The 60,138-nt window shown below is 44.8% G+C and overlaps 4 protein-coding genes and 1 long non-coding RNA gene across 10 annotated transcripts; 4 read left to right on the top strand and 1 right to left on the bottom strand.

Moving 5' to 3' along the window:
* Positions 1-3,450: 3,450 nt before the first annotated feature.
* On the top strand, positions 3,451-13,346 carry stom (stomatin). Of its 2 annotated transcripts, XM_040197561.2 has the most exons (8): positions 3,531-3,697; positions 4,882-4,908; positions 5,229-5,338; positions 5,531-5,603; positions 8,424-8,506; positions 8,655-8,858; positions 10,925-11,059; positions 11,152-13,346. In XM_040197561.2, exons 1-8 carry the CDS (start codon positions 3,637-3,639, stop codon positions 11,338-11,340), a joined length of 882 nt encoding a protein of 293 aa, XP_040053495.1. In that variant the 5' UTR covers positions 3,531-3,636; the 3' UTR covers positions 11,341-13,346. The 2 variants fall into 2 exon arrangements, with proteins under 2 accessions (XP_040053496.1, XP_040053495.1); XM_040197562.2 differs by lacking the exon at positions 4,882-4,908 and having other exon boundaries at positions 3,451-3,697.
* Positions 13,347-13,348: 2 nt separating this feature from the next.
* Positions 13,349-27,756, bottom strand: gsna (gelsolin a). 2 transcript variants are annotated; one of them, XM_078088237.1, is made up of 17 exons: positions 27,300-27,756; positions 22,147-22,347; positions 20,574-20,728; positions 20,174-20,335; positions 19,839-19,988; positions 19,670-19,759; positions 19,346-19,478; positions 18,688-18,992; positions 18,411-18,544; positions 17,995-18,085; positions 17,740-17,766; positions 16,064-16,234; positions 15,719-15,893; positions 14,708-14,829; positions 14,488-14,565; positions 14,353-14,413; positions 13,349-14,222 (listed from the first exon to the last, which is right to left on the bottom strand). In XM_078088237.1, the coding sequence occupies exons 2-17, from the start codon at positions 22,340-22,342 to the stop codon at positions 14,053-14,055; spliced, it is 2,220 nt and encodes a 739-aa protein (XP_077944363.1). In that variant the 5' UTR covers positions 22,343-22,347; positions 27,300-27,756; the 3' UTR covers positions 13,349-14,052. The 2 variants fall into 2 exon arrangements, with proteins under 2 accessions (XP_077944363.1, XP_040053490.2); XM_040197556.2 differs by lacking the exon at positions 17,740-17,766.
* LOC144388238 (uncharacterized) lies at positions 27,510-33,707 on the top strand. The gene is made up of 2 exons (XR_013452553.1): positions 27,510-28,413; positions 33,413-33,707. It is a non-coding gene; the product is annotated as an uncharacterized LOC144388238 (long non-coding RNA).
* A 2,459-nt stretch (positions 33,708-36,166) lies between these two features.
* LOC120831805 (serine/threonine-protein phosphatase 2A 55 kDa regulatory subunit B alpha isoform) lies at positions 36,167-47,249 on the top strand. Its single transcript, XM_040197560.2, has 10 exons — positions 36,167-36,478; positions 38,208-38,276; positions 40,305-40,402; positions 40,670-40,835; positions 41,283-41,395; positions 42,894-43,071; positions 43,190-43,354; positions 44,353-44,522; positions 45,126-45,217; positions 45,575-47,249. Exons 1-10 carry the CDS (start codon positions 36,472-36,474, stop codon positions 45,852-45,854), a joined length of 1,338 nt encoding a protein of 445 aa, XP_040053494.2. The 5' UTR covers positions 36,167-36,471; the 3' UTR covers positions 45,855-47,249.
* Positions 47,250-47,393: 144 nt separating this feature from the next.
* bnip3lb (BCL2 interacting protein 3 like b) lies at positions 47,394-56,108 on the top strand. 4 transcript variants are annotated; one of them, XM_078088239.1, is made up of 6 exons: positions 47,394-47,623; positions 50,629-50,851; positions 52,315-52,393; positions 52,657-52,760; positions 53,021-53,170; positions 54,065-56,108. In XM_078088239.1, the coding sequence occupies exons 2-6, from the start codon at positions 50,649-50,651 to the stop codon at positions 54,111-54,113; spliced, it is 585 nt and encodes a 194-aa protein (XP_077944365.1). In that variant the 5' UTR covers positions 47,394-47,623; positions 50,629-50,648; the 3' UTR covers positions 54,114-56,108. The 4 variants fall into 4 exon arrangements, with proteins under 4 accessions (XP_077944365.1, XP_040053497.1, XP_040053498.2 ...); XM_040197563.2 differs by having other exon boundaries at positions 47,396-48,039; XM_040197564.2 differs by having other exon boundaries at positions 47,401-47,630.
* Positions 56,109-60,138: the final 4,030 nt, after the last annotated feature.

Raw genomic sequence — 60,138 nt, forward strand, 5'->3', positions numbered from 1 at the left:
CAGCATGTTTTGAGATATATGCCTATTTCATATACGGGATCTGTATACTAAGCTCAATGAAATGAGCTTAAAATGTAATATTATCCCTAAGCATTACTATATTAGCAATAATACAAGCTTTATAAATAATATTTTTTTAATGTCTGAATGACCTTCAACAAACATCCAACCTGCCTGCCGCCACGGAACCGTGGCGCTTTCAGAGCGTGTCACAGGTGGCAACCGTCTCCTGTGAAGCCCGATTGGCTCCCGTACAGACGTCCAGATTCCTCTACGGGTGGATTCTGACAGACTTTGAAATTGGGCCGTTTCAGTACATCGGTCACAATGTGATTGTTAGAACATGTGAAGTTACACTATGTGGTAAAAGTCACCACACGTATACTACATGTTCTATTTATGTACACATACCCTTTCATGGCACAAACTGCATGAATTATATCTGACTCCATTTGTTCATCAATACTGTTTAACATAATGGTCCGATACATTAACCACAGCTGGATGAAATCTAGAACAAACATCAGTGTTCCTGCTCCCATCGGTTTTCTGATAACATAAACTTAAATCCTTCTCCGATAGAATGAAATCAATGATCTTTTTCAGAATGTTTTACTTTTAGTTCAAATTACGCATTTGTCTCTGCTTTAGTTCCTCTATAAACCAGAAACTCACTGCACCACCCCGGTGACTCCCAGCACTCACTTAAACAACCACTTTTCTAACATCTATGGGCTTCTTCATTGCTCTGCTCTGTTAAACCAAAATATTTTCACTTTTTGTGTCTCCATTTTACCTAAAATCCTGCTAAAAATACAGCAAAAACATCCTGGATTTACAGCTATTTGCAAATGTTCCATAAAACATGTGTATGTGACCTGAAGCATGATAATAATTGTAATCTATATTGATTGTATGACGTTATTTGTGTCGTCAAACGTTAAACTGGCTCGTGTAAGCCCTATTCCTACATTTTTAAAGATCAGAGGGGGCAGTGCAGACTGTCAATCGATTCTTTTGTTCACCCAAATCCTCATCAGCATGAGGCTGAGCCTCCATTATCGACCGGGAACGAGGAGGAGGGACGGAGAAATGGACAGACAGAGCATGAAGAGAGATAGTTAGGGATGGGGAGAGATAACAAGGAGGGCAAAGTACCCTGTAGGATTAGCAAAAAGGGTGGATAAAAGGGAGCAAGTGTGACTGCAGATATAGTCGCATATAGAGGGAGAGGGGGGCCGGGGGGGGCTGAAGATGAGGGAATCATGCGCTGTAACTTATCCCCCCAGTTCACCAAAGACACTTTGGCTCATGGAAGCACGGAGGCCAGACTCCAGGTAGCCGCTGGGAACTGAGAGTGCATTTTTTTCACGCCTAAGAGGCTCTTGCTTGTACCTAACTGGCTACACTGGCCACCGGACCTGTGCACTGGTCCCAGCTTGGTGCTTTGTCTGTGCTGTGACTAATCCAGGGGGGGGGTCCTGCATTTTCTCTCACCCTAATTAAAAGAGGATTAGATGGGATGGAGCTCTGGGCCACTTCAACATGCACAAACCACCATCACTTCACTTTCCCAATATAATCACACTTGCCTGGAATTGCCTGGATTTTCTGTGCACGCCGCCACCTGAACTCCGCGGACGAAGCCGCTACTGAGAATGTAGCTGAGACTAAATGAGGCTTACTCATATGGATTGGTCCATGAAAAAAAGGGCAATGAAGCAAATCCCAAATACACACTGCAAAGCTGGCAAAATAAGATTTACCATATGCCATCATTTTTTAATAACCCCTGCATGTGCTGCCAGGATATATAAACCTTGTAGTGAATGTGACTTCAGCCTATTGATAAAAGAGAGATCTTTATTTTAATCCACTATTCCGTTTTTTCATAATCAGGCCCAGTCTGATGATCAATTGTAATTTAGAGAAACAGCAGTTCATTTAATTGAACAGCAATGTCAGCTGTGATTAGAAAAGACTAAAAAGTGAATTAAACAACCACATCACTGTGACGTGCGGTGACAATTTGTGTCGGTGAGGCAACGACTCTTCTGCTCCTTCTGCAAGACTAAAGAATGTCTCCACATATTTAAAATACATGACCAACAGACAGAGGACATATGATAAAAGTGTCTAGGCGCATAACAGGGGTGACAAGCAATAGGAAAGCAAAAGGCACACGCTCAACCCAGCTGAGGCACAGCTCGATGCCGCCTCACCCCACCTGTCTCCTCTCTCTTTGAACAAGACATGCGCACATTAAACGTTTTTGAATCTAAAAGTGCTTGAAGTCATACAGAAATTATACTTATAGCAGAAGAGAAATATTCATATCTATCCCGTCATTATTTGTTTTTTAGCTTTCATGATGGCCTCACCTGCCCGCATGTCCCCTGACATCCTTTGGGGATTAACTGAATAAACCAGATAAATCCCCCTGCAGGATTATGTTACAGAAGGCCTGCTGAGTGCTTGAGGGCAGTATGTGCCCAGCACGCAGACCTGTAGGCAGCTTGAGCAACCCCCCCCCCCCCAGGCAGCCACATTGGCACCACACCTGCTACTGACCTCATTTTCAACTTGCAACTTTTTCAACTCAAATTTTGAGTTTTGGATTAATAATGACAGCAAGTACCTCACACAAATGTCATGTCCATTGTCACTCCCAGGACCAGAGTGCTCATTGAGTTGCTGTTACGGTTATTTGTTTTATATCAAAGTTTTTTCTTGTGTTGTCCTCCAACATACAATATGTACAGTACATTACAAAACACGTTTGTTTAACAACCTTTTTATCTTCCCTATTTGTTATGTAGCCCATATAGATTTTATTCAAGTTATGTGAAAAACCGCACAGCCCCCTTTATTCTTTATCTGGTGACATTTGATTTTTTTTCCCCTCAACTTGCTTAATAAATTTATAGAAAATATGTGGACTGTGTAGAAAAGGTTGCAGGCACCATATGCCCATGTACGCAAGGGCACAAGGGCGACACAATTATTCTGGTATTACTGGAGGGACAATAAACCTCTTGCATGCTGAATTCTACCTCTGAAAGTTAGTTTGGAAAGGTTTTGAACGGGAGCTGCTTTCAGCTGTTTACTTGTTCTGCAAAATGGCCTATAAATAGTCCTCTCAGTTCAGCCAGTTTATGGTGCTGGCCACTTTAGATCCTAGGTGCCACAGAGAAAACGGTCCAACTGCACGCCGACGTTGGGATTTGGGAACTCTTCTTTTGTGAATGGACCTCTGGGGCCTCGACCTCAATCAGGCACATATCGGCTGCAATGTATTTGGTTGGTGATTGGTGATGTTTGGGGAATGTAGCCTCTACACTCTCGAGACGAAAAGTAAAAATACAAATGCAAGACCTTTACACGACTTCTTCCCCAAAGACAGACCACTAAGATTAATTTCGTGTGTGAATTTGGTCTTCTATTTTGAAGGCGGAAACGCTCCCTGGAAAACATGCCTCCGCTTTACGCGTCACAGCCCCTACAAGTCACGTGAAGGGGTAGAAGCCGAGCAGCGAGGGCATCGACCTGCTCAGCAGCAGACCGCAGGCACGGGTCCACTGCGGCACACACGGGGCAGCTCGCCTCCACCACTGCACATCCGAACCGCTGTATGTTATGGATACCGACAACGAAGAGGTAGCCATGAAAGAATCCAGGAGACGAGAACGCCAAACAGGTGACGCTCGCATACTTCCTAAATGAGGGGGACTTGGAAATAGAAGAAAATAGCAAACACAGGGTCAGCCGTTGACGTCCGCGCGCCGTAGCTAGGGCTGCCTGACGTTAGCATGTTGAGCTAACAGGCTAAAGTTAGCGGTTGTAAACGTACCGTTCCCCAGCTAGCATGCTGGGGTTGAAAAGACGTTTAATTCTTTCATTTCAACCGAATTTCAACGTTGAATTTACGTCTAGTGGTCACTTGGTAGTGAGTTACAGTAAAGTGAAAGATAACTTGGATATATCGACAGCTTGCGTTGCATCCTTCAATTAAGGTCATGTTGGTTGATGGTGTTGTGAGAATGTTAGTGCACCTATATGGTGACATTTACGGTTTTAAACATGTAACCTGAACAAAAGCTATTAATCAATCAATAATTCTCCAAAGCCCTATATTTGTTTGTTCAAAAGGATAATTTCTCAATATTTGCTTTCGAAAGCGTCTTTCTCAATTATTTCAAACAATCCAAAAGCATTCTAGTTTTCAGATGTCCTAAACATGTACATCAATCGTTGCTGTATAATAGTGTGCACAGAGATCCTCAGCACATGTATTAGTCATTTATTGAGAAAACTATTTCTATTGCAGAAATATTTACATTATGTTTTTTAACATACACATTTTTTACTTTTACTTTGGAGGATTCTCTAAATTTGTACAGTAAAAATATTAAATTTTCTGTACAAGAGTTGTCAGAGAGGTCCTGAACACATACTTCAATCATTGTCTGGAATTATTGATTAAATAGCGTTTATTCAGGTTACCTGTTTAATACCGTAAAAGTCAGCACATAGGTGCACTAAAATTCAAGTGTATACCAAGTTGACCACATAAATCCTGCTGTTGTGACAGCTGGGTTGGACCCTCAGACACGTGGTTAGTGGGAAATGACCGCTGACGCCTGACCAGTTAATGTCATTGGCAGGAATTACTCTGACTTCCAGGCTGGGTTGTGCTTGCGAAGCCACATGGTGATCAGTATTGATTAAGTTGGTGATGTAATGTTGGGGATGATGATGAGCAGCAGCCCACCGACCCAGTCCAATCAATGACTGTTTTTTTCATTATTTAAAGCATGTATCCATTATTCAACGTTACTGTTAGTCGTTCTATGGCATCCTGACTTATAACTCTGTCTGTAGGTCCAATGAATTTACATGATCTTGAAGGTAGGGATCTCATCCATTGACTGGCTGCATGTTGTCCATAGCTGATTGTGAATGAGTGAAATGCTGCAGGCAGGAAGGATGATGTGCTTCTTGTGCTAAATCTAATAAGTGCTATAAAGTAGTGTGTGTGTGGGTGGGTTACTAACCATACTCATTTGCAAAAAGCTGGTGTTCACAGATGGATGAATGGGAGAAAATTCCGAGGTCACACCTGAGTGAACATGGTTTTTCTTCAAACAGCTGTTTGAATGCGTGTCAAATTAAGTGTATATTGAGATATTCCCACGAACGTATTTGTCTTCTGCCACCTCGCCCCCCAGCATTGGAGAATTCCGACTCTGACATTGGCTTGTGTGGCTGGCTGCTGGTGTCGCTCTCCATTCTCCTCATGCTGGTCACTCTGCCCGTCTCCGTATGGATGTGCATTAAGGTCAGCGAGCGGTTTGTACCGCAAACGCATATCCAATATTATGTGTCCTTATTCAACAGTCTTCTTCTTGCTTTGGTAAAAGTATCCTCAGTGAGCAGGGTGATTGTCGAATTTTCTAATTACATGTTGAATGTCAAATAAGAGAAACAAAGGACTCTTAGATCATACTGCTATTCTGCCCTCTGTACACAGATTGTGAAGGAGTACGAGCGAGCTATTATCTTTCGTCTGGGGCGCATTTTGCGAGGAGGAGCCAAAGGTCCAGGTTAGTCCTTCTGTATATATATTTTATTGTCACAGCCCGGCTCTCAGACTGCAACAAAACCGGGAGACGAGCGAGCAAGCTAAGAGGAAACAATCAAACAATGTACCGGGAACAGACAACCAAAACCACAGGGAACCCTGGGATATGGGAGGAGGAGGGTCGTCATATATATATATAATTAGTATGTGTGTGTGTATGTGTATATATATTATATATAAAAGCTCAATAACAACACTCCAGTAACACGTTCAGACCACCTTTCCTCCTCCCGGCTCCTCTAGCCAACATTATTGAACGTTAAGTCTCGGAGCGCTGCCGTTGCTCGGCAGTAATCTGCTGTGTCGGCGGAGCGGAGGTCTCTGGGGACGGCAGGAAGACAATAACTCTGTATTAAGGTTCATAAAATGGAACTGATTTTACTTTCATGTGGGATAAAAGTGCTCTGCTGGCTCCTGCTGTTTTCAAAACAACCCAAAACATTTGTGCTGGAGGTGGGCTGCGTGTTCAGTCGGATATGAAACACGGAGGTGAGATCCAATCGAAAGCGATCAACTCCAGACACACTTGGAGACGAACGTAGATGACAGGTCTCCCAGTCTGCGCTCCCCCCCCCCACCCTAATCAGGGACGGGCTCGTCGATGCAGGTTCATCAGCAGACACATGGCATTTTTCCAGCAAATGCTCTGCTGAGATTGTACTGCAGCCCTTTAGTTCTCGTGTGAGGCTTTTTGTCTCACTGCTTGGTTGTATTGAGGTCATTTGACTGACTAAGACAGCCTTGCTTTAATTAACTCTGCAGCTGTTCTTTTAATTGGACAAATATACACACTGATCATCTCTTTTAAAAGGGAACGTCTGTATGCTCCCCTACTGATCATTGCTTGATTGCAGTGTTGGTCTCCAAAGCCAAACCAAATACGGAAATGTCTCAACTTTGAAAGGAAGTTTAGAGGCGTGTTCCCCGTGAAAAACCTTTCATCTTCAGCCGTAAATATCTGATAAGTGTCTGATATTTGTTATTTATGTTGTTGCCTGTGAATATTGATTCTGAACTTTAAAATCACATAGTTTTGCTTTTTAACCCCAACAGGCCTTTGGTGTCTGCAGGGAATCCCCAAATCTGTATTGTTTCACGTATCAATGCTCATGTTGTTTGTACACAATCCAAACTCTGATGCCGTTCATATTTTCAATACACAGTTGAATTTCATGAAAGCTTCACTAAGCTCAATAAAAGAGTAAATACTCTGAGATAAATAAAAAAACATACTTAAGAGTCTCCCGGCACGACGGCCGCTCTGTGAGGTCACACAAGAAACACAATCTTAGTTTGCTACTTGAAACAAAGAAAAAGAGACCAATGAAAATGTTCGTTAGTTCGGCATTTGAACCTAAACCTGACAATCCATTCGTAGCATTTGCGACATTTCACTGCAAACCACAAACGTCTACTCGCTGGTTGACATCTTCATCCTTAGAGCCAGGCTGATAAAATGGCTCGACCTTCTCCGCATGGGAAGACTCGCATGCAGGTGGGGGGCCGCTACCACGTTTTCCCACCCATTCCTTTCCTGCCGGTGCAGGCTGACAAAGTCAAATGCAGATTGCAATTCCAAATTAAAACAGGGAAAATATGTGTGCCCAATAATAGGGAGAAGAAGCTCCACCTCCAGTTAGATGTGCTCCCAGTCCACTGAGCCATATTTCTGGTGATACAAATGCATATGTTTCTGTTCAAAGTCTGAGTGATGAAGTCATTCTATTCTCAGCGACGGGACGGTTTTTGAGAGGCGCTGGACTTGTTTAAGTAAAAAGCAAAATAAACTGCAGACTCCCACGAGGAATAATTTGCATGCATCTCATAACTCGCTGTCTTTTCATCTTTTGATTTCTTGTTTTATGGGATCTAAAAAAAATTAAAAAAAAAAACAGTCTCCTCTCAAACTGCTGAAATGCGACTCCTTGGAGTGCCAAGGGACGCCGTTTATGACAGTGTGCAGCAATAATAGCTCCCCGCCAGCAAACACACCTGAGGAGATGGAGGAACCAGGAGCCACGGCTGAAATCAGCATTTAGTTCCCTGTAACGCAACCCCCCCCCCCCCCCCCTACAATACAGCCTCTTCCTGTAAAATTGCCACTTGGAGCACTTTATTTAGCGCAGTGTAAAACGTAAGGAAAGTGTGTTCGCAAAAGAAAATGCGTTGTTTGTGGAACTCTTTGCATCTGTATACACCCCCCCCCTCTCCCAATGAAATCCTGCTTAATTGAAAGCAGGATTTCTCCAGGATGCTTCCACACGGTCTTGTGTGAGCGCGAGCGAGGCCTCTCCTCTCACCTGACAGGAGCCGCCATCGAGGTGAACGCCGGAAACGTTGCGACGGAGACGCCACCGGGAGACAGCTGTTGTCTCCCCCTCCCCTCCTAAGCAGATGGCTGTGATCTCGCCATTTAAAAACACAATATCCTGACAGGAAGGGCAGCCCCGCTAGTTTTTTTTTTTTTTCAAACTAATGTGGCATTAATGTTTGCTAAATGATTGCACACCTACCACATGTCTGTCTCGCTGCGGCACATGCCACGTGTCGTCTAATGCACTAATTCAATCAGCGCCACTTGAAACCGGCTCATGAAAGCTGCAAACATCCGCGGCTTTGCCTCGCTGTCAGCGCAGCTGCAGTCTTACAAAGAGAGCTCGACTTGGCCTCCTTCCATTCATCCCGGTGTTTTCAAACATTTGCAGAGACGCCGCCTCATTATTCTGTTTACAGGGGCTTTAGTCCTTGTGAAAAACTATTTGCGTTCTTGTGATTTCCGCAGGGCTGTTCTTCATCTTGCCGTGCACTGACAGCTTCATCAATGTGGACATGCGCACCATCACCTTCGACATCCCCCCCCAGGAGGTACGACACGCACACTTCCAATTACATGCAACAAACACTCTGTCGCATTCACAGGACGTCAAATTAATTTTAATCACTGAAGGATTTCTACCTTTTCTTTAAATGTAATGTATTTATTTTCGTGTTTGTAACCCCGTCCCGCTCGCAGGTTTTGACCAAAGACTCGGTGACGGTGAGTGTCGACGGCGTGGTGTACTACCGGGTCCAGAATGCCACTCTGGCCGTGGCTAACATCACTAACGCGGACGCCGCTACCCGGCTGTTGGCCCAGACCACCCTGAGGAACGTCCTGGGCACCAAGAACCTGGCAGAGATCCTGTCTGACCGGGAGGAGATCGCACACAGCATGCAGGTAGAGTCCAGAAGCTGACCTGCTTCCCGAGCTGGGGGGGAGAACCCGTGTGAGTTGGGGGGGGAGAACCCGTGTGAGTTGTGTGACGCCATCCTTTACATCACTGTCAACGCTCTCTCGCACGACCAATCTGTGCGAGTCCAGCGTTCTATCGGCCCAGGTTGAGAAAACAGTCTGTTTCAAAATGATATGTGCAAACCTACAACTTTTTCCCAGTCCAGATACGTCATCTGACCTTTGAGTATCCCCCAACACTGGACAGTTAGAAACAGGAACTGATACTAAACACTGTGACATGGTCTTTATATATGAAATGAACCCATTTCGCCTCCTCAGCCTTGGAGGTGATGTAGACAATTGTGCGGAATTTTGCCGCCGGCTGCAGCGTATTTTGAGAGTTGATTCTGCTTCATGCTGCTAGCTAGTTTATCTCAGGTTAGCTAGAAAGAGGGTGCTTCGGCGTGTTGGGGGAGGGAGGGGGACATGTAAGAGAGACTCTCACTTGGTCTGATGACGTCGGCAAACCACGGAACAGGTTGTTTTAATTCATATTGATTGATTACAGGAATCATGAAAACGAGGGGTTGGTAAACATGTCAGACAGCCACATTAACATGTAGAAGCACAATGAAAGTCAAATTTTCGGAATATATATTTCTTAATATAATATGCCTGAACCCTCCATCGTTTATACTAACAAACTGCGTTTAAAATGTAAATCTGCTGTAAACTAAGAACCTGAGGTGATCGTGTTCCATGGAGAGCACAGCTGCCTTAGAGTTCAATTATTTATTTATTCATTAAAGTTTTACTTCCAGTTTATGTTGAGCTTCTGTAACTGATATAATATTTATTCCTGATGCTCATGCAGTCAGCTGGTAGTTACATGCAATCTGGGCCCGGATAGAGTTTCAGAAGCCAAAGGCCGAGAGATAAATGCTGACATGACAAAAAGGTATGATTTAAGAGTTGTATTTCAGCCTACATACTGCTTTCGTTTTAACGGTATGTAGAGTTTACAAAGCTGTTTATTGGGACTGCATCGGGGAAAAGCTGCATAACTGTGTGAGACCGGCGTGACACAGGCAATGAAAACTCTTTGCTCTGGTCACTGCCTTTTTACGTCCCTTGCTTCCTCCGTCCTCTGCCGTGATGTCCACACTAAGAACACGGGCGGCGCTGTCGTCTCCTGATGGCCAGCTGATGGTGGGTGACGCACTTCTAAGAGAACAGGGATTCAAGTTCATTTAATCATTCTATTATGTGTCAAATGAGGGCTTCTCCAAACCTTCCAGGTCAGCGTCCCCATTGACACGCATTAGAAAAGCCATCAGGGGAATGATTAACCCTCTTCCTCCTCCTGTATGCTGTTCTCATCTGGCGCGGGATTGATCTGGCACTCTATCTACAACATCAGTTTTGAAAATGCATTCACACGATGTCTGAGGTTCATTTGTCAGACTAGTGTGGAGTATCATGTTGTAGTCATTGGTTAAATCTTGGATGGTGTGAACTTACCTGGATTCTTTTGCTGTCTCAGAGTAGGTTCAGACCTTATCATCATTATTTCACAGGAGTCTTTGTCCTATTTTAATTAAATACAACAATAACAAAGCAGCTTCACTGCACTAAGCTGAGACACCAATCTGTTTATACGGTGTCAAGGTTTGAAAAATGTTCCTCTGCTTTAAATACTTGATGCATGATTTCTGTCTGCAAGAGAGAAACATGCGCTAAGTTGTAGCTCCATCTGCTGGACAAAGTGGAAAGAGCAGTTGCTCTTTTTTGCATTGGTCCCCCATCACGGGGCCTCGGTCCGTGGGCCACAGAATAAACGTCGGGCGGCCAGTTATTTTGTTGTGTTTATCTGTCAAACCTTCCAGACCGGTCTGCGAAATATTGTCTGTTTGGAAGAGAAAAGAGTTTCAGGCAAATCTTTAACTTCTTCTTTTTTTCCTTTTATAACACAAGAAATTGTTGACACAGCCGCTGCTGACAAAATGAGATCTTTCGCCAGAGGCACCCGAAGCTTTATAAAACACTTTTTGACCTCTCTGTCTCCTCAGTCCACTCTGGACGATGCCACAGACGACTGGGGGATCAAGGTGGAGCGGGTGGAGATCAAAGACGTCAAGCTGCCCCTTCAGCTGCAGAGAGCCATGGCGGCGGAGGCCGAGGCCAGCCGCGAGGCCAGAGCCAAGGTTACCTTCTCAAGCCGCTTCCTGTAACCACACCGGGGTTCAGTCGCCACTCCTCCAGGTCGCTCACGCAGTCTGTGTTTGTCCTCCCACAGGTGATCGCGGCGGAGGGGGAGATGAACGCGTCGCGGGCGCTAAAGGAGGCCTCCCTGGTGATAGCGGAGTCTCCGTCAGCCCTGCAGCTGCGCTACCTCCAGACCCTCAACACCATTGCCGCCGAGAAGAACTCCACCATCATTTTCCCGCTGCCGCTGGAGATGATGCAGGGCTTCATCAAACACTGAGGAGGAGGAGGAGTCTCAAAACACTGTTGTTCCAATTAGCGGTGTCAGGTTCTGGTTGTTTTGCTTTCAATAAGTCGACACTCGTTGTCAGGTAACCAACTGGTAACATTTTAAAGAAAAAAACACATGAATTTAAAGGGTGGGGTCCTTTTCCTACGGCACGCCATTGATTCAAAGAGCTAAGGCGCCGCATTTCAAGCGTACATCTAATTCTATTGTTTTGTGTTGTAAATGCCTCTGCCCTTTATTTCATGTTCTGTTGGCAATGCAGAAGTTATTTATTATTCAGGTCACACTCAGTGGCCACGGATTGTTATCTCGTACTGTCAGTACGCATCCCTCGTATACATGCAGCATCACTACACACATTCACGCCACTGTGTGTATTAGTTATGCCTCTTTGCAGAGCTACGGTGGTGTTTAGGGAAGTGTTTGTGGATCCTGTTGATGAGAACCAACCGAGGCCGAAAGAAGCAAACGTCTGTCTGTGTGTGCGTGTTGTACTGTGGAAGTTCCGATCAGACAAGGTTTGCGCTGTTTTTAACGAATCAAAGAAACGTGTTGTTTTTCCAAACATTTCAAAGGGAAGTGCCTGCTGGAGTCGTGGCCTTACACTACAAAAACATACACATACATACATATATCATATGATATATATATATATATAATATATATATATATATATATCATATGATATATATATATATATATATATATATATATATATATATATATATCATATGATATATATATTTTATTATAAAACTCACACTAAACTTCCATTGTGACCTTGAAGGCTAAAAGGAGCAACAGCGCGTACGCTCTACTGTGGTGGAGCGGCTACACTCCGGACGCTCTCGTGAAGGGAGATCAGCACCCGTTTGCACTCCGATGGCGTAGTCTTGGTGGATTGGCTCTATCACAATGCTAATTTATCTGTTAATCTTCAGATGGCTAAGTATGACTCTTAAGGTGACATGCAAATAATAACACTGAAACACACACGCAAAAAATGAGTCAAGTTGCTAACACTTCAACAGATGCATAAAACTTAGCTGGCAGTCAGGCTGGAAAGTACGTGTACATGATCACAGTACGGTTCCTATTATTTAGTCCAACCCTGGTCTCAAACCGATCAGCCGAAAGCCTTAATTTGCTGCGATTGATTAATGTTCCGGCCTAATCTCACATTTCTATGCATTTATTTAACACAAGCAACACTATTTGTATGCAATATTTCATCACATGTACGCTCTTTCTAGTGCCAAACAAGCCAAATATTTCAACTTCTTTGTGTTTATCGGACTTTAAATGACATGTAGGTGCTTCATCGTGGTTGTTACATTTCGTTTTGTTCGGGGTGAGTGAGTGATCGCTCCTCTGTGTATGAATGTCTATAATAAGCTAGTGCATGCTCGCCTCTGCCATCAGCGTGTGAGCGGATGCACGAGGATGTGTAGTGTTAAAGTAGTGTGTTTATATAGAGAGGACTTTGTTAGAGGACTCGTGTATGTCTGACTCATAAGTGTTACTATATATGTGTATGTATACAGTTTATATGTGTAAAAACAGCTGTCAAGTTTACTGTCATTTCACTGTGGCTATTCAGGTTTAAACTTTGGCTCTTTTTGCTTTTGTTAAATACAAAGACTGTTACATTGTTTTGACTCCTGCATGTTTGAGTCGCTAAAACAGAAAGAGAGGAAGTATTATTTTGGCTTCAGCTTCATAGCAAAGAATCTGGAGTTGCTTAAGTAGTTTTATGGTTCGTGATGAGTTGGTGATTTTCCATCTCTCTTCTCCACTGTTTGTGTTGAAAGAAGAAACTTTGTTTTTGCTCATTTCTCTTAAAAATTTCTGGTTATTGAAACTAAGTATTTTATCTTTGTTACACACATCAATATTTTATGTTATTAGCAATATGTTTTGTACAGTTTGCTATTTGATATAGTTTTATCCTGACAATACCAATATATGAAGACTTTAAATAAAGACACTAGCAAAAAGCGCGATTGTCTCTGGATTTTATTCTTTTTTTAGATCAGTATATGTTTCTACAAGCAGAGCTGTAAAACACATGCTAAGTTTAATTATGTTTTATTGAAATCATGACCTGGGAAACCTTCAAAGTGTCACAGAAGACGTATCAGGGTTGTAAAGCAGCAAAGCGTTTGCTTCCCATTTAAAGTTGCACAGGAACACATTATATTTAAAAAAAAACATGAAGCGGCATCTCAACAAAGTGCAAAACTCCTGATCTATAAAGGCGTCCATAAATGCAACAGCACTTACTAATAACTTACTACTAACAGTACTAAAAGTAGGTTTACTGTAAACTACAGTAAGAAATATTAAGGCATCGGTTGTGTTTACTTGGCGGGTGTCATTTTTGATGTTGCAGCACACCGAGACTTTGTTTTCATTACATTTCACTAGCTTTCATTTTGTTCCAATATATAAAATAAACTAAAAAAGCAAACTGTTTAGTGCAAACTACAGAATGCCTGAGTATCTGTTAAAGCTCTATTGCTATTGGCCTACTTACACAAAGTATATGAAAACACCACATCAAAGAGTATCCTTCTCAAAGACAACAAAAAGAGATTTTTTGGGTTCATTAGTGGGTAAAAAAGTGTTGACTGGAGCTCAGTGCTTGCAGCGCAGCAGAGGAGGGGGGAGGTCGAAGGTCAGGGCTAACTGGGAGGTGAGATCTCACAGGGCCAGTTCGGCCATGGCGCGTTCCAGGGGGTCGCTGGTCCAGTACTCGTGGTCCCAGCCCAGGAACCAGCCGGTGAAGGTCGGCGGCTCAAAGCCCTGCTTGATCTTGACGATGGGCGTCCTGCGGTCCCTGTTGGCCGGATCCGTCTCGATGTAACGGGCCGCTGAGCAACGTGAGGAAAAGCCCGAATTAGCGCTTGAATCACAAACACAACCCGGGATAATGTGTATCTGATAAATGGGTGCAATCAAAGTAGTAGTGTGTCAAAATTTGAAGATCGCAGGTGTCCTTACCAGACGCCATCGCCTCAGTCTTCTCCTCCTCTTGGGCTTCGTTTCCGATCCAGACGAACACCTAAAAATGGGAGAGTTTTATACGTGTAGACAAGAGTCCAGGCAGTACGGTGCTCAAAGCTCTGGTTTCTTTACCTGGTCCCAGGAGTCCAAGATCATGACATCGTCAGTGGCGAGGTCTTCCTGGGTCATCTCCCCGGGTACCTCCTCAATCTGTGAGGAGGAGAAGGACGTAGTGAAGATGTATTGATTTTTTTTACAATGTCTAGTGAAAACTGCCAAATGTGAGTAACTGCGACAGTATTTCTCCCTTTAATCGGCGTGCAGCAGCACTCAGCTCAAGCTAAAGACTTACGATGAAGTTGCCGGTCTTATTGGAGCAAGCGAAGAGGCGGGGTGGGTGAGCGTCCATCTTGTCCTTGAGTCTAGTGGAAGTGCGATATTCGGTCTTTCCTCCGAGAGCCTCCCAGAAATCATCTGTGAACAGGACAGGAACACTTTGCGTTGTTATAGTTTCGGGGGTCATTCAGGGTGGCCGTGACCTTAGTATTGAGCATGCGGGCTCACTGGAGCGTCTGTCACACTAAATACAATGGGACCGTAACTACGTTTTTCCAAATACACCCTGCTGTGACATGTGAAAAGGAGCCAAGATGGAGAAAAGGTGAAAAACTAGCTTCAGACTCTTATCTAGTTGGGACTCACAGTCCCAGAGAAGTGCTTGAGTTTTTTGAATATACATCAGTCCAATATTCACTGCTACATGCTGGACTATGCTATGCTATGTTTGTGTGCTATTTGGAGGGCTGGTAATGTAAAGAAGAAGAAGATGCTGTAAAGGTGCCAACGCTGTGAGTTTTCATTACCTCATTTGATCTATTGCAAAATATATTATAATATAATGTTTTTAATGTATCCATTTTGATTCCTGATGTTCAAATGTGCCAAAGTTGATACCATTAAAATATACCCGTCTCTTTGTGTTCCTCTATACTTCATGGATTTTGGGTATACAGTACCGGCAACAATATAAAGGAATATAATGTTGAATTTCTGCTCTGGGAGAAGAACACTGTGTTTCAGCCTCGGGTCTGTGTTTGAAATTGTGAGCAGAGAATTCAGTTTCTTCTTGAGCTTTGAGAGCAAACCACGAGATCACTGGTAACATCTAAAGGGGTGATGCAACCGAGTCTGCTTTGTTTTAATATAGATGAACACAAGCACCGACTTCAACTGTGCTGCAAAAAGAAACCTATTTAACTTCACGCTAAACTAATATTTCAAAAGCGTATTCCCAGTTTGCAGCGGACACGGCGGGATATTAACTGCGAGTGGGTTTCAGTCGGTGTTCATTGCGTCTCCTCACCGGTCTCTCCTCCCTCAGGCAGCTCGGAGGCCGACACTCCCAGGATGTCACACAGCTGCTGGGCTCCCTGCTTCTCCGGGTCGCTGGCGCCCTCGCCCACCCACAGGAAGGAGCCGCCCGGCGTCACCAGAATAAAAGCGTCGTTGGAGTTCAGGTTGGACGACGCCGCGTCGACCTGCGGGGGACATTGTTTTTCATTTAGAAAATATTGCACTAGTACAGTAAGACTTCTTAAATAGACCTTCTGTATTAGCAGCAACCAGATGTTACTGTCGTGAAAGATAAATCTACTCACCAAGTAAAAGATATAATATAATAAAGATATAATGTCGTGTGTCCTCTTACCTCCACAGCCCTGGTGTGTCCTGTGGAGTTGGAGCGCACCTGGAACAGTCGCGTCTCTGCGGGGGCGGACTGACCTCCTTCTCTGGACGTCCCTCCCTTGTACACCACCATGGGCTGTCCTCCGAACAGGCTCATCAGATGGGCCGGCTCCTTGCCCTGCACCACCCGCACCTGGCACACAAACAGCAAGATCAGATGCTTTTTAACAGAACCTCGTGCAATTTGGTCGTGTGTTGTGAAGTACGCATCAACACCGCGGGAAACACGTCTGCTACAATAGCTGCTGCTGCCCGCGGACATTTAGTTTGGTTCCTTTACTTCAAATCACTTGATAATTGAATCACTTGTTTTGCACAAACCTCCATAAAGCCAAAAAAAGAAAAACGGTCAAATTCCAAAAGTCACGGCATGACTTCACCAATCTTATATTTATGCAACGGTCTTGCGCTTAGATAACTTCAATTGAGATGTAAGACTATTCCTCTTTTAGTTATTGGTGCCCGATCACCAGGGCTGTAGTGGAGGGTAAACGCACGTAAACGCCGTTTACGCACCTCTAAATAGCGTTTACCCACCTCGAAGTGGCGTTTACGTACTTCAAACTTCCCTGCGCCTTTATTTTTCCGTTGGAATAATCCAAAATAAATTTGGTGTCATTTTAAAACACGAAGACTCTCTTAATGGTTAAGGAGCAGGGGAAGTGTTAACTTGCCGGATGGCTTTGTTCATATTACGCGGTTCACCTGTAACACCTCGGCCTGTTTCCAGACGCCTTCATTTTTTTGAGGCTTACACATACTTTGTTTTCTTGAAATTTAATAAACTGCAAACTACAAACACATTATTGATTGTATATGACTTTAACTGAACTGATGGCGTCGAGGTCTGTGTGATCACAGAATTCATAGTTTACCCACCTCTGGTTTTACCACTTCAGCACTGCCTGTCACCGTAACAACAAGACAATACGACATAAATGAAAGATGCGTTTGACAAACTTTGAGTGCAAAAGTGCCGACACGCGTGCCAGATAGCTTCTCTACTTTGACAACAGGGGAACATCTGGAACGCTCTGGATCCCCTCATTCTGTATGAGAACATGCTCCACAAGTTTGACACACACCCACGGTCATGCCAGAGCACACACACACACACACGCACACGCACACAGCATGCACGTGAAGGTTATGGGTGCAGACTTAAGGTACACATGAGGAGTGAAGTGTGAATGCAGACCACAGAAATGAATGAAGACTCACATGAGTACAGAGTCACGGCTAAATGGCCCAAAGCTAAAACAGTCCCTCTCACACTGGAATCATTCACAGGTTGGGTCACGATGTTGCAGTGAAATCACACCACAGCAGAATTTGAAAAACAGACTTGTTATTATGTGGATGAGGAGGAGGAGGAGGAGGAGGAGGGAGGGGGGGCGGGACTAATGTTCACATACGCATCCGAATCTCCTGTTTTTGTTTGACCCAGATGGTCTCGTTCCAATTGGACTCATTGGCTCATTCATGGAGTCTTGAAGGAGCCAGAAAACTAGGGGCCTTTTTAAAAATCAAGTTATTCACATTTACTTGTGAGGAAAAGAAGGAAATAGGAATCGGCTCTGGACATAATCATATGAGTCCTTTTGTGAAATAGAGGAGCAGAGAAGGGAGGCAGAATACCTGTGTGGTTATAGGAGCACCAACAACCTGGAGACAGAAAAGGACGGAAACCAAGGACAGAAGGACAGCAGGACAGCAGCAGCGCGGGGGACAGAGGAGGAGAGGAGGGGGGGCGTCAGGGAGAGGAGAAACGGTTTGAGGATGTAAAGATCAGAAAGGAGGCGACTGAGCTGAGTAAGCTGGAGGTCGACAGAGACGTCAGTAACGACAGATGAGATGAACATTAAAGGCCTCTAAAGCAACCGAGTGTTTCACCTGCACAGGACCGCCGCCCAGCTCGTCGTCCAGCTGGGAGCCCAGGATCGCAGAGGCCCCGATCTCATCCTGACTGGAGTCCGCCCCCTGCCTGGGAGACATTAGGAAACGCACCACCATCACACCCGAGAGAATATCAAGATGCATGTAGTTACACTTTGCATCTCAAGTCTAAATCTCAGTAGATTCAAAACATAAAACTCCACCCATAGAATTGTTGCTCTTTTGCGCAGTACCACACAAATCATTTGTACAATTTTTTTAGATAGTTAATACATAAAAGGAGGACATTTCCAATTCTAATTATCTCATATAATTGTAAGACACCCCACTGGAGTCCCATAAGGTTTACTTTTGTACACTAATAGCTCGCCCATTGCCGCTGTATCTGAACCGCTTGTCCCTCGTATTCTCACCACATGTAGATAATGTGTCCCTGGCGTCCTCCGTGACTGTAGTTGTAAAGGATGATGTAGCTGTCTCCCCCGTAGAACTGTCCGTACGAGGACAAATCCACCTCCACCTTGTCAGACGCCTCGATACGCCAGATCTGTCAAGAAAAAACTAGAATCATCAGCTGCCGGCAGCTGAGACCTCCATCTATTTCTGTACTCTCATAAAATCAAACTTGAGAAACTGATAAATCAAAGCTATCAGCTGTGAACGAGCAGGTTTCCAGCTCTGTCCCCTCACCTGCTTCTCTCCGCTGCCGTCGTCCACCATGCCGTGCTGGGCGGCCATGGCGGAGGAGTCGTGCAGGCTGGACGCGTCGAAGGGCACCTTCTCGATCTTGGCGATGCTGTTGGCGATGTAGGCCACGCCCAGACCCACCGTCTGCTCCTTGTCCCGCCAGTTTTTGAAGAACTGTTTGAAGAGCGGCGTCTCGCCCATCTCCGGCAGGATCTGGACTTGTGTGTGTTTGGGGTAACCCATCTTCTTGATGAACTCGTCGGCTGCTTTCATCGCCTCCTTTCGCTCGTCCATGTTGGCGTCCTTGCCTGTAAGAAAAGTCGGCGGAGGTGAGGATTGTTTAATCAAGCGGGAATATATGTAGAAACAAATTATATTCTTCATATTTGATTTTCTCTAAGTTGTATGACACGGAAACTTATACTGTATGTCTTTTAAAAAAAGCAACAATATGCCATTTTCTCACGATTGAAGCAGAGTTCAAATATTGTTTGTTTCATCCGTACATTTCAATCTTTGCGCTAAGCTAAATGTATCATGACTCTAACCATTGGTCCAAAATAAGCTTGGACTAAAAGTATTTTTACCATTGAAACAGCTCTAATCCCAAAGTACAGTGTGGCAGATGTGGTCTACGAGTTCTAATTCAACCTGGACCAACCTTTCCAGACGAAGATCTTTCCATCGGATCCGTGGTCCAGAATGAAGCAGTCGCCGGACTCCAGGGCGCTCTGAGCGAACGGGTTCTCCGCTGCCACCAGAGCGATGGTCATGCCTCCACTGGCATTGGACACCTGCAGCGGGACAAAAGGAGAGAGAGTCAATTCATGGCACCGTGGGTCAGAGAAGGTTGCTCTGGGCTTTTCAGCTGCTGTAAAATTACTGTCAAAGAGCACAAACCTTCTGCCATTGTTGTATTGCAAAATCATGTTTCATAGTCTGAAAGTGAACTGATCTTCAAACCAAGTGTTGTCACCTGTCTCACCTTGTACAGCTTGGCCATCTTCCTGTTTGAAGCATCGGCTTTGATGTCGTCAGACGCTCCGGCGGGCAGATCTGGCTTTGGTCCCAACACCTGAGGACAGAAGCAGCTCCAGTCTGACCTCAGAACTCCGCTTCAGGCTTCATTTGTTGTCTCAATGCACTGATCTCACCTCCTCCATCTTCTCTCTCTCCCTTCCCTCGTCGCAGACATAAACCTGGGCCCTCCCGTTGCGCTCGTTGTCACGGATCCCCTTGGCGACCTGAGTAGCCTTGAGCTTCTCGAAGCGGTTGCTCTGGGAGCCGCACCACTGGTAAATCTCCTGTGTGGCAGGAAGGAGAGAGCTGAGCTGCAGGAACATGTTGTGTTCTACAAAAAGCAAGACCGCTTTTGCCACAATCCTTAAACAAACATAACATGTGGTGAATGTCTACCGGGGACAATAACAGGGACAATCGCGCTATATTGTTACGTATCCCTGATATCGATCTGAGCTGCATGACTCACAGCACCCAGGTCCAGGATGAAGCAGTCGCCCTGGTTGAAGCTGTCCCAGCTGACCGCCACCTCCGTTGCCCGGACAGAACGTCGACCTTTGACTTGGAGCAGCCGCTGCATGACCACCTCGTTGGTGACCACGTGCTTGAACCCGGACGCCACGCCCCCTTTCTGTGAGATAAGAGTTGCATTTCAGTACAAAGTTCTCGCTTTTAAATAAAGGCGGCTCCAATTTCCAATACTGTCGTAGCGGACCGCCTATACTGATTGATAATACTTAACACACTTTCCATATTACTTTACAAGATCCAAGGTTTAAAAAGCACCCCAAAACATAAGAATAACAAATCCCACAAACTACATATTTGATTAGAGTTGTAAGGATCTTTTGCAGCTATAAACGTCTTACCATGTATTTGATTCCTGACTTGAAGTAACCGAGGAAGGTTTTGGACTCGTATCCCTGGACCTCGCGGTACTGGATGGGCTTCCCTCCCAGGAAGTCATCCATTTGGACTGTAAAGATGGCCGCCGAGCCGCGCTCATCCTGGGTGCAGAAATCACCTGCGCCATAGTAACACAGACACGCACTGTTGTCAACCCCCATGGGCATTTTATCTCTGAGGTCATTAAAATGTGTTTGACGAATTCCCTCTCTGAGGACTCAGTGATTCAACAACGTTGTTCTACGCCTGGTCGTGCACTCAGCAGAGCGTGGGAGTCTTAACATCAGATCCAGGTTATTAGTAAATGCTGCTCATGATCGATCAAGCCGACTAAAACCAGGACATGAAATCAATAAAAAAAGACACAACTCAGCATCGACACTTTCCTCTTTGCTTTAAGCAAAATCCTTTAAAAAGAAAACCAATCAGACAAGCTGTCTTCTGCCCATGCTCGGCTACAGGAACGATCTTTAAGTTTGGATACCAGCCTGAAACTGATGTTAATTTACCTCGTCTGTCCAGGTAGAACCATGAATGATAACGTGGTAAGCAAATTGGGGTGTGTGCGGGTGAAATTACCCCACTTCCTAGGTAGAAATTCTCACTGAATAATCTAAAAGGAAGTTTTGTTTCTGTAAGATGCGTGGTTTTCATTGGACAATGTGACTTACATAAAAAGTCAACATAATTGGTGCAGTGATTTTTCTAAACTAGCTCCTGTGTTTACATTTAGAGCTTTTAAATGGTGCTTACAGGTCAATTAACTTAAAAATCTAATCTCATATTTTTGGATTATAAATAAGCGTTTGTATACGAGTACTTCCTATTTTTTTATTCTATAAATCGTTAAAAGGATATTTCTGACTTCAGAAATTCAAGGCTTTTGCCTAAAGCTCTGAATACTTAATCTATTAATGATTTGTTCCAGACAAACTCCCTTGTACGGACACAAAATCATCATTTAGATAGTTGGGAGAAAAAATGTCAGCTATAAAATTCCACCACGTCCTTGTCGGCCTTTGAAGTCGGATCACAAAGCACATCTGTCCCAGGAAATAAGGCCTGTCACAATTTCAGACGCTGATCCAAAGCGGGAACATGAGACGCGTCGGCAGCAGTAAGCGCAGCTTTGTCTGCTAATGACGCCGTCGTCTGTGTTCCTACATTAAAGGACAGAAAGCTTTTGCCAACATGTTTTTTAGTTCTCATCCTACCAGAGTCAACGTGTCACGTGCAAATTGTCACACGCAAAGACAAAAAGGATTTCAGAAATGTTTGTCTCTTCTTGCTTTTAAACACTGATTTTTATCATGCTGCCTTGAAGTCAAATCCTTTTTATTGTCACAAGTATCTAATCAGTGTTTTTCACTGTTTAGAGGGTGACATAAGTTAAATCCCTGTTCACCTTAGACTTGGTTAGATTTTACAAAAACAAAATAGTCACAGAAGGAAAAATGCTTCCAATTAGCATACAATAGTGTCCTGTTTTAGACAAAGAACACATATCTAAATACATCTTCCTCTCTCTGCACTCACCCAACCAGAAGTGGAGGTCGAACTGCAGGTTCCCGGAGCGTTGTTTGATGGTGTTGAGGATGAGGTAAGCGTCTCCAGTGTAAAATCCCCCGTACAGGTTTTCGGGGACCGGCACCAGGTCGAAGTTCTCCACCCTCCACACCTGGAGGCCCTGCTTCTGTCCGGCCAGCTCGAACTGTGGGTGTTGCACTGCCATCCTGCCTGCGGGGAAATGAACACACAACTGATGTTTATTGTTTGTTACTGACTGGACCCAAACATACTGTTCCCGTCGCAACACCCTGTGATTTTACCCTCCAGTCGTGGAGTGTGTGTAATAAACCTCAAAAAGGGAGACCGGGACTTCCTCTTTGTAAGATGGCTGCTGTGGAGAGCCGCTCCCCTTTAGGCTGACTTGTTGCCATGGATACGAAGATAAAGTTTAGGGTTATAGTTAGATATTAATGCTACAGCAGGGTGAGTCACAGGAAGAGGAAGTCCTGGCAGTTATGACTCAGGCGTAGTCATAACCGGCGATTGGAAAAGACAGATGTGAGCAGACGCTTCTTCACTTTTGGTCAAACTGGCAGACATGAGTCCAAACAAATACACAAACATTCATGCACACACATACCGCTGCCTCCCAGTAGCATGTGCGGATGTTTGGGACTTTTAAGGAGGAAATTAAGCATCCTGATTACTTATATGGGCTGCGAGCTGTTTGCAGGACTACCGTTCATGAATCAACAATGAGGGGATCCGCTGTTTTAAGGTTTAGAATCTTTTTAAAGGAGTGGTTGTTTGATATGAGTTTGATATCTTGATATTTGCACAATTGCTATTAGGGACAGCATAAAAATAAAAGTTTCAGTCAAGATATTTAATGCATACAGCATTTTGAATCTTAGAAAATGATTATTATCAATACAAAATACTTCAAACATGTATTAAGTAGTTAAAATGCTGTTCTGTGGTGAAGCATTAATGCTTGCAATGTCAGATTAAAGTCCATGTAGTAGCCTACTCGTTTTCATAAAATATGCAACGGTAGATAGATATTTCTTCTGAGATTTTGCAGCAGACTCTGGACCAGCCAGAAAACGGAGCGAGAGCAAACCGTTTCTCTAAAGAGAAGCAGTGTTCCCAAATTAGAGCTTGACCTCTCGGGAAAAAGGGCTTCTGTGAGCTTCCATTGTGCCTTTTTTAATCCTTTATTTCACTCGTTTAATTGAATGAGGACGACCTTCTAAGACATTCCAGCCCTTAATGTTCTAAACTTTGAAACGTTCTCCAAACTGGAGGTCATGCAGTTCAGAATGAAACCAGAACCCAGTTTTCCACAGGAACGCTGCTGTGACCAGCTGCCTTTCTGTCTGCGTGACTAACGTCCACCCTGGAAAACACTCGCCTATTCTTCTAGGCGGCCGTCTATCCACAAACACGGCAGGAATCTGCTCCCGACCCTGGACGAGGGACGTGGCTCCGCATCATGTGACCATCGCACTCAGTCAACAGCAAAGAAAAGGTTTCCAAAACAAATGGGGAGCCTTGAGTCATACTAGATCTGAACTTCCATCGCACTGCAGCTCCTGGGTCCATGTTTGGCCAGACGAAGCAAAACTGAGGCGGATCCACTGGGATCACTTTAACTTGATGGGGGATGTGGAAAGCTGAATTTTCCTAGTGGCTCTGATGGAGGGTTTTGCAGACTGGAGAATCTGAAGCCTCCATGCAGCCAAACAGCGTTAACTCGACGTTAAGCAAGCTCGAAAGATGTGCAATCCCTCACTTCACCAGCCTGAAAACAATATTACAATATAGCAGCCGTTTAAAGTAAGCTGTCACTCACAGGAATAGTGACACAAACAGGTTTCGACGGCCTAGAGTGGTGTCCGTTGCTATGGAAACGTTCCTTTTATTTTCTACAATGCTTTTGCCGTGGATTGCGTATAGCTTTAATCGGATCAGGGACTGTTTGCATGTCTGTTCAGGAAACCAGCCGCTGGTTGGACAAAGTGGAGTGAAAGAGGCAGATGAGACGGTTCACTCCTTTAGGGGACCACAACTTGTGTCTTTAACTGCAACAGCAGAGCACTTCATCCAAGGATGCATCTAAAGTGAGACGACCAACCGCATCCTCCAAACTGGTACTTCCTTAGTACATGAGTAATAAAACAGAAATGAATAAGGATACTATAACTTTCTGTTCCCTAAAACTGGTAATACATTTGTTACTTCTGCTTAAATTGATAGGGATCCATCCAATGACAGCAAAGACTTTTCTCTTTGTTTGAAACCTCCTTAAGGCAACATCGAGCGTATCAACGCCGAAATCTGTCGCCATGACGGAGAAATTGTGCCGGAAAGCTTGAGTAAAGCTTTATTGCTTAAAAAAATTCTGCGACTCTGAACTTGAAAGCAGTTCTCTAAAAGTTTACTCATTGAAGAGGTCTATTTCATGCCGTAGCAGCAGCCAAATACCTTCTACACACACAGAAAAATATCCCTTCTTATTCTGAAGGCCTTTGTTTCTGTGGCACTAAATAAATACGACTGCCTTTGACTGTGATCTTCTTCTCTGATGCAGAGGTGTCTTCCGTCAGTGAAAGATGCTTTGTCCCACAGAAAGACAGTCCTTCTTAGAAACCAGCTTCCCTTTGACCTCCCACTCAGACAAATCAAAGCCTGTATTTAAACATGTGAAAACAGCTGCGACAAAAGGATCATGACAAGAAAATGGAATCTATCGGAGAAGGTTAGTGGAGGATTTTGTCTTTTTTTAAACTAAATCCTTTTGTGCAAAGTTCTATTGAACGGATGGCAGCATTTGGCAGAAACAACCAGACATTAAGTGTTCAATGTTCGAGGCTGGATCAACGGACTCAACACAAACACGGCTGAAATAGAACTGGTCACATGACCATCGAATGGTGCTTCTTCTTGGGCATGCTGGGAAAAACATGTGCAGTCTGCAGGCCGCCCCCCTGCAGAACCGCAATTATTCCGTCCCCTTAGCTTCAGTCTCATGCCCCCCCCCCCACCCTCCAGGCAAACCGCAGTGAGGTTCTGTTCCCCTCCCATATATCCCCCCCTATTCCCCCCTATCCCCCATACACCCCCCCACCTATTCCTCAGCCTTTTGTGTCTGCCTTCAATTGAGGCTTCAACACTCAGAACTTCGGCGTCACATGACATACGTGTGCTGCTACAAACCAATCACACAAGCACGTATGAGTTTCATGTGAGAAATGTAATGTAACTTTACTCTTTGACTATCCAGACCAGTCCTCTGGCACCTCAATCGGAACTGTGGAAACAAGTATACATTAACTGATGCCGTCCGCCCCCCACGCCCAAAAAAAGAGATTCCTCCTTCAGCAGGAGGAATTCCTGATGAGTCATTTTCTCCACGTATGCCACTCTCAGCCTCTGGAGCGCTGACAGGCCGTCCTCTCTCAGGGCCGATAAGAATCTCTTTTCCTGCCGCTCCGCTCTCCCTTCATCTGTTTACACGCCGTCAGGCTAAAACCAGCAAAATGGCTGCTTGTGACTTAGTAAATAACCGACATGATTATTAAAGGAGAGGGGTTGTTAAGGGAACATTCTATCTCGAAGCAGCATGTAAACTCATACATTTTCAATTCAACACATGCTTATTAAAAGAGAGTATGCGTATAACATGTGGTTCCATGTGATATATCCTAATATTGCAAAGTGTTTTCATTGATACCATTCAGGGATACAGAACCCAAAGCTGCCAGAAGCAGAAGTTGTGTTTGCAATGAAAGGTTTGGCCTTTTTATTACCTTGGCTGGAAAGACACTACTATATTAAAGTCAATGTGAAAACCCACAACTTTTCTCTTCATAAAACAAGGTCTGTAAATACAACTCATGCACTTGGGTCACTAACTTCCTCTCTGTGAAGCAGAAGATGTCCAGGCACAGAGAGGTGTATGTTTGAATGCCCCTGCCAACAAGGACCCAACAAGGACCCAACAAGGACCCACTGTGTCCAGAACTCCTGAGAGCCTCCCTGATTACGTCAACGCAAACTACGCGTGTAAGGTTGGGTGAATGTTATACATTTCAATATGTAGTAGTTAGGACGTGGTAATAACGTATATGTAACCATCACTGCCACGGTTGTAAGCCAACGTTTGCTGGGTGTGATCCACCCGACCTCCACCCTGACGCTTTTCTGCTCACGCCACCTCTGCTACTGAGAGGAAATGGAGGCCTGTGATTGGCCAAAAAAGTAAACGTTACTTGTGTTTACAATTAAGCAGAGGGTTTGGGCGCCCCTGTAATCTCCGTCCCTCTGACAGCTGAGTGTGGATGGGGGGGAGAAGCTTTCTGATTGGCCAACACAGACATGTCTTTATCTCTTGCTCTCAAACACACTCAGACTCACTCAGTAACAGCTGCTTTGACTGTAACCACTTAGGGGGAAGCTAAACTAACTTCCTCAGTGGACAGCTGTTTGGTTGACAACGGCAGATGTCCCGAAATAGAGACAGTCATGTTGACAGCTGCCGAGGAAAATTTTAACAGGGATGCTCAAAAAAAACTTGCTTTAGAATGTTTAATTAACTGCAATGCAGCAAAACCTGGGATGTTACGTGCTGCTTTTGGTTTGTTGCCACATCTCTGCAGCCTGAACTCACTCACAAGTGTCCGGGCAGAGCGTTGCTGAGGCCGAGGCCCAGTGCAGATGGAGGCACACGGCATTTTTGAGTCATCGTGTGGTTTTTGGTCTCCATATGTGGCATCCAAATAAGAGTTGTGTTACATTTCAGGTCATTTAGCTGACGCTTTTATCCAAAGCGACTTACATTGCATTTTTAACCCATGGCTTTTTACATTTTTGCCAGCAATTAGGAGTTAGGTGTCTTGCTCAACGACACTTCAACATGGGACATAGGGCAGCTGGGACTCAGACCACCAACCGTGTGGTTCCAAGCGCACTTTCTCTACCCCTGCGCCACGACGACCTCAGATGAGCGCAGGAGCCGAATAAAGAGTGTTTATTATTACCTTTATTCCAACCCTCGCTGCAGACCGTATATAAAAAGTAACGGTTCATTCGTAGTTGCTCCAATATGAAGCGATCGAATCAAATCACCGTCCCGCAATCCGCGCAGCGGCCCGCACCGTCTCGGCGGACGAACGTACCTGGGCGCGCGGTAGCTGGTGATCGGTGGGTCGGGCGGTCGGGGGTCGGACGGTCGAAGGGTACTGTGGAACCTGGATGATCCGCGGTGGGCCCTTCGAGCTGCAGCGGAAGACGAGAGGCGTCGAATCGGCGTGCTGACGGAGTGCGGTGCCGCTGGTTGTGTCCCGGGACACTCCCTGTTCGCGACGCTCCTCCCCCCGGCTGCTGCTGCTGCACCGCCCGCAGAGGGGAGCGGCCGACGCACGGGCGCCCACACGCACGGTGAGGCCTGTGATCATCGGCGTAATCTAATCTGCAGACCACGTAAACAACGACCAGTTTACCTGCCGGGTCCGTATTCTGTATACTGAAGCCCGGCCCATGCTTCTGCGTCTGCGTCGTGTGTTGCAGAGCAATTCACCTCCTGAACAATAGGTGGAGTAACGTGTTTTTGTTGAAGACGACCTAGAGAGTCACGTCTATTTATTTATTTGTTTATTTATTTATCATAGACTTTATTGCCCCGTGCATCGCCACTGCTGCTCCTGCAGGTGTCGGTAATGATTCATAGTTGTGTGCTGCTCTGCGTTATGTAATCATATCGGCCACAGCAACCGCGTTTACATTTTGTAATTTACGCTGTGATTTTATCAACTGCTTTGAACATACTTGAAGAACTGGAATTACATCCCCAATAGTGATTAGATACTGCTTATTCATTACATACTGTCATTTACAGAAGTGCGTTCTGTGTAACCTACACAGCTCTGGAGTTTTTAAAACTTTAATTGGCTTCACTCAACCGTCGCAAGGCATCTTTAATAACAGTTTTTTTTTTAGGTGTAAATGAGAACAAACACCAACAAAGGGAAGAGTTTAACAAAGGCCTTCGAAGGCTGAACCCGTTTCTGGTGGTGCAGAGCCGTCTTGTGGAAGAATCACCTTATGGCATTATAGAAAACAGAAGGTGTGACATGCCCACCATAAATGTAGTAACGTCAGTAGTTACACGTGAGTAAATACAGCCGCCTAGTGGAGCGGCCACACGAGGCTCGCTTCACTTCATGGAGAGAACCCGCCGTTGTTGGTCGCAGCTGAATTCCTCCTGGAAGAGCCTTCGGACATTATTCGTCTGTGAGTGCATGTTTTGTGTTGTTGTATAGATTTAGACAATTTCGAAAGTATGTTGAATTTATGTTTATAAATGTCACAGGAATTCTCAGCTGCGAAATAGCAGCTAAACTATGCTAGCTCTCTGTGTCATGTTATCCTGGTGCCACAGAAGGCCAATTTGTGCCGCCAGTTAGAAGGCAAAGATCTGGCCTTTGATCAGATGGTTTGCGAGCACAAAACAATGCTTTCAGACCACCAGATCCAGGTCCAGAATCTTATTGAGCAGAACAACCATTCCGTTCTGAAGCTCAGAGAGACAGAAGAACATCTCACTGTCAAACTCAAGGTCAACAACCAGACCTGGCAGCAGAAATATGAAGAACTGCAGGAAAAGACATTCAAGGAACTGGATCACCAACAACAGTCCATGGACTCTAAAGTAACAGGGTTACTTTCCGCCAACATTTCTCTTCAAGAGGAGCTGCACAAGCAGCAGGCCAACAACCACCAGTTGGAAGCAGAACACAAACTGCTAAAGATCAAGACAGAGGCTCTGGCTGAGACTATCAGGGAGAACGAGGGTTTATCGCTGAAGCTCACCGAGATCCACAGAACAACTTTCTGTTAAAAGTGCTGAACTCACAGTCAACAACCAGACCTGGCAGCAGTTGGAAGCAGAACATAAACTGCTGTAGACCCAGAGGGATTGTCTGGCTGCTTTTAAAAATAGCCAAGAGGATACCCACCACGAGATGGTCACAAGCAGTGGTTTCACTGAGTTCTGCCTGATCCCTAAGCTCCGACAGGAAAATCAGATCCTTATCAACAGGATCCAGGAGGACGACAAAACAGTCCTTGAGAACATCTGCCTCGACTTAAAAAAAAAGAAAAGAGGCATTTTTGGGAGACGGATGCAAGACCGGCAGACGGAGATGGACAAAATGAGGCGCAAGATGCAGGACAAGGAGACAAAGAAATAGGAGACAGAAGAGAAGAAAAAGGAGACCATCCAGGACGTCACCATCAACGTGCCTGAGACTGGACACCTGTAAGAACACCTTCCTTCATCTACCACTCCATCCTACCTCATCCATCTACCCCCGCTCCCCTTCCACCCGCGCTTCACAGCGCTCAAGCTCAGCTGGCTGGTACTACCCGACCAGGCCCTAATCAACCAGACGTTGGTGTCGTTACTGTGAACCAATTGCATCGGGGCGGGCAAACGTTACAAACTGTACACCTCTCTTTGGCTGTCAGTTGTCATTTCAGCACGCACCAGAGGTGACCCACCACCACCCCTGACACCTCCAATCTACAGCAGAACTGGCATAGCAGGAGATTGGAGCAACCGGCTCTATCACCACCACCAGTCTCTGGACTCCCAAAGGGGGTATATGCCTCATCTCGGCATCCCGGCCCCTTGTCTATCCTTCGGCAGGATGGAGTCCAAGCCCCAAACAACTTGGCAATATAAATATTTATGCCTGTTACAATAAATCATTGTTAAAATGTCAACAAGTCTCTCCGGATTGAAATGGTTCTTACAGCCTAATAGCTATATTTCTAGCCCCAAGCCAGTCTGGTTCTACACAGAACACCTTCTAAAGAACCATTTTATCTATTAGATGGTTCTACATGTTTTTCATATGGTTATTTGAGATATTAAAAGGTTCTTAATTCATGTTTGAGTTGTTGAATGGTGGGCAATAAAAAAAAAGACCTCCGTGCCATGATGTTAGCTAGTTAGCTGCCAGTTGATACACACACTTCATATTTATAATATCATATAACAAATATAGGACTAAAATAACAAAGTATCATACTTCATAGTTCTAATTTCATATAACATAACATCATTTAACTAATATAGCAAACATGGCATCATACTTTTTAATTTCTAATATCATAGAACAATATCATATACAGTGTTTTCCCTAACCCTTACATCTCCCGGCGCACCCCAACGCACACGCCCCTCTCCGGTACGTCCGCCCCCCATAGCTGTGAACCCGGGGGAAACACTGATGTGACGTAATAAAGTAGAACTAATATAGGACTAATATATATATATATATATATATATATATATATATATATATATATATATATATATATATATATATATATATATATATATATATATATATATATAATTATACATTTTGAATAATTTACATTTGCCTGAGCACCTCTCTTTCCCATTTAAAACTGGCTAATATTTATTGTATATGTTAGATAAACAACAGGTCCTTGCTCTCACTACTTTGGTAGTTGGGCCCAAAACAGCCTCTTCCATAATAACTGTTTCTATTCTAAATTCTAAGGGGAAACATAGACCACCAATCATTTTTCTAAATGATTATGTTAAATGGGGAAAAGAGGTGCTCAGGCAAATGTAAATTCTTCAATTCATATGTGTGTATGTGTAATTCCGCATTAAGGTGGGCAGGTGGTCCGTGTAGTTGCGAGTTTTCTGGTTTTTATGGTAAAAGCTTTTGTAGCGATGTCATGAAGGTGAGTGTTTTGTTCTCCGTTGGATGACGAGGTGTTCATCACCCAGATTATTCAAGTATGGATGCAGAGATATGTTTTGTTATGAGTATGCCAATTTTGAGTAGGGGCCTAAAGAAATGGCTTGGTTTTGATGACGTAATTAAAGTTCTTTTTTTTTTTTTTTAGGCCTGATACGGATCACAGTAAAGCTGTTACCGTATTTTATGTCACAGCAATTTCAAGTCTTGGTGTCCCTCTGGTGGACAAAAGACAAAAACAGAACAACACAAGGTGATCTGTGTTCATCCTCACTGGCACGTTTTTTGCAAGGGGCTGTGATTTATTCACGCAATGAAAGGCTTCAGTCAAGATAAAAACATCATAACAAGAAAGTCTTTTGTTTTTGGGGGCCTCGCTGTTTCAGACGGCAGCATAAGCTGCATTCAGCCAGGCAGGAAGCGAGCTAAGTCTCAAATCTCAAGAGTAAAGCTCTTGAGATTTGAGACTTGGACATGAGTTGGACAGCTCAACAAAATAGAACATATTTTCCCAGGGAACCAGCCTTGAGGATAGCCTTTACTTTATTTGGCAAATCATGTTAGCCTGTCCCTAACAGCGCATTGACACATGTGTAGGCATTAGAACACCTTGTTACTTTTTCTATTAATTGCCCCTTCCTTATTTGTTGTTGGCCGTGTTAGCAGCATGTCTTTAGGGACGGCACCGTCAGACCGAAATATCACGACAACTCATGGGGGGAAAAATACAGTATGTATTGACTTAAAAGCAGTGGTGGCTGGCCCATAGAGGGCAATGGGGTGTAGCCACAGGTTGAGCCAAATGTTTTAAAAAATTACAATTCTAAAAAATTATATTAAAAATACATTTTACAAATAGTCAGTATGTGTCTATTTGTGTTTTTGAAACATGGAATACATCCAGTGTTATTTGTAAGTTAATATATCCGTGCAAAATATATGCTTTTCCTGCATGTCCTCGCCGCTCGTCTCAGCTCGGGCCGTGTCCCAATGCGGCGGGTCTAAGAAGCAGTTAGCCAATCACTAATTAAAGTTAATGAGTGACATATCATTTTATAGTCCTAAAATACATTTAGTTTTGGGCATAGTGCTTCGCCGCCCTACGCGGCTCTCGTCAGGGTCTCGCGACGCGCCGTTTAACAACATAACAAGAGCGAGCACGAGCAGTGTCCTTGGAGGTGGAGGTTTAGCTAGCTACCTACGTGCTAACGCCTCATGTGGGCATAACTGTGTTTGGAAGGGGAGGCTGGTTGACCGCAGCGATAATTCCGTCACGTCGCCGTGTTAAAGTTGACATCGCTACCCTGCTGCAACGCACACAGCACTGCCCTGAGGACACACAACCGGATGAAACAGGGACATTTTATCCAAAATAATTAATTGTGTGCAGTTTTGTGGGGCTTTTGAGTTGGTCTTTCCTCAACACACTGATTGGATGTGTCCCCAACAAACTAGGTTCAAAGGTGCATCTCAATAAATATTTAATTTAATAAATTAGGGCTGTCAATATATATAAAAAATTAACTAATTAATCGCACATTTTGAAATTCATTAATCTCGATTAATGGCGATTAATGAATGTTGTTGTTGTTGTTACAATGTTTTTTTTAATGAATGTTTGTTTTTCTTCTAAAGACTAAATCTAAGTAATTACTTTAGAAAGTGTGTATTTTATACACTGTTGTTTAATTGTTAATGTTATTTTAAACACAAAACTATACACATTTGATCATCTTGGAGGCAGAATTCCACCTGGTGGAACATGTTGAACTAGCGACTCTTCCTGCTGTCCTTGTGCACTTTGCTCTCTATTAATTAATTCTATTAATTCTCTTTTAATTACATTACATTACAGGTCATTTAGCTGACGCTTTTATCCGAAGCGACTTACATTGCATTTTTGACCCATGGCTTTTTACATTTTGGCCCGGGGAGCCATTAGGGGTTAGGTGTCTTTCTCAGGGATTAATGCTATCTATCCACAACGTTTTCAATCCACGATCTTTTAGGGACACAGTGGTGGTCCTTTTTTGTATTAAATCATACTGGAATGTTTACTGAAACTGATTGGCTGGCCCTACCAAAAACAATCCACCAGCCGCCACTGCAAAGGAGCCCACCTAGTGGTAGAGATTATAATACATCTTAGTTTGTGTGTTATTATATAGTAGTTATTACATTAGCATGTTAGATAGAATAATTACAATATGAATCACTCACAAGTTTTTTCTACTGTCAGGTAGTGAATGAGTAAAGGATGTAAGATTTGGACCATATAAAACTGAGTTAAACATAATGGTTACGATGTGATGATGATGTAAGATGTGTTATTATTAAAGTGTACTAGCTATTAAATGATAATATTATGAATGCTGTGTTATATTTACATGATGAAGCTTTAAGCCAAAGGTGTGATCATTTAATGTACTGCAGTATTTAAGTGAATTGGGATCGGTCAGGTCATGAGGAATTTCATTTTTGCCCATCAGATGGAGCCAGGAGAGAGCCATGTGACGCTTTCGAGCAGAAAGGAATTCACGAGGGAGGAGCTGGGCCTAAATGTGCAGCCAATCACATATGACAACACCACAAGGGAAACCCCGGGAGATTGGAAGAGCTGAGCTGGAGAAGAGGCAGGCAGGAGCCTCCCGTGAACCGATATTGATGGTCATTTGAGACTGGACTTTCACAAAATATTATACTATACATACTTCATTTCACTTTGCAGCTGTATTGATTATTACTTCTGTTAGTTATTAAATTCTTTATAATTTTTAAACTGAAGCCAGTTGACTCTTAATGACTTCTTGTCTCAGTAAGAGCGAGGTTAACAGTAGCATTCCTTGATCAGAGGTTCAGAACTCCACACAGGCCACAGTCATAGAACGTCCCGCACAAGACTGCCGCAACGACCACACATTTTAAAAAATGACTAATAATATCAAATAGCTGTGTGTTGAAGGGAGCACATGTCAAGTCTGGAAATAGTGAATATATCTAAAAATAGGGGTTGAAATAGACGAATACTGTATATGTGTTGGATACATATTTATACTTCTGATAGCTTGTGACTCATTCACCTGAGTGCAGCTCACAGCAGCTAAGACTAACTGTCATGGCAACATGACATCTTGACAGCATTAAATGAACGGCGCTGTTACAAAACGTTTGGTTTGTAGCACTTTACCTCAGTCTGCATTTATAATTTCTGTATATCCATGCTGCCCGTGTTAATATTGAATACGTTTGTTTAATGTGTAGTCGTAATTACTTTATATTCTTTTCACAAGCTTGCATATTTATAATACATCATAATACATCTAGTGATGTTTAGTGTTTAGTGAATTGTAGTGTGTGTGTGTGTGTGTGTGTGTGTGTGTGTGTGTGTGTGTGTGTGTGTGTGTGTGTGTGTGTGTGTGTGTGTGTGTGTTATTAAATAGTAGTTATTACATTAGCATGTTAGATAAAATAATTACAATATGAATCACAATTTAGAATAATATATGTAATTTACTTAATGTACACATGAAAACATCCTGCCACAATGTAATGTTAAAACCTGGGGACGGATGCTAATTGCCGTCCTTTATGGATCTCTCCCAATTTTCGCCCGAAAGAGTTTTTTTGGGGACTTTTTTCACCTGTCAGGTAGTGACTGAGCAAAGGATGTAAGACAGCCCTATAGCAAACATTCTGATTTTGGACCATATAGAACTGAGTTAAACACAATGATGAAATGTGATGAAATTTTATGTTATTATGCATGCTATGTTATTTATGTTATGTTGACACAACAGGAGAGTCAAGCCAAAATCAGTGGTGGCTGGTGGATTTTTTCGGTAAAGCCAGCCAATCAGTTTCAGTAAACATCCCAGTATGATTGCATCATACTGGGATATCAAAGGGTATCAAACATGCATTATTACTTTGCAGTTAAATATTTAACATTTATTGCAACAGTTTAACATAATAAGGACATCTTATTCAAACAATTTAGTATAGGGGAACAAGACTCCTGCAAAAGCAGAGCGTCCCCCTTTTAACCTCTCATACCTCCGACCACATTGTAGAAATGTAAAGTTTCAGGGCTCAGGGATTTCTCTTTTCTTCAGTGGGACAACTTCCTCAGAAGGATCTGAACTGTCCACACAGGAGGTGAAGCACATCTGGACGCCTCTATTTTTGTGGTGCTGGAACATTTCACAAGCTCTTTAATCCCCCCCCGAGGCCACCAAAGGACTACGTGGACGTGAGAGATCTCTTGTCTAGCAGGGAATTACGGACAGAGCAGAAGTCCATTTTGGATTGTAATGGTCATGCAAGTACACTTTCAGAATGCGCATACCCTTGACTGACAGTCACAATGAGGGATGTGTCAGATAATTTCATGATCAGATCTTAAGTTTACTAACAAAGTGTGCAGCCACAGCCATGCAATGTGTTTTTTCTTTACTATAAGTAGACACTGATGAAAAATAACTGAGACCAACTTGGTTGAGTGTTATTTTCCTGTTTTTTTTTTATTATTTCAGTGAACAATCTGAAACAAGGTACTGTTGATTATTTAAAGCATAGAAGATTCTTCTTTTAAATGAGTTAATAATACATTTCCAGTTATGAAGAAATATTAGGACGTATAAACACAGTATAAACTACAGTATTATGGTAGAGCAAAGAGTACAACTAATAAATACGTACAATTAGTGAGAGCGTGGGCTTATATTCACTCTGCTTGGATGTCAATTTGAGAAACCTTTCGTACAAAACATTTGCCCACAACTTTGGAGAACGGCCCTAAATTGGAAAAGTTGTAATGTTAGTCACATGTGAATGGATACATAAAGGTGGCACATTGGTCCTTTCACTATGACCAAATGTTCAACAAGGGCTTAATGAACTACATTGTATTTTGTCTTGAGTTATTTTCTTCCGTATAATTACTTCCGTAAAATTGTGGCTCCAGCAGCAGCATTAGGCTTCTGCTTTAGTACGACCGTCTGTTACTCCATCTCCTCTGCTTCTTCATCCGCGTGCGCGGGCCTGTGCGTGCGCGTGCCTGAGCATCTGCCGGTATCTGATAAAGTCCCTTTACGTTCACGTGCGGAAAGAGGTGTGGGGAAGAAGCGGCACGTGAGAGAATGTATATGTATTAAATGTATATTTATTCATTGGAGTGCACATGTGTGAGCTATGTACGTACGTTTACGAATTGAAGTTAAGTTAAATAAATATATATTTTCAGTAAGCGCGTGAGAGAGAGAGAGAGAGAGAGAGAGAGAGAGAGAGAGCGAGAGAGAAGGAGGGAGGGAGAGAGAGCGAGAAGGAGGGAGAGAAGGAGCTGGGGGGGATAGTGACTGACACACAGAGTGAAACAACAGCGAGAGGAGCGGGAAGGAGACGAGCGACAAAATACGTCCCGACATTCAGGGTTTGCGGGGACGAGCGGCGGAGATTAAGCGGAAGGAAAAGTTGTGACCCCACTAATCAGTGCGTGGGAGTGGGAGCAGGATCGTGACTGACTGAGACAAGCGCCACTGTCTGTCTCGTCATGGCAGGTAAATCTATTCCACCAGTACACGGATAAATAGCACGAAGAACCCGGTGTTTTATACAGCGCGATGCCGTCCCAGCAAGCTTCCTGCCCCGGGCGGCCGCAGCGTTTCACCAGCTAGCTCAGCCCGGTGTCGGTTGAGCTAGCGGATGCTAGCTAACACGACTTAGCCGCTAGTGCTAATGTTAGCTCGCCCGGAAACTCGAGTGTCATCGCCCGTCTATCTGGCCTGTGTGTGCCGGCTACGGCAAGCTAGCCAGCTGCTGCTAGCCAGCTGCTGCTAGCTAACGACGGCTGTTTATCGGGACCAACGGCCCGGGACCAGTCTCGCTAGCTGCCGGTGCAAACCCCTTTTTTTTAAAGCCAAACGCTGCGAGCCGCTAAACCCCGATCGCTAACTTTGCTTTCTGCCGCAGCGGCTGCTTGTTTGAAGTGTGCGGTGGGTTTTAAAAACCACTGCGTGGAAATCGGATGTGCTGGTGATGGTGAATTAACTAGCTGGGCGGCTTTGGCTCCAGTACACACCTTTCTGAGACATGAGCGGGTTGACAAGCCGGGCTAGCTTACGCTAGCTCAAACTTTGACATTGCCCACATGCAGGCGAGTTCTCCGGGCCTCCCGCACACTGATGATCCATGCAATGTCTCTCTACACGGTCTCTGACCATCGGGACTGAAGAGACTAACTACACATAACTAAGCATGTTATGGGTGGTTCTCCCCTCCCCACATACGATTCAGATAGTTGATATTTCTCGGTTTCTGCAGATTGTTCGCTCTTCATTCATTTGCCAAATGAGTGGCGCCTCCTGACACATCTAGTGCTTAAGTTGGGTTCATTTGGGCGTGGAGATGGCTTTGTTCTTCCGTTTGTGGAAGTCTGAGAAGATTTGAGCGTCTGCATTTGCTGCTTCAAAGAAATGAAAGGCATCTAATGAGTGCTACATTTTGTATTGACCACCAACCCTGTCCTGCCTGTTTTGCTTTCAATCATGATTCACATCTGAATACTGTGTGACGGTGACTCATAAGTGTCCTTGGTTATCCTGCAGAGCGGATCCACTACGTGTTATCGACCAATCGGACCAGTTTACATTGTGTAATAACAAATTATCATTATGAAAATATGCATTTATCTTTATTTTATCTTACGTTGTGCAATCCGCTGTGGGGAGGGAAAACCTGTTGAGGTGAACGATGGAGGTCATCAAACAAGCAGCGTGTTTTTATTCTTATGGATGTATTTTCGTCTTACGAGTCTGACGTGTAACCGGTTCAACTCCACCGTTTTATTTCTATGATCTGAAGAGAAGTATGTGATTTGCAATCAACCCTTCTCTCTAAGCAACAAAACACCCGCACTTGGGCTCAAATTGAAATTCTCAGGTTGTAGATGCATTCAATCTTAATAGATATTTCTTGATAATATAAGTTTTCTGTTGCCTCTTAACGTGGCCATAATACAGTTGGCCCTTCAGGTATCCTGTTTGGAACACTTCAGGAATATCTATATCTTGAGTTTAGTTTTAAAGATTGAAATCTAGAATTTTTCTTGTCATTTTGAGGTTACACCTTTTATAATGTAATAGAATGTGTGCACATGTATGACCGTGCATATTTCGAAATCTCTTGGCACAACAGCATTTCAAAACCCAAATCCCACACTGAAACAAAAACATTCTAGATGTCACACTCGACCGTATTTGAAATAATGTATTTTGTTTCTCTCTGCAGGATCTGGAGGTGACATGCAGTGGTGCTTCTCTCAGGTGAAAGGAGCAATCGATGATGACGTAGCAGAAGGTATGAGCTCCTCAGAGAACATCGTATTTGTAAAGCACAGAAAGGCGCAGTGAGAAACATCATTTTTACCATTCCAACTGGCAAGTTGTAGCTCAATTTACCCGCAAGTCAACGCGTTAGGACAGCAATGTGACCCAACCCTTACTGTCAGTGGCTTGTTCAGTCATCAGGTAAACAACTGGGGGGAATGGGGCATTTTTTTAAAACGCTCACTGTATTTAACTCCCCGCCCACGTTCATTTTTTGCCAGTAGTCACTCAGCACTCCTTGTTTTTATTGGCGCTGTGTGTTAAGCTTCGTCTTGATGCGAACCGATCGCCTCTTCCTGCTTCACATTAACAACTTTACCACCAGCAGGTCCTTATCTGGGCAGGAAGTGCCTTCTTGTTTACCGCTGCGCTTAGTGACTGACCGCTAAGTCTTTGTGTCCAAATACATCTGGAGACAAATTGCAAAAGATGGGCTGTTTTCGTTTTGCAGGGTATACGTCGGCATTTCAGAAACGAACGGTGAAAGTAAGAGCAGCCCGAGTGAGCTGGGTGGATGCAGGGCGTCCAGTGACGGGGGCCACTTTGGCTTTGCCCGCAGGATGGACTCTGGTTTCAGTTGCTCTCGGTGCGGTGCAGGCTTCCAGACAGGAGGGGAGTACTGCAGCGCAGCCCTCAGCAGGCCAGATGGCTGCTGATGGACAGCGGTTCACAGCTTCTGAGTAATGTATCCATGGGTGGGGGTGGGGGGGGGGGGCTTATCAGACACAGCAGTTCATGCTCCTAGTAGACAGGATTTCTGGAGAGTTGACGCTGCAGCAGCAATGCGCCGCTTCTCTCTTAACTCAAGGCAAACGGTAGCATTATTATGAAACTCAGTGCTTCCATGTGTTTTACCTCCGGCCAGTGATGTGTGCATGTGTGTCCTGATGTTGCCAAGTGGATATCATTTATTTTGCTCTCTGATTCAAATGGGGTTGATAAAGTGATAGAAACGCGTATGCACCTTTTTGAGGGAAAATATATGTAAGAATACACATTGTATTTTATTGTCTAATTTAGCCAGCAGTGCAAATGGCCAGGTAATAGTCGGTTATTGTTGAGTGTAGTCTGTTGTAGCGAAACACACAAATGTTGTAAACGGTGACAACACGTTCAAGGCAGTAATGCTGTTCAGCTCCTAAAGCTCTGCAGCAGTCTGTCTTGTTTCAACCATTCAACTCAATTCAATCTATTTAGTACAGCCCAAAATCGCAAATTACAAATTTGCCTCAGAGGGCTTTACAGTCTGTACACATATGACACTAGCGTATTGAAAAGGAACGGACACAATTGGTGCTATCGCTACGAGTGCTGGTACCAATAAGAACCTCTGATAGAGGAATGGTACTTTATCCCTGGCCTACATTTCACTGTTGTGGATTCATGCAGCGGCCACATACAAATCGGGACCTTTTTCCCATTAATATGTAACACGGTTCGTATTTTGTTTTTACACTTTTGATGGATATTCCTCTTTCAAATATGCTGATTATTATTAATATAGTCTATATAATAATAATAGTAGTAGTAATAATAAGTCAGTTGCTTCTGCAGTTCCAGAGCAGCTTTAAGTAGCAATAGCAGCAGTTCAGCAGTTCAAATACTGCACATCACCCTGTACTTTTGGCCTCGGGCTACAAGATCTCCTCCAACCTTCTGCAGCATCGTCCTTCTGCTCCAGCAGGTAACAAAGGGTTAAGCCAGCGTGTAAGCGTGTGTGAGCAAGTATCCACATATAACGCAACATACTACTGCTGGGGGGGGAAAGTAGGTTACTGATCATGTTCCGTCTGCTCTACATGCTCTGGCATCTCTGGCCCACTCGCCCGTTCATCTAGTCTACTCTGATCGCAGCACAGATAAACCCTGGGTTAGTTGGAATTATCTGATTGGCTCCTCATTGTTTCGTCTTGTACCCCCCCCCTCCTCCCCCCTCCCTGCACCCCTCTCCCACACCAATCAGCTAAAACTAGATGTTTGCTTTGTGTTTTTAATACAGCGGACATCATTTCCACGGTGGAGTTTAACCACACAGGGGAGCTGCTAGCGACGGGAGACAAGGGGGGCCGTGTCGTCATTTTCCAGCAGGAAATAGAGGTACAGCTGCAAGTTTGTCTTCTGTTTTATTGCCTGTCTAACAGCTCAAAACTTTTAAGGAAAATTATTTTTGTAGAAACTATTCTGTAAGCAAAACCCCATCTGGACTCCTCTTTGTTTTATAGAGATCTTTGTCACCATGTCCACCCTTTTAATGAGTGTATGCCTGAATCTAGAACCCAAACGGTCATTACTCTGTTTCTCTTCCTTGTCTAACGTCGGCTCCTTGCGTCCTTTTGTCTGATATTTTGCCCGTCTCTCTGGCAGAATAAGAATCAACCTCAGTTCCGGAGCGAATACAATGTTTACAGCACTTTCCAGAGCCATGAGCCAGAGTTTGACTACTTGAAGAGTTTGGAAATAGAAGAGAAGATCAACAAGATCCGTTGGCTTCCTCAAAAGAACGCTGCTCAGTTCCTGTTGTCAACTAACGGTACGTTGGTCCTTCCTGGTTGAGCACTCGGGCCCTACGGCAATCTGTCGGGACATCATATTCATATAGGTGCCATTAAAACTATGATAAACATTTAAAAAGCCCCCTTCAGTGGAATGTGAGTCAGATCTGGAATTAGAAAGTCAGAAAACAAGGTTTCTCTGTGAGACCGCAGAATTCCCAGGAAGCTTCCTGGTGGTTTGAATGTCGATGAGTGATGATTCCTTCAGTCCGCCTCCAACACGGTATCCAGGCTGTCCTCACTTCCATCATATTATTTTGTGTCTTTATAAAATACATCTACAGACCAGCTACTTGCGGACCATGAATCAGTGCTTTTTTCTTCCTAAAACAAAGGCAAAAGGCACTAATATACCAACAAGTGTTAATCATCACTGGGGATGTCCTCAGAAATCTGTTATTGACCATTATTCTTGTCCTCGACAGATAAGACAATCAAGTTGTGGAAAATCAGCGAACGGGACAAGAGACCGGAGGGTTATAATCTCAAGGAGGAGGACGGACGCTACAAAGACCCCAACGCCATCTCGGGACTGCGGGTCAGTCAGACGCACCGCCGCAGCACAGCTTCCAAACTACAACTGAGCATAATCTCGACCCGTTCATTTGACGCTCGGTGCATGGAGAGAGCACGTTTATTGCATCAACACACACTATGACCACGGCAGGCGAGCCGAGCAAACCGGTTTAGCAGCTGGAGTCACTGCGGCTGATGGCACCGGCTCTTTGTAGAGTCCGCTGGCAGTTTGGGTGAGACCGCTGGCAGTTTGCTCAGATCACCAAATTTTGGATTAGGAGCCGCACGTTTTCCTGCCCCAACAGGAACAGGCGTGACAAAACAAACAGGACAAGCAAAGTGTGGGCCAAGCTTTGTCTCAGGTCCACATTCCTGAGAGCAGCTGAAAGGTTCTCAATGACCCCGCCGATGGAAACCGCGTGGCTTATAAACGGAAGGGTGACTCTTTAGGAAAACTAAAGACCAAAGAGCTGGTCGGTGATTTCAAAAGTAAGGAGGAGGAGGAGGAGGTCTGCCCAGTGACTTACTGGTCAGCAGATAGATGATGTCCAACCATATAGATGTCTTTGTCTACCTGGACCGCGAACTAAACCCTCATGCCGTATTTAAAAAGCCTCAGTCCAGATTCTTCTTCTTGAGGTCCTTTGACATTAGCAGAAACCAGGGGATCTTCTCTAATGTCCTCTTCCACGCCGTCCTCTGCTGTAGCAGCTGCATAACCGTGGATTTCAAAAATAGGATCAAAATATGATAAGAAAAGCTGGCTCAGTGATTGGTCTTACACCAGACTCACTCGAGGTCTAAAAACGAGAAACGTGACCTGGCCAGAATCAATAATTTAATAAAATTTTAAAGTATACTATCATTATAAATAAATGCAAAATACTTCAAACTTCAAGACTTCAAATTCAAGCTATGAACAATATATTAACTGTTAACTACCGTATACTTGGTGTTTCCCCTCTGAAAGAGCTGGAAGTGTATATATTAGTTCATAGGAATTTCATTTTAGATTCATGCTCATTGCGCACGTTGCCGTGTTTGTCTCAATGTGTTGACGTCATGATCGCAGCAGGTGCAACACGGAGCTCCATGAGGCACGAGAGCACATCGTTTATCTATTGTGTGACATCATTTATTTGTATATTCGGTGAAGGCGGTGCTGCGTAAAATAAAGCCAAAACGACTCAAACTATCTCTTCCGGCTTAATGAGAAACGACACGGAAGGAACACCGCTACTCCCTCGGTTTACATCTTTGGGGCGGGGAGTTTTGGTCGAGTAGGTAACGGTTTTCGGTACCCAATCCTATTTATCTGTTTATTAGAGTAAAAATGACAGCGTGTGTTGGTCCCAGTTATCCTTATTTCATCTAGTTAATTGGGCCCTGCGTGACACACAAATGAAAGTCTGCGGAGAGATTTGGAACGGACTCTAAACTTGTGCTACACGGAGCCGGTAGAGCTGCACGATGCGTTTCTGACCCCGTTTCCGATCGCGTGCTGGTTGTTCTGCTCGCAGGTACCGGTCTTAATACCCATGGACCTCATGGTGGAAGCCAGTCCACGGCGGGTGTTCGCCAACGCTCACACGTACCATATCAACTCCATCTCGGTCAACAGCGACGATGAGACCTACCTGTCTGCAGACGACCTGCGCATCAACCTGTGGAACCTGGAGATCACCGACCGCAGCTTCAGTATCCTTTGGTCCTTTGGTCGATGTGTTTTTTTTTTTAGTCCTGCACACATCATGACCCCCTGCGAGGCCCCGGGTTAACCACGCAACAGGTTTGTTCCCTAACCCTCACTTTTAAGACATCGTTGACATCAAACCGGCCAACATGGAGGAGCTGACGGAGGTGATCACAGCAGCGGAGTTCCATCCTCTCCAGTGCAACACCTTCGTCTACAGCAGCAGCAAAGGAACCATCCGTCTGTGCGACATGAGGGCGTCGGCGCTGTGCGACAGGCACTCCAAGTGTGAGTGCCCTTCTTTGGTCCCCTAGTTGACCTCCGTCCCTCGACGGGTGGCCGAAGCACTGGATTCATGGAGCCAAGCCCCCCGATCAGCATTAAACTAGCCTCAATCTTCTCCATTTAACAAACAATGGAGTGTGCCTGCAGCTGGCAGCCACCATGTCACGACTTTAGTGCTTAAAACCAGTAAAGTTAATGTTTGGAGGTAAATATGTATGTGGAGGACATTGGTTCCCCCAAGCTGGCCGACAGGATGCACATTCCAGTGGAAAGGGCCGCTAGTAGCAGGGACACTGGTTGTTCCCTCATACGGTACTTTGGTCTGGTACTGTATTTATTATAACGCTATTATCAGTATGTCACTGCATTTAAAAGAGCGAACACATTAACTACTTTTAATGTAAAGACTGGAAACTAACCAGCAGGATGTGCCCCTCATCATCAGGCCCACGTGCCCACTACCATGTAGGTAGTGTACTCATCAACTATAAGCTACTTTTTTGGAAAAATGCATATCAAACTGACTAACTATGTATTGATCACAGAGCATCACAAACATTTGGACAATTCATTAATCATTAATAACAGAAACGGTGCCTTGGGTAGAGGCAGCAGTCGTTTTCAAGATTTTGAATATTAGATTTGCATAATTGCAACTTTATCGGCCGAAATTGAAAATAAATAGTTCTTTTGTGTCCGATGACCTGAAAGTAACGTTTGTTCCCTTTTTCGAATGAGCCCTTGGTAGCTTCATGAGGAGCAGGTTTTGTGTTCGTGTGTTTGCGTGTTTTGAGGTTGATGTCCTGTAGGACGCTGCCCAGCTGAATCCCTCGTGTGATTCATCCTCCGGATCCAGTTTAGAGTTGTTTGTTTTTAACCCTTCAAATGTGGTTTTAGAATAGCCAGGGGCCGGCTCTCCTGCAGCGTGGGGACCAGGTCTATGTGGCATTCAGACTGAATCTCATCTTCATGTCGGTGTCCCGCTCATTCCCCTTGTCCAGTGTTCAAGGAGCCGGAAGATCCCAGCAATCGTTCCTTCTTCTCGGAGATCATATCCTCCATCTCGGATGTAAAGTTCAGCCACAACGGACGCTACATGATGACCAGAGACTACTTGTCTGTGAAGATTTGGGATCTGAACATGGAGAACAGGCCGGTGGAGACGTACCAGGTGAGACTGGCGAGCAGAAGCTCAGTAACCGTGTCGGTGTCGGTTTGTTAACACTGCTTTAGTCTTTAGTTGGTGATGCTGAAGTAACGGCAGCATTAGAAACTGCTTTTAGTGCTGCCGTCACCGCGCCGCTTAGAGATGTGAATTCAACCTAAACAATATGTAATTTAAGAGATTTCACTTAATATATTTAATGGAATATTTCTGGACTTTTTGGCTTTTGCCTTGTGTCTGAATGAACCTTTTTCAAAGTCAGATATTTGCTCAAAAGCTTTTTACAGAAATTACACCATGGCACGATTATACAAAATCAAGATTTCTTTTTCCTTTTAAAAATGATTTCTACCTTTTCATTTGTATTTTAAATGTTGAATGTTTCTAAATTCTATATAAAAGAGAGCTGGTCTTTTTACCTGTAACTCCACATAGTGACCACTTGGGGGCACCATGCATTTTTTTTTAGCTGTGCACTGGCCTTTGTATGAACTGCAGTTTGTCCCATTGTGATGGAAACATCATGCAATAAGCACATGGAGGTCTGACGTGCACGGCGAGCTGCTCTGTCTCCTGGTAGCGCCTTCACACGTGTCTCTGATCCTTCAGGTCCACGAATACCTGAGGAGCAAACTGTGCTCGCTGTACGAGAACGACTGCATCTTTGACAAGTTTGAATGCTGCTGGAATGGCAACGACAGGTGAGGACATGCCGGGGGGGGGACTCAAAAAACTTGTTTAACACTTCATATGTAAACTGTCGTTTACATATGAAATGAACTGGCAAGTGTTGAGTGGAAGGAAGCTCAGTAAGCTGATCAACGGCCTTGCTAGATATCGTGGCAGCAAGCTTTCATAGCTGCCAAGGAAAATAAACAATGTAAGCTAACTATTGATTAGCATGTTACAACGCAGTTCGCTACCGATCGGCTGTTCAGGTCTCAGGGAAAGTTCTTTTTAATTGACAGGTTCACAAGGTGTGTCATAGGCTGAAGTAGTAGGGTTGTGTATTTGCATGTTCCTTATTCCTTACATACCTCCCCCCCCCTGCTCATCAGCGTGGTGATGACCGGCTCGTACAACAACTTCTTCCGGATGTTCGACCGCGGCCAGCGGCGGGACATGACCTTGGAGGCTTCCAGAGAAAACAGCAAGCCGATGCAGGTCCTCAAACCCCGCAAAGTGTGCGCCGGCGGCAAGCGCAAGAAGGATGAAATCAGCGTGGACAGTTTGGACTTCAACAAGAAGATCCTGCACACCGCCTGGCATCCGCAGGACAACATCATCGCCGTGGCGACGACCAACAACCTCTACATATTCCAGGATAAAGTGAACTAACGACGCGGTGAACTTAGCGTGAGATCTGGCGCGGGTAACGTCATCTGTACCCCCCCGCCCCCCACAACAATACCCCCCCGCACCCTCCCGCCACCCCCCCCCCCCCCCCCGCAGCCTCATCCAGGGTGACCCGCGGTAACGCCAACAACCAGCCTCCCTGTCCGCCGCTACTGGGTGACCAGACTTTGCCACTTTGTTCTAGATGTGGACAGAGGAAGCCTCGCTCTTGCCCCACATCAGCCTGTTCGTGGCAGAGTATCACCTGCCTTGTTGTTTCAGTGATGTTGTGCCAATTCCTCCCCTGTCCCCCTTTTTTGGTATGGCTTCCTTTTCTTTGTGTTTTTTTTTGCTAGCCCACCTGCCCCTTTTCTTCCTGTGGGGCATCATGGGTAAACGGGTTTGATTTCCTTAGAATTCTGAATACAGACACCTTTTATTTTTATAACTTCCCCCCCATGGTCCTGTGGTAGAAGATGAAAAACACTTAATTAGTAAGTTACCGTATTGTCCTGTGCCATTGTAATGTTTATTTTTCTAAGAAGAAAAAAAATGCCACTTTTTTTTTTTTTTTGAACACCTTTTTATTCATTCATCTCAGTTGTAACTGTCCCAGTATTCTTTGGGTCTCTTCACATGTCTCCCCTCATTCATTAAACCATGCGTACTCAACCGTCACAACAACCACTTGCTCGCAGTTTCCCTGACTCTCACAAACGGGACGGCAACACCTCAGCGGTTTGCCGGCGGTAGTTTGAGATGTACAGTCAACGCCCGGCCCGTTGAGCAGTCGTCCCGTCCACTGCTGCTGTGCCTCAGCCCCCGGGTTGGTCAAAAAGGTCCAGACTTCACATTAGACATTTTTTCAATTGGCTGTCTCGGCGTCTTTGCTCATCGGTTCCTCCTCCTCCTCTAGCTCGCATTCGACAATAGTCAGGTATGAGAGATGGCCTATTTAAATCTAATTACTATGATTGAACTCTTTTTTTCTTTAATATAAATATGACAAAGGCCACCAGATTTGTTCCGTCCCATTTTGTGAAATTAAACTGGACCTTTAACGTGTTTTTGAGAGATCTTGAGTGTTGTCTTCCCGTGGTGCTCCGAAGCAGAACTTTGCAACTTTGATTTGACACTGGACTCTTGCTGCACCAACTTAAGTACTTGTTGTAGGTTTAAAAGAAAAACGTTTGAGGCACTTAAAAGTGTTTGTTTAAACCACTACAGACATTACTGCTACTGTGTTTACTGGTGCAATAAGCCGCACGAGGATTTGCAGCAGTTGTCTCCACATGTATTTAAAAATGTGGACAGGTCAGAACTATGTTGATGCCTCTGGTAGTGTATAACTACAGTTTTAAACTATGACAGTGAAGATAATAAAGGAACTACTTTTTGCACCCTTGTGATTGCCTGATTGCTGCTGTTTGTCCTGTAGCTCTACCCCATGCGTCCTCCATACTAATAGTGATCTATAATTATCTCGCTTTTAACACCCTACATCCGTGTTAACATCATAATCGCACGCGGGTGGCAGATTTCACAGATTACAGCGGTGTCAGCTGGAGAACCGATGAGTGTTTTTAAAGCTCGAGTGCGGTGATTCTGAATTAGTGTTCCTGCCGTGTTTCATTCGACTAAGAGCAGCGAGCAGCTGGATTAGTGTTGTCACAGCCTGGGATCTGATCCCTGATCGGATTGGTGGCACCAGGGCGAGGCGGCTCGGGCGCGCCTCCTCCCCTGTGGCGTGTCCGCTGGCACGCACGGGCCCGGTACGTGGTACGTGTGGGTTTTTTTTCGTGCCCCTTTACGTAACCCCTCTCCTTTTGTTACCGCCGGCACAGTGCGACGTCATCGCCCAGCTCGGGGGAGGTCTGAGCGGCTTCTCGGTGCGGCCGCTGCTTCCAGACCAGTTAACCTCCGACCGGGCGCGGTAGCATCGCGAGCATCTCTCCGAAGAACTCCACACACCCCCCACCCCCCAAAAAAAACAAAAACAAACGGGGAGTGGGCCGCTCGGGTCAGGTGGACTACCGCGCGTCTGAATGAGTGCAGATACGGTGGTTCCGCACTGACTCGAGCCGTGTTTCATGCGACCCGCCCTGCTCACGAGCCGCTGCCATGTCCGCCGCTGCTGACGCGGCTAACGTTTCTCCTGCGGACCGCGCCGGAGACTCCGGGCTTAACGGTGAGCTAAATGTCCCCGAAGACCGGGACAGGCTGTCGGTGGGTCAGCTACGGGTCGGCTATATATGCTTTGTACGTTTGTGTAGTGTTTTAGTCATTAAATATAGTTTATTCTGGCTGTTTTGTTGGGGGTTTTTCACCCGCGAAGCCACAGTGACCGGAGGGCGGGAGGGAGGGAGGAGGGGAAGGGGACGCTATGTTCCGTGTTTATTGACAGTTGTGGCGCCAATGGCGTTCCGGCAAGCTTGACTGACAGTGAAATAAGCCAATGAGCAACTCACGCGATGAGATAAAGGCGGGTCTAAGCTCCGTAAACAAGCTAAGGAAGAAACAAAAAAGAGTGAAGATAAATGTGGTCCATGTACACATTTAATATCGAAAGAAATAGCAGAAACGGGAGAAGATATCGCACGGTTTTTGTACCCAGCTGAGTCTTTTAGTTTTTAATTTTTTTAATTCGTAAATTATATCTAAATACCATCAACTAACTTACCGTTGAATCGCCATCTGGTTGATGCACATTTTCCACAGTGCATCATTTCACGTGTGTGTTTAAATGCTTCACATGGACCCGCAGTTGATGAAATGGAGCATGTCACATGCAATACGTCGGCTGCATAAGTCAGTAGAGAAAACAAAGGCCTGTTTATCTCACCGAGGGGCTCCGTAGCCTGGCATGCTACTTATGGCCTGTGAGCACGAGGAAAGAGGGCACCGATTATGATGGATTTGGATGGTTTTCATAGAATATTTTTTTATAATAGGGTCGGATAGCCAGTGATTACTAGTTGGGACGAAAGCAAGTGGATGGAAATAGTATTCTACCGTGGCCCCCAACTGTGATTGTACTAAACATCATGTCAGCTTACACGAGGGGAAAAGCAACAAGTGCTGTATTACATCGATTTCCCTTCCTGCTTTCCCATAATCCCTTGCTGACCGAGCCTGAAATAGACCAAAGTTATGAACTAGTTATATGATTGTGGATTTCATTGACTCATTGGCACAAGGACATGCTGGGCAGTACATGCTGAGACTTGAGGGACAATGAGACCTTGCACAGATCTGATGCAAGAGACTTGCGATGTGCTCTGTTATCTGAGACCGCGTTATTTCTGGAGTCCTGTATGTCTAATACCCGGAATCTCCCACATCCTGATCCTCGGAATCAGTAGTTCATAGAGGTCCCACCTGTAAAGCAGGTTTGACGAAATTGCACTTTCCAGTTTCTTGTTCTCCTGGGTTTGTATCCTTATGGTTGAAATGCAATTATTGTAAGTTGCTTTGGATAAAAGCGTCAGCTAAATGACATGTAATGTAAACCCACCCAGCAGCTGATGACCCAGAATGTTCCGAGGCGGTTTGGTTTTACAAACAATGGCTCTGTCGCCAGCAGCTGGCCCGAGGTCCACTGGGCAAGCTGCAGGATGAGTGCGGGTGCAGAGCCGGTTTTACGGGAGGGTGGACAGTAGAAGAAAGGGATTTTTGATGAGGGATCCGACTCCCATGTGTGAAATTCTTGCCCTTGCTGCCCCTCCTCGGTGGTTGCAACTTGCATATCTGACAAGCCGCGGCTCCTCAGCTGCCGGGTCCGTGCCCGACGCCACGTAAGACCCCCAGGAGCGGGCGTCGTGTGTCACAGTGAAGGTCCACAAATCACCGCGGCTCATGCGGCGCTCTGACCGCACCGCATTACAGAGAGCTTCACTCGTGGACTCGACGGACTTCCACACTCGGGCTGTCGTCCTTTTCCTCGGACCAGAAATGTATTTACACATCTTTCCTTTTGTTAACCTTGTTTACACCTCGTAAGCCCCTTCGAGACTTTAACCTTCGCTCCCCACGCTGACAGTTTTCAGATATATGGAATTACAATGATACACTGTAGTGAAGGTTTTTTGTTCTTTGTAATAAATAGATCTCCCGTCTTTTTCTCCACAATATACATTGTAAAACAAATGCAGGACATATTGCAATTAATAATGGATATATTTCCTTCATGTGTGTTGGTTTAGAGCCCAGTTGTTCATGTTTGCTCACTGGGACACTTACCTGCAGCCATATTTCATTCGATTAGTTTCACCTTTTGCAGCTGAGACAAGTCAAAATGTCTCCTGTGTAAAAAGCTTCTAGGGGCCCCGGCTTACTGCTGCGTATATAATCAAAGTGGCGTCTTGGGAAAGACAAATATCAGTGACGATACCAAACATAGGATTAGGTGAGCAGTGCATGAGAGGGGCTTGTTCTCATGGTTCTGGACATGTGACCAAAAAGGCTGCTTAGACGCACCAAGATGGAAAAATAGATCAGTTAAATGACGCATTCCATTTGTATGTCAATGGTTTTCGGGGCCAAAGCAAGCAAAGCCGCTTCTACTTGGGACATATCGGATCTTCTACTGAGCTGGATATTGGCTTTTTGTTTTTTTTATTGACATGACGCACACTGGTCGCGTCTTATCGGCCGGGCCTCACACTTGTTTAAAGTAAACAAGCCTTTTGTAAAGCAATGCTAAAAACAGTGTGGAAAAATATTTCTAGTCTACTCTTTTTTTTAAAAACCATCACCATCTCCCCCTTTCACCGCTCAGGGTCCTGGGTGGAGTTGGAGATGAATAGAGGCACAGCCGGATCGGCCCAGTCGCCCTCCGCGGCCCCGGGCCTGCTGCCCCTCCCTCAGGTGGAGGAAGAGGAGGCCATGGTGGGGGGGCTGGAGCACGTCCCGTCCTCGTCCTCGATACACAATGGGGACATGGAGAAGATTTTGCTGGACGCGCAGCACGAGTCCAGCCGCAGCAACTCCTCCTGCGACAGGTAGACTTAGTGAGCAATTTAAATGTCATTTTTACAATGGAAAGAAGTGAAAAAAAACTGTTTGGAAAGTGTATTTAAGTGAAATAAACCATAAAATCGAAATATATACTCTGAAACTAACAAAATAAAGGTGCTTATACTTCTGTTCTTACTTCTCTTCTTCAGGAATTTCGCCCTCTAGGTAAAAGTTCAGTGAAAGTCCCGAGTTCTTGTGTTCATGCCAGTCTGTGTTTGTGGTTGTGGAGGATTTAGTCGGCGTGCTCTTCTTCCTGTTGACACATAGCGTAGAGCTTTCTGCTTTAGGAGCTACATTTCATTTCATAATCAAAAGAAAATCAATTTGGAGATGAGGATTGATTTGATATTAAGCTCTTTTTTCACAAAATGAATGATCATTTTCCTGTTCTTTCTAAGCTGCTGTGTAACTGCTGCTTCCCACTATGTTCTTCCCTTTTTCCACATTGGCTTCTTGCAGCCCAGAGGTCAGATCATCTGCTGACCCCCCCACACCAGCTCACAGGGGGAAACCAAACTTAATAGATTTTTTTTCCACGAGCGGTGCTTAATATTTTGGTCGCATAGCTCCTATAAAACCATTAACTTTGCTTTAAGTGTTCCAGATGTTATTCCGCCCGTTGATCAGGAGGGGGGGGGGGGGCTCTCTTTGGTAGCGGCCCTCAAAGTGTCGAGTCAGCGCGTTCACTCTGACAGCTGCTCGGGAGTCGAGTCGGCTTCTGCAAATAAGAATCAAAAAAGACCTCCCATTTCACTGAGGACGTGAGAAAAACAACAACTATCCTGACCCCTGAACTCCTCGTCCTATCACTGCGCTTTCACGTTCCCCCCCGAGGGCCGAGATAAAGCGGAGCGGGACAGCCGGGGGGGAGCCAGGGGGGTCAGCTGACAGCAGGTCACTTGAGGATGTTTTTCAACAAGCCGCCTTGAAAATAAGAAGGAGTCCTAACGTCGCACTTTAAGAACAAGCAAAGCGTTGCGTTACACGGTTTTAATTAGCGACGTGTTTTCTTTACTTGTCCTGCCAAAAGACACACACACGCACACACACACACACACACACACACACACACACACACACACAGAGTACCGGAGCAGCGGTAAACACTTGTACTGTCCGCGTCGTGGTGCTCTAAATTTGAGCTGCAATGACTCTTACCAGTGAAGGCAAACTGAAAAAATAAAAATGAATCCCAGTCTTGTTATATGCGTACAGGTTAGTGTGTAACAAAGCAGGCTTACTGCTCATGTTTCCATGGATCCGCACAGATTTGTCCCATTTCAAACAAAATTGAATGTAGTCACACTACATCCAAAATATGAATCAATATTTTAGGCTCAATAAACTTTGTGGATTAAGAGATTATGTTCAGACAACAATACAGGAAATACATACTTACAGGAAACTTTTTTTATTGTCCCTAACTAGCTGTACTTTGTTTCCACAGCCCCCCTCGGCCACACAGCCCCCAGGATGACGGACAGATCATCTTCGACGTGGACCTGAGCGGCCGAAGAGACAGCCTAGTAAGAGCTTGTGTGTCTCCTCTGGTTCTCTAGCACTGTTGTCATGGCAACCCCAACCACTGTCCCTAAAGTGGTGCGTTTGTTTGTGTGCATGAGAACGACAACTGGTGTCTGCCTTTAGTTTCCATGGAGATGCCTTTTCACTCGCTCTTCCTGTCCTTGATCTCTATGTGCATCACACACACACACACACACAGAAATATACAAAATGTGTCTTTTTAAAGAAAGAATTTTGTTAAATGTGTGTGTGTGTGTGTCTTCAGTCAGAAGAGGACGGCTTGGACAAGGAGAGGGACATGGACATCCTGATGAAGGACGCAGACTGGGTGGCTGACTGGTCCAGTCGACCGGAAAACATTCCCCCCAAGTGAGTCTCAAACTCGGCAAACAGCGACGTGATGTTTCCACGGCAACAGAACACACCAAGCTGCTCGTTGGTCCGGGGGAAGTGGCCAGTCAACATTGCCGTGGAGTTTTACTAAAGCACAAACGTAATGCATGCAGCCAGAAGAGTAGACGGTTAAGTGATGTACAACGTTTAGGCCTCTGTCATATAAAAACGTGGTTCATTCAATGATGCAGCAGAAACTTACCGCGTTGCGTCTAAAGCCGCTGAACTTTTTGCAGGGAGTTTCATTTCCGTCACCCTCGCCGCTCCGTAACACTCAGCATGAGGAAGACCGGCGCCATGAAGAAAGGAGGAATCTTCTCTGCCGACTTCCTCAAAGTCTTCATCCCCTCGTTGCTGCTGTCGCACATCCTCGCTGTGGGGCTGGGGTAAGAAACGCCATCTCACAGCGGCTTCATCAAATGCATAGAACTGATACCCATTGATAGTGAACAATGCACATCAATGGTGTTAATTGAATAACTTGACTTTTCCCTGTAAGAAGTCCTCCAAATTCCTATATTTCAAAACAACGTTACCAAACAGTGCGTTTAATTTGAAGTGCGTAGTTGCACGTGAATGCCACTAAGGGGAGCTGCAGCAGCAGACACAAGTCAGCTGTGCCCCCCCCCCTCCCTGCTTCCCTCCTCCCTCCCTCTATCCCTCCCTATCTGGACAAAGAGGGTGCACACCTGCTGTCTTGCCGGGAGCCGCTACTCCCATGAGCCCTTTCTGCTGGGGATGGCGCTCGTTATGGTAACCACGGTTCCAACAGATAATGTCACCGCATGAAGCCTCAGGCAGGAGGCGGGTCTTTGTACGCGGCACGCAGGGAATGTCATTGACATAGTCTCTGTGGGCCAATGGGGTAGTTCCTACGGTTACATAATAACTCTGTGGCGCTCTCGCTCATCAGTGCATTCTTCGTTATTAGGAAAACAACAATACCTGTTTGTTGATGTTTCAGTTTCTCTGGAAAGATACTATAGTTAAAAGACACTAATATAATGTTTCAGTTTCTGTCTTTCATCAGCTGATAAAAGTATTCCAATGTCAGTCTTACTTATAATACAAATAAGGGAAAAGTCAAATGTGTTGAGATTAATTATCTATTTTCTACCGCAAATTAAGATGTTTTTTGGATGAGGTCGAGTTTTTACCCGGTCCGTCTCACCTCAGTCTCACCAGATCCTGCTGTAGCCCGTTTGCAACCCGACAATCGCGAAAACCACCTATCAGCGCGCACGCGGTGATCTGTAACCTGCTCCCCGTCCTCTCGGCAGGGTGTACATCGGCAAGAGGCTGAGCGCCCCCGCCGCCAGCTCCTTCTGAGCCGCCGGCCGGAGCAAAGTGCCTGAGGAGGCACCGCGAGTCAGTCGCCATCGGAGGAGGAAGTTCTGCTGTGTGCGAGAAGAGCGGCCGTCTCTTCTCCCTCTGTCCCGCCTGCCCCCCCCGGCTGTCCCCCTCCTTCGCCCCTGAGATATGCATCTGCCTTTCCCCCTCTCTCTCCTACACCCCCGCCCCCCCTAACTGTCTGTAGATAATCCGCCTTACACCCTTCACTCATTTGTGTGTGCTTTTTAAAGAAGAACGAAAAAGGTCACGTTTCCCTTTCCCCAGTGGGGGGGGGGGGTCCATGTTTATGACGGGTGGGTTTCCAGGGAGCGTCGCAGTGTCAAATCTAACTCCTCTACTACTCAGCTAATTGATCATGTGACTACAGGGGTGGATGTGTAGACGGTTCTGCCACCTGCGCCAGTCGCCCAGCACTCGATCTCCAAAAGGGATCCACCAAATTCCAGTTTGGAAAGTAGCCGATATTCTTTTAGGTTTTTAATTCATTTTACAGAAGTGGTGGTTTATTGAGCAGGTGTAATGAAGTTAAGATAGTGGCCATGCTGAAGGTCGGGCTCTGGGGACATGTCTGACTGTCACGCCAGGCGGGACGGATTCCTTTCACTCTTTCGGAATTAGAACAGACTCTAATCTGCATCTGAATGAATATTTTGCCAAGCAATAATACCTGCAAATAAGGCACCAGATGTGTGTCGCGCAGGCGGGCGGACAGTATTTCACGGTTGGCTGCTATGACGTGATGCCGTGGTCGTTGCGTCATATCCAAAGACATCAAGAAGCATTTAGTTAACTAGAAGTTGTAAAATATGATATCTGAACTTTCGTCCTTTTAATCTGAGGATTGAGTCGTATTATTTTAAAAGTATTTCCTGTAAAATGAGTGAAATATTAAACTGGAATCAGTTGCCTTTTGCTTTCCAAATGGTTCGGTCAGGAGAACACATTTATAACAGCGTTATCTTCGGCCCTGCTTTCTCACAACATGTCTGCAGAACTGACGGAGACTGACTGCAGGTCTTTGACAGGCGAAAAGCGGCCCTCACTTTGAAATTTGTCGTGGTGACACACTACAGATGTTTAGCAGCTTCCAATCCACCGAGGGGGGGTTTGTTTGGACCCGAGCGAGCGCCACGCACACTCGTGGGAGGTCTTCTGCTTCACTGCAGGACTGTGGCCAGTTCGGCTCCAAGTGGACCTTCCACAGTCCAGATCTCCTTAAACAAACCCCACAATATAAAAACTTATGTTTTAGTTACTTGTAAGTAAATTAACTCTCTTTCTTCCACTACATAACAGATGCACAAGTCTTGATTGATGCGCTAAATGATTTTCAGTTTTAAAGGTGGACCTTTTCAAAAGATTGCGGAGTGATTACTACAATTCAGTTTTACATTTCACGGGGCAAGAAAAGAGTTGACAAAAAGGAATAGCTTGCATGAGCTCTGACCGAACGGTGGAGTGTCATCTTTGGGTGAAGTATCTGAAAAACAATCACAAAACTCACCAGAACATTTAGTTGATGACCAAAGGTGATGTTTGAAACTTCACTGCTGGTAATCGAGTACATGTTCAGGGAGGCCTTCATCTGGTGCGCAGACTCCATTTCCTTCTTATAGCTCATTTACTAGCATATGATGATCTCCATTTCAACCACAGCTCTGCAGCACACACACAGTCCCGTTTGACGGTAGTGTTGTGGATCCTTCTTTCCGGATTGAAGTGTCTTTTTTTTCCCTCCCTGATTGTGTACTCGCAGAGAAGGAGTCGAGTTTGAAAGTGTGGAAACAGAAATCTCACTGTTGATGGCAGAGCCTACTGTGAATAGGAGAAGGAAGATGTGAAAGGAGACTTTCCTCAGATTGTGATGGTGAACATTCGTTATTGTAATTATGCGTTTGCTGTGATTTTCTTTTTTCCCCCCACATTGAAAAATGTAATCAATATTTTGCCATTAAATATGACCTGAAGGAAGCTTTTCCCTGACTTGGCCTTTTATTTGTTTCTTTGTTTTATTTATGACCCTTCTGAAGAAATCAGGGTTTGCTTGTTTGATACTTCAACCTTTAAAGAAGTATTACTGAAAATCTTAAAATGATTAGAAACTAACTGGAGAATTTAACTATGCTGCTAAATCATTGTGTGTAAAACTACAAGGGAAATAAAGGATCTAATTTTACTGTGCTTCAATTTACCATATAAGATACGAGAAGCACCCAGAGTCACTAAACTAGAGCTGAAACGGCTACATTGAGGTTGACTCGTTGCCTACTGAAACATCTTTCTGTCAAACATAACAACCTAAGCTCAAGTGTCAAGTTGTTCTTCTTGTAACCCTCCACCCATTCGACCTTTAACCTTGACCTGGATGTTTCAGCTGCCTGAAACCAGAGCAGGAAGACCTTCGGGAGGAGGTCAGGTCGGAGCTGACGTTTAACTATTTGAAGCTGAGCCGCTAAATGTCTCTGTCTGTGCCCGTGGAAGACGCTCCGTAGGGTCCTTTAAGGTGTTTCCCAGCGCTAACCGTGGACTTTGTTCCAACACGCCTCAAAGTATTCAGAGATCACCAATATATTGCTTCTTTTCTTGTTGCCTTGTCTTTGACAACACAAGACAGGTGTATGTATCAAAAAGCCTATTTGAAACGTGATTACAGGATATGACTTAAGCATGACACACTTGTAAGATATTTAGTTTTCATTCTGCAGTCTGCACCTCCAGAAGGGACATTAGTGCTGCCATACGAACAACATGTGTTCAGGTAATGTCGGCCCCGCTGCGCCTTCACCTCTCGCTTATTACTCAGTGTCTTCACTGGGATTTGTTTGCAAATCCTAAACCAGCTGTCGGATATAAAAGCTGAGTTGCTGTTCAGCCCCTCCACACTTTCACCATTGAGATGGAAGATTGTTTGAAAAGGTAGCTGTTTCGTGGCCGAGACGCAGCAGTGATGTCACCGCGCTCGGCATAGAAACAGTCTGGCACATCACACATAGTTTTTATAATTTGATTTCTGTACAGATTAAATAAACAACTTAGCTTCCCATCACATTGAGGCAGAATCAACATGAATCAACATAACTGTGAATTTGACAGTTGTTAGCCAATAAGTTGTTTTCAACAGTATGTCCCTTGATTATATCTTAAATTGTCCATTAAAAGGACAGTAACACGCAGAACTTGATAAGCAGACCGTCGGCACAAGCAGTTAAACTTCAAATTACATTGCAAGATCAACGTAAAACAAGAGACCCAATCTGACCGACAAAAAGACAAGAACATGAAAGCAGAAGCCTGCTGGAGGTACTGACCCGCAGGCCGACACGTCCTCCTTGCTTTTAGGCTTTATGCTAAGCTAAGTGGCTGCTGTATGGATGACATGAGTCAGTCGTCAGTCCATCTCCACATCCAACACTCAACAGGAAAAAATGGAAATCCTTCCCAAAATGAATGTTTCCTTCAAGATTTAGAGGTACTAATCACATTTGAACAATCCTCTTTTACAAAAACGCCCCAGACACAAGTGAAGGTTTTGTTATTGACATTTCAAAAATGAATGTGTAAATTAAAGATATTAGGTGGTCAAGATATGGAAAGTCTGCATCTAATAATTCATAACATAAAGGAAGAGCAAAGTGCAAAAGAGAGTGTTTTCATTCCCAAGAACAGACAAAGCTCTGATAATAATGTTGATTATCAATTATGTCACTGATCTGAACACACACACACACTGAGCCCTGCCTCACCCTCCCTACATGGAACCTCAGAACACCTGTTCCTGGCCAATCCGGACACAGTGAGCAACTCTGCTCCTCCCACTGCAGCTGATGGCGTTACCATGGGTTACAGGGTGGTGGCCGGCTACATCTCCATCCCTCTGGTGAGGAGACTTTTTCCTCCTCGTCTCCTCAGAATCCAGCGGCACCACACTGCAGCTGCTTTACATCAGCTGCAGACAGAGTGGTGACAGTGTACCAATGATGCCTCATAATTCAGTCTGCTTGTGGTGCTCATCTGCATGATGAGCTGCATCCCTACAGCTGTTACAAATGTTAAAACATCAGCTGCGTTCTTGCTTTATTTATAAAGTCAACGAACTGAGCAGCTCGGATTGCAGTCACACGAAGCCATGAAATATGGAAAAAGTCATTTGTCTTTAGTGCGTGACAGAAATGTCCTTTCCTGTTGGCAGGCGGGTTCGTCCCGTTTGTCTTTCATCTTCTTACTCGCTTCCACCTGTCTTCCATGGAGAAGAAATGAGAGTTTCTGCAGTTTAACGATCAAAGGGATGAAAAAAAATGTCAACACTATTTGTATCAATGAAAGAGAGAAGCAAGTTTCAGAGTACTTATTAGAAATGCTGCTTTCTGTCCGGGTGGGCGGGCGGCCTAACAATGATTGATTGACAGCACAAAGTCAACCAACCTACAACTGTACTTCGACAGTGTTTGAGGTTGAGGTCACGACACTTACCATCTGCACCACCACCGTTTTGGCATGCCTGCTAGCAGTGGAGACCTTTTAACGTGGGCTTTCAAACCGGAGGCTTTCTTGTGTTTATGTCTCGGACTGCTGCCAGCAAAAAAAATGTCATGAAAAGAAAAGCAGCATTGGAACGGGGCGACTTTTTTCAGCTATTGGGGGCAGTTCCTCTGGATGCTTACAGAGGTCTGATACATTTATACATACATTTGACATATATATACATTTCAATTTCAATTCAAGTCTCAATTAGTAGTTTTAAGTCTTCTCCAACACGCCATGATGCTTATTTAGTGAATAAGAGTCAGACAAGCATGGGCCCCAAAAGTCCTGGCTTCTCTGTGCATCATTTGGTCTGAAGTTGATTTAGTTTTTTACTTTCTATGTTTAGGAAGCAAAATAAGGGAGCAAAGGGAAGAAGACATGATTTTGAACGGTTCTCCTATTCTTTTCCTTTCTCTGACATTCTTACCTCTCTCCACTTCGGCCTCTCTGGAGACCTCAGTCCTGGCGTCTATGTACACTGAACTGAACCAATAATCTAAACTAATCTAATGAGCAGCTTCTCCATGTCTTCATGGGGAGCGGCCCATTAGAGAGTCCTTCATGCTGCTACATCTGCTCCTGGATGCCAGGGCCGTGCCCTTCCTGTCCAGAGACCGGACTCCCTCCGCCTCTCCCAGCTGTGATCGGGCATGCTGCCAACTTTCCCCTCTAATTGTGAAATGCCCCCCCCCCCCCACGCTTCCCCTGCCCCATCTCTGCCCTCGGCGGAAGACAGTTGTATTGTTTTGCGGCGCTGGCTTAGCCATTGACCGTGGCTGCACCCTCAACATTTTTCCTTTTCGGTATCCAACTTTGACATCCAGACATCAGACTGTTATCTTCTCCTGCAGAGTACCCCCCCCCCACCCCCAACCCCCTACACACACACACACACACACACACTTACAGACTCCAGACTCCAGGGAGGGGAAATTGCAGGAGCAAAGCCATTTGCTGCCCACCGTGTTGTTATAGCAACTGTGTGGACATGGACTCAGTGCTGAAATGTTCTAAACGGACACTTGTGCTGAAGAGCTTTTGTCTGCTGCAACGTGCAGCGTCAACAATGTGAAGCGATTCCTGGCGACTCTCATCGATCATCGTGCAGCACTGATTCATTCACACCACTACATCCCAAATGATGTTCATTACAAAGCATTAATGCAGATATATTTATCAAATGGCAAATTATAATAACTTAAGTGTGAGCAACATGGCATATTGAGGAAGTTCAATCCATAAATGTAGGATATTACCAGTTGCCACAAGTTATTACTTGTAAATGCTGCACCTCAATATGCTTTTGTGTGATGGATCAAATTGCACGGATCCAATTGATTAATGCAACTCATACTCTTGCTCGAAGAGTATGATGTATAGTATATCGATAGTAATAAATACTAAAGTTACAACAAGGAAAAATCCTGGTTTACCGCTGAGCTCAGACAGAAACGTCTTCATGGAGGATAAGCATTCA

This window comes from Gasterosteus aculeatus, chromosome 14 (assembly GCF_964276395.1).
Source record: "Gasterosteus aculeatus chromosome 14, fGasAcu3.hap1.1, whole genome shotgun sequence".
In the NCBI taxonomy this organism is placed as follows: domain Eukaryota; kingdom Metazoa; phylum Chordata; class Actinopteri; order Perciformes; family Gasterosteidae; genus Gasterosteus; species Gasterosteus aculeatus.

Bases quoted from the DNA above. Each gene is read 5' to 3' on its own strand.
- stom (XM_040197561.2), top strand. From the start codon at position 3,637: ATGGATACCGACAACGAAGAGGTAGCCATGAAAGAATCCAGGAGACGA. The intron at 4,909-5,228 runs GTAGGGATCTCA...CTCGCCCCCCAG, and splicing joins GAATTTACATGATCTTGAAG to CATTGGAGAATTCCGACTCT. The intron at 11,060-11,151 runs GTTACCTTCTCA...GTCCTCCCACAG, and splicing joins GCCGCGAGGCCAGAGCCAAG to GTGATCGCGGCGGAGGGGGA.
- gsna (XM_078088237.1), bottom strand. From the start codon at position 22,342: ATGGCAGTGCAACACCCACAGTTCGAGCTGGCCGGACAGAAGCAGGGC. The intron at 19,479-19,669 runs GTGAGACAGGTG...GTCCCGCTGCAG, and splicing joins AGATGGCCAAGCTGTACAAG to GTGTCCAATGCCAGTGGAGG. The intron at 18,993-19,345 runs GTTGGTCCAGGT...CTTTTCTTACAG, and splicing joins AAAGATCTTCGTCTGGAAAG to GCAAGGACGCCAACATGGAC.
- LOC120831805 (XM_040197560.2), top strand. The intron at 38,277-40,304 runs GTATGAGCTCCT...TTTTTAATACAG, and splicing joins CGATGATGACGTAGCAGAAG to CGGACATCATTTCCACGGTG. The intron at 41,396-42,893 runs GTCAGTCAGACG...TTCTGCTCGCAG, and splicing joins ACGCCATCTCGGGACTGCGG to GTACCGGTCTTAATACCCAT.
- bnip3lb (XM_040197563.2), top strand. From the start codon at position 47,973: ATGTCCGCCGCTGCTGACGCGGCTAACGTTTCTCCTGCGGACCGCGCC. The intron at 50,852-52,314 runs GTAGACTTAGTG...TTGTTTCCACAG, and splicing joins AGCAACTCCTCCTGCGACAG to CCCCCCTCGGCCACACAGCC. The intron at 52,394-52,656 runs GTAAGAGCTTGT...GTGTGTCTTCAG, and splicing joins GCGGCCGAAGAGACAGCCTA to TCAGAAGAGGACGGCTTGGA.